We start from the raw sequence: 71873 nt of genomic DNA, 5'->3' as shown, positions 1-71873 counted from the left end.
TGGAAAAACTGAACAATTCACTTGAGAGAAAACGGTTCAACAGGGCATCTACAGCGCGAGAATGAGAGATGAGCCTCCTCATTCTTTACTTTCACTTTTGCTCTCTTGGATAGGAAAACTTGTACACACATACTTCCATTTGCCTATAAATATTTAATTTCGTTTGTTAAGCGCAAAGATTTGTTTCCAAACTATTTCTAAACTCAGTTCTAATTTCCAGCAAACGAATAAATGAACAGAAATAACGAAGTGTGGTCAAAAAACCTAGTTATACACATGCTGTATAACTCCAAATACACATGCTGTTGCCCATATGGTCTAAAACCTGACAGGTGGACAAATTTAAGCTTGTTTTTAATAAAACAAATATAAATATGCATATGCATAATAAAAAAATACTGTTAATAATGATAACATTATACAAAAGCCAATTACCATGAATAAACTGAAAAAGCCTCCCAAGATGAAGATTAAAAAATTGAAGATTATATTAATCTAAGCTAAAAAAAAATAATAATCTTTGTACTATTTGAATCCTTTAATTCTTTTTCATTAGTGAAGGTATTTGCGTGTTGCTGTACATCCTGTGTGTATTAAGCAATGTTTAAGCGAGGCGCACAACTGACACGCTCTGCGCTGGACTATGGACCTGCTTTGATCTGGTCTATTGAACAGTCTATTATAGTTCCTCAAAATAGCATTGCGCCTTAACACACCTCCTTTTTTAGACTAGAACATCTATGGGCGCACATATGAGCGCAAATGCAGTTGCTATTTAAACAGCATGGCGCAAAACGTCTAAACAACTCTTGCGCCAGGCTTAAACTAGCAAACAACTATTGCGCCGGGTGTATGATAGGGTTCTATGAAGAGATATTATGCATATTATGAAAACATCAACCTGCTGCCTTGACATATTGCCTACATTCTTTAAAAAGATATTAAACTGTTTATGAGAAGATATCCTAAAATAAATTTCTACACTTAAAAAAAAAAAAACACAATAGAAATAAAGATGAATATTTCAAATCACTGTAATATAAAATTCCAGTAGCTTTTTTAAAATGCATTAAGGTGTGCATTAATTGCCCTGGGGCTCATTTATAGTGTTAGTGAAGCTGCAGAACTCTACATCATATTTTTTATTTTTTATTTTTTAGATGTGGCAAATGTGTCCTCTGACAAATTATCTACATGCATACAAAACTACTAAAACCAACTGACATATACATACCAGGTCAGTTGTGGTGCTGTAATTCTTCCACAGAGATACACAAAAAATGGAGAAGACTTGAAGCATGTGGTTAACCTTGTTATCTATGATCATGCATTGCTCATCGTAGTTGCAAAGGAGCAGAAGATTTTGCTTTAGTAAAGCTATTAAGCTCGGCAGCATCTGCCGCATGAACACATGCATGTAGTACATACATGCATTGTTGCTGTTACATGATGTAGCAGACTGGATTGTTGCTAGATTAGATATGGTTATTTATTAAATTGACCATTTATTGTATTTTATTAACGTCTACCCACACCCCAATCCTAAACCCAACCATCACAGTAACGTAAAAACAGTTGGTGTACTGAGTATTGTTTGTTATCTATTAAATTACCCAATAAATTGTATTTTTTCATTGCCTACCCCCATCCTAAATCCAACCGTCACAGCACTGTAAAAATTTAAATTATTGATATACAGTGTCATAAAAAATGCTGCTATATTGATGTGCATATCGCACTTCCAGCTGGCCGCGTACCCGATCTAGATGTTACCAGCAGACTGACTAGGGTAGAAATATCAGCTATTTACAACACTATTTTACAAAAGATATGGATTGACGGTTCTCACAAAAAAGGGTTTGTTTTTGAAGTGGATTTTATATTCTTTAAAATGTGAAGTTAATATATATATTCAAATTGTATGTGTATAATCTGCTTTGAAAAGATCCATTTGTACGCGGGGGGGTGGGGGGGGGTTGTGTAGGGGGGGAATCAAAGGATACAACGAAACCAGACCACTCTTTTTAGACTTAGGCAATGACTGAATAAATGTTATGCTCTTGATAGTTTAGCAACTGGCAGTGTGCAATCATATCTATTCCCAGACATTAAAAACACTCCCCTTAACCATTAACTGCATTAACTGAAACATTATTTGGGAAAGTATGCACATTACTAGGCATTGTGTTCAGTTAATCAACTGAAGAGCAGGCCTAATTTTGGATGTTACACAGAGGGAAAACAGTGTGAGGCAGCCAAAACAGCCATCTTCACCAAGCAAGACACTTTTAGTAAATACAAAAGAACCACTAAATTTCCCTGAGTTAAATTCTTAAAGCCTTATAATAAGATTAACTCCTGCAAATGTTGCAGAGATGTTATCTTACTAGCTAGGAAACATTTAGCAAAAATGACTCTTTTTCTCACTCGCAAAGTCATACGATTGATTGGGTGTTTTTGTGTGTCTCCTGTGTAAAGGAACAGAATCAGAGTCGAAATGATCCACATCCTCTACGTTTTAATCTGCTGTAGCTTTAAACTGATGGACACTCTTAATATCATCAGTTTGTCTGGGCAAAATTCCCTATTTTACATACAACCCTTACATACTTGTTTAGCTGCATCTCAGAGTCCTCATCACAACTCAAATGACATCTTAGGACATAACACTGAGTTTAACACAGGTATAGCCTTATATCAGGCCGTTTGATGATGATTTGCCTTTATTGCCTTGTTTTTTTTTGTTTGTTTTTTACCTTGTATGTAATTTACACATGTGAAGACCCAGCAAAATAAAACTTACCCATAAAAAAATACAAACACACTCACCAATGAGAAGAGCGTAATAAATCGTTTGGGCCATTTCTGATAAAAAATTACAAACAAATGTAAATACTTTCATGTTCTTTGAGTAAAACATTGGTCTTGTTATATAAAAGCATCATATGATTTGTAATCTTTAAGACAATATAAAAATAAGTCTATTCCTATGTAAAGACTGTAAACGTGAGTAGTTCTTACCTTACAGGTGGTGTGTTTCTGTCCTCAGTAAGATGTTTCTGTCTGCAGCTTCAGACAATTTGATTATTCAATATCTGCTCTCATCCGTCATTCAGCACATCACATCATTTGTTTATGACTATAAATGTTTGACACAATAAATGTTTTACTTCCTCTATATTTGTTTATTTGTTCATCTCTTTATGCTAATACTGCTCTACACTGGCATCTGTTAGTCAATACAATTTTACACTAGATTCTTTCTTATAAACAAACCATATTTCAAGAGTTCACATATAGCTGATGATCTATCAAAAGCTTGTTTGGCAGGTTGTCTCGGGAGAGAGCCCTGAGCTCAAGGGATCCTCGAGCCCAGGGCTCCCTCCGATTCACAGGGCAAGAGGGGAGCTTGAGCTCAGGTGGATCTCAAATGCTCCCTGGCTGCAGTGGCCCCAGGATCCCCTCTTGTGTGTTTCTCACAGAAAATGGAAGAACTGCTGAAACTAAACGCTCACACTCCATTCCTGCAAGCCCAGCTCCACACCCACCTCTATGCCCAACTAGCCCTCCACCTGTGAGAGCCACAGCTCTAGGACCAACAACCCCCCGTCTTAAACTGCTGAACATAACAGCTTTCAGTAATTTATGTTGGGTGCCGGCTTTGATAACAGTATCTTTAAGTAGGAACCCTGTATGCCTGTAGCTTTTTCTAGGCCAATATTCATTAATTATGTGACAAAGTCTAAGGCTTCTTTAAGTCGTGTAGCAAATCATTCTAATCTGGTGCATAATAAATGTAAATTGGACTACTGAAGACAAAGTAAATAAAACTGTTGTTATCACTTTTAAACATTTGATTATTTAACAATAACTTCTAGTCAATGATATCAACACAAATTGCCTGATTGCTATGCTTTTAAGTGATGTTTTATAAAATAATTTCAAGAGGAGCACGATCATTCTTTGACGAGGCTAATTCATCATCACACACACACAATCATTCTATTATCCAATCTGCTCAAAAGCAAACCCCTATAAATAGTCAAACAAGTTATACCTCCGTTTCTCTCGACTTCAGCGTCCCTCCACCACCCTAACTCCACACTATTAAACCAGATACTTATTTAAATCTGAGGGGGGAGCATTCTGGAGCCGGGCTAGACACTGCACTCGGACCCTATCTCTCTTTATCCTGATAAGGGGAATAACACGAGTTAGGCTGTCTTCCCGAGCTCAGAGCCCTCTCCCCGGTCAGCACGCCAAATAAGCATTTTCTTTTTAGTCAAATATCTGTGAGTGTGAACTCGTGAAATGAAACTTGGCTTGATCACAGTTGTTGTGCAGCAGTCCTAAATGAAGCAGCTCCTGCAGTTAATGAAGGTCATATTGCTTACATCAAGCATATTTGCATCTCCTTGATTTTTTTAACTCAAAAGTTGAAAATGTCATGGATGATATTACTCCTGATAAAGTCAGGAGGAGAACTGGGAGACAAAAAGCAGCTTGGAGAAACTCATGTTAAAAAAAAGACAGTGAGAAAAAGCTGAACACAAGCCATGTGGAGGAAGACGAAACTAGTAGTTGATTTTAACATCTATAAATATAGTCTTTATTCTTTTAATGTGGAACTAGGCATTGATAGGAAGACTTTCTTTTCAAACTTTTTAAACAGCCATTTAAACAACACCCTCTTCACAACAGTGGTCTCACAAACCCTAGTAGGATTCCCAGTGAACATATTTGTTTACTGATAAGATTGATAGTATCAGAAAGGCAACCAGCTTATCCAATCAGCCAAGTTGTGCTGATTTCAGACAGACTCATTATTGGTCATAGGTGTGTTTTGAGAATAAACCAATCAGAGTCTTGTCTCCCATTCCCTTTAAGAGTCAGTTGTTTCGCGCCATAACGCATTTGCTATTTACATGAGAGACTTTGTGGAAAAACTGAACACTTCACTTGAGAGAAAACGGTTCAACAGGGCATCTACAGCGCGAGAATGAGAGATGAGCCTCCTCATTCTTTACTTTCACTTTTGCTCTCTTGGATAGGAAAACTTGTACGCACATACTTCCATTTGCCTATAAATATTTAATTTAGTTTGTTAAGCGCAAACATTCGTTTCAAAACTATTCCTAAACTCAGTTCTAATTTCCAGCAAACGAATAAATGAACAACAATAACGAAGTGTGGTCAAAAAACCGAGTTATACACATGCTGTCATGGTCGGGTGAGGGGAAAAGGAGCGAGGACTCAATTGCAACAATTAAGGGTTTTATTAATAATAAAGTAAAAACAAAAGGCAAAACAAAACTACCCCGAGGGGGAAAACATTAACAAAACACACAAACTTAGCTGGACTGACAAGACAAGGCAAGACTGGAGCAGGAACACGGGGAGTGTAGACAACGAACTGGCAAAGGACTGAAAACATGAGGGGGATTATAAAGCAAAAAGTAAATTGACACACAGGTGAACACAATTAACTAATAATGGGTTAACAAGGAGGGTGGGACTAGACAATAGACGGGAGAGCGCATGACACAGAGAGACAATACAAGCCATGCGCTCACATAACACAACACTGAAGCACACGACAAAAGCACGTGACCACAATGTAAACACCGAGCCACGTGCTTTGACAAAAGAAGCAAGACACGAGCACACGATGAATGAAAACACTCACCGTGCGCTCACACACGCAGCGTGCATGCTTCATCCCAGCGCCGACCAAAACCGAAACCAACAAGACTGAGACGCTGGGAATGAAACACCATGCTGCTGACAGACGAAAACACAAACACGAGTACAAGAGCGCACGCGTTTGAGTGACGCAGAGCGCGCGCGAGGCCGCATCAAGCAGTAGCGCTCACACTCTGCGTACACCCACGACAGCGCGCACACACAGAGACAGAAACAGGACCAGACACAGGTAGTGTCAGAGATCTGCCACCAAAACAATAATTTACAAGACCAGAGTGGCAGAACCCTGACACATGCTGTATAACTCCAAATACACATGCTGTGCCCCATATGGTCTAAAACCTGACAGGTGGACAAATTTAAGCTTGTTTTTAATAAAACAAATATAAATATGCATATGCATAATAAAAAAAATACTGTTAATAATGATAACATTATACAAAAGCAAATTGCCATGAATAAACTGAAAAAGCCTCCCAAGATGAAGATTAAAAAATTGAAGATTATATTAATCTAAGCTAAAAAAAATAATAATCTTTGTACTATTTGAATCCTTTAATTCTTTTTCATTAGTGAAGGTATTTGCGTGTTGCTGTACATCCTGTGTGTATTAAGCAATGTTTAAGCGAGGCGCACAACTGACACGCTCTGCGCTGGACTATGGACCTGCTTTGATCTGGTCTATTGAACAGTCTATTATAGTTCCTCAAAATAGCATTGCGCCTTAACACACCTCCTTTTTTAGACTAGAACATCTATGGGCGCACATATGAGCGCAAATGCAGTTGCTATTTAAACAGCATGGCGCAAAACGTCTAAACAACTCTTGCGCCAGGCTTAAACTAGCAAACAACTATTGCGCCGGGTGTATGATAGGGTTCTATGAAGAGATATTATGCATATTATGAAAACATCAACCTGCTGCGTGACATATTGCCTACATTCTTTAAAACGATATTAAACTGTTTATAAGTAGATATCCTAAAATAAATTTCTACACTTAAAAAAAAAAAACACAATAGAAATAAAGATAAATAAAGAATATTTCAAATCACTGTAATATAAAATTCCAGTAGCTTTTTTAAAATGCATTAAGGTGTGCATTAATTGCCCTGGGGCTCATTTATAGTGTTAGTGAAGCTGCAGAACTCTACATCATATTTTTTATTTTTTATTTTTTTGATGTGGCAAATGTGTCCTCTGACAAATTATCTACATGCATACAAAACTACTAAAACCAACTGACATATACATACCAGGTCAGTTGTGGTGCTGTAATTCTTCCACAGAGATACACAAAAAACGGAGAAGACTTGAAGCATGTGGTTACCCTTGTTATCTATGATCATGCATTGCTCATCGTAGTTGCAAAGGAGCAGAAGATTTTGCTTTAGTAAAGCTATTAAGCTCGGCAGCATCTGCCGCATGAACACATGCATGTAGTACATACATGCATTGTTGCTGTTACATGATGTAGCAGACTGGATTGTTGCTAGATCAGATATGGTTATTTATTAAATTTACCATTTATTGTATTTTATTAACGTCTACCCACACCCCAATCCTAAACCCAACCATCACAGTAACGTAAAAACAGTTGGTGTACTGAGTATTGTTTGTTATCTATTAAATTACCCAATAAATAGTATTTTTTCATTGCCTACCCCCATCCTAAATCCAACCGTCACAGCACTGTAAAAATTTAAATTATTGATATACAGTGTCATAAAAAATGCTGCTATATTGATGTGCATATCGCACTTCCAGCTGGCCGCGTACCCGATCTAGATGTTACCAGCAGACTGACTAGGGTAGAAATATCAGCTATTTACATCACTATTTTACAAAAGATATGGATTGACGGGTCTCACAAAAAAGGGTTTGTTTTTGAAGTGGATTTTATATTCTTTAAAATGTGAAGTTAATCTATATATTCAAATTGTATGTGTATAATCTGCTCGTAGACTTGCATACCATTAGAACAATTATCATATCACAAGAAATGGATAAGTTGTATAGTTACCAGGTGTGTGTCAGGGGTTAACCTAGGTGGAATTTGGAGTCAGGGGTTAAACTAGGAGGGATCTTGTGTAATATATGGAGAACAAAGGAAAACAATTGTTGTCAAAGTGTATTTAAACAGGCCAGCACATTAGGGAGGCAGAATTTTTCAGACAGCGATGCTACTGGGGGTCTCCTGAAAGTTCTCCTTTGTTGTCGACAATAAAGAACTCTTCTGAAATCAAAACCATTTGACTTTGCTGATCATTGAAGAAAAGAAAAAAACCACCTCATTTTCAGATCTATCTACACTTTGATCTAATTTTCAAACAAAAACTAAAAACTAAAAAAAAAAAAAAATCTGCTGTTTACCCCTGTTTTTTTGTTTGTTTGTTTGTTTAAGCTTTCTTAGACTGTACCTGAAACAGTGTTCAGTCGGCAGAGAGACGACACACGTCGTGTTGCCAAAAGTTGTGGGAAAAGAATAAGAAATGTTTGGAGATACGGGTCGCCAGTGTTGCTTTCATAATGTGAAGGTTTTGTTTTCATTTTCTCTCTATAAGAGAGCTGCTGGACTCACGCATGGATCCGTAGAGGCGACGCGCAGCTGAAAAGCGTTTGTTTGGAATATTTTTTGCTCGAGAGCTTTTCTCATCAATGGTGAGATCCGGGTTTGCTGCTCATCTCTTTTAAAAAAGACGCAGCTCCAGTATGTGCTGATTATCCTGTCTACAGATTCGGTAAGTTTGTGCAATCAGCGCCCTTTCTTTGTTCATTCAGATGGCAAAGTTATAGTTCATATGGTCAGCAGTACTCTTTCAGTGTTTAAAGACAGACCTTAGTCAAAATTATTTCTAAGTTACTTAGTTTACAGTATGTTAATATCACTACAATATTGAAAGATCCGCTGTAAATGCTGCTCTCTGTGTGTAAACACGTGAACACTGTAAGCAAACTATTGCCGACCGTCGTGTTCAATTTTCGCCGCATTTTGTGACAGGATTGTCTACACACACACAGAGTTACAGAGAAATGGAGAGACTTTTTTCTCTTATACGACGTGCGGTATCAAACATCCCACCGTCAGTCTTTCTCCCCTGCATGTGCGTTTGTTTGTATTTGGTCAGAAGCGTGTGCCCAAATGGCAACTCCCATTTTTATTCAAACCCAGCGCATTTTTCCTCCCCCGACACTCCCCCCCCAAACAAAGCTAGACACACCCACTTTCCTGACTTTTTCCAAACTAGAGGTGTGAAAACATCCTGCTGAAACGGGGGGTTTCATGGCCCTTTAAAAATCCCAAAAAAAGAGTAGGGGTTTAACCCTGACATTCTGGACAAATTTGGCTACTGGCCTGTGTCCATCATGGCCTCCTAACCCTCCTCATATCGTAATTGGCTTCATCGTCTCCTCTCCACCAATCAGCTGGTGTGTGGTGTGCGGTCTGGCGCAAAACGGCTGCCGCTGCGTCATCAAGGTGGATGCTGCACACTGGTGGTGGATGAGGAGATTCCCCCAAAAATGAAAAATGTATAAAGCGCTTTGATTATTTAGAAAAGTGCTACATGTGAAAAAATTATTATTATTATTATTATTATTATTATTATTACTACATTTAATGATTTTCAATTCAGATGAGAAAACAGTAAAAACATAAGATTGCTGGTTTAACATGTTTATTTCAGCTGGTGTTGGGGATGCATTCAAAGGACAAAATAATTAAAATGTTTTAAATAATTTACAATGATCAACTTTAGTTTTTTTTTTTTTTTTTTTTTTAAGTGCAACCGTGTAAATGTACACAATTTTCAATGATCCACATTCAACCAGTCTTTTTTATATAAAGACATGATAGAAATAATAAAGGAAACTCTATAGGTGAAAAGGAATTACCCACACCATCATACAAGGATCCATAAACTATACAAGAAAATAATTTTGAAAATTCATACTTCAGTTTAAAATAAATATATAATGATTAAAACAAAACATTACAGTCATATAAACCTCAGATTCCCAATAAAATCAGTGATATGATTAGACTAGTTTATTTGACATTTACACATGTAAAAAAAGCTTTTATCCAAAGGCACTATAAATTACTCATCACAAAACTTGGATAGCAGAATAAGACCTCGTATTCTGGAACAAAAATATATCATAGAGCAGGCCCGGATTAAGAATTCACAGGCCCATTGGGCACAATGTCTCGTAGGCCCCCTACCTGGTCGCACCCCTTTTGTTAAATAAAAAAAATAAGAATAACCTAATATTTTTAAAATAAAACTAATCTATAATGTATTGCATGCATTTTTAAAATAAATTATATACAGTACTTTTTTTGTAGTTTACAGAGATTTAACTATTTTTTAAAGCATTTAAAGCACACTTTTAAAAAAATACTAATACAACTAGGGGAAAGTAATGGATTTTAATATATTGTTTAAGTTCATAGAAGCAGTCCTAAAATTTTTATTTAAAGGTAATTTTAATGTATAACTTGTACCAACTTGTAATGCATATGATTTGGATAAAACCTCTCCAATCCAGGTCTATGAATCTGAGTCCTCCATAATACACATACAGTAATGATTCCTACTTGTCTTCCTTATCATGAAGTGTAGGCAAAATCAGATATGTAGTGGGGGAAAAAAATGAGTTCATCAGACGCTGGATTCTAACCGGGTTCATGATTGCGTCAAAACAAGATGCCATGCACTTTACTACTTACGCCACTCCCGCTGCTATGTGTCGCGCTCATTAGTTATGTTTTCTCTGTCAATAAAACGGTGATGGGCAGGAATCACTCAACTAGCTTATTCCAATGAGGTGCGCTATTTGCATTTAGCCTAAATAGACACTCCAAAATTAGCATTTTTTTCCAGCCTCGCAGGGCCTCCGAGAGCGCACGGGCCCCTGGGCCTGTGCCCATAATGCACATTGGTTAATCCGGCCCCTTCATAGTTAATAAAGCTTGTTCTAACAACAGATAAAAACACCACAAACCCCAAACACTTTGAATGAACTGTTCACCGCACAAAATTAATCAGTTTTTTTTTTTGAAGTGCTTAAATAATATGTCAAATAATATGTGCTTTGAAATTTTTTTTTTTTTTGTGTAATCTTTTTTTGTTAAGTCAGATCAAGAGTTAAACTACACCAGCTCTTTTTTCCAAATGTGTCATTAAAATATTTACAAATGTACAAAACTGATCAGAGGTCAGATGGTAATTAGACATGGGTTCATGGAAGGTTTACTCTAATGACAAACCATTAAAAATTAAAGTCATTTGCATGAGGTACAACATAAAGCTTGATTTGATGAATTTCTGACTCTGTCAACAAGATTTGAGCTCAAAACCATTACAGTTTCTCAAAGATGCCAAATCCCCACAATGCTGTGCTTCAAAATTACCAATTACTACTGTAGTGTTATGCTGGGTTCACAACTAGTGTGAGATTAAGTGTCCATGCAGGTAAATTACATACAAAGATTATCACCTCTTCTGCAATAGTTAAAACAAAAACAACAACCAAAAAACATCTCACAACTAATCCTGAGCAAGATAAGCAATGCTTCACACTTGCTGTGATAAGACATTAATGCCTACTAAAGTTGATGTCAAATATTAAGTAAAATGTTACTTCACAATCCAATTATAAATGAAAACAGAACACATTCCTCATCTTACTTCTTCACTCTCAGTAGTTTGTGCAGATGAAGTTGAGTTGGTCAGTTTCAGGACGGCTGATCCAGGTCTGATTTCCTCCAGACTGAACTGCTCCAGATCTCACTGTGGGCTCACAGTCCTCCTCTGATGTGCCGTTCCCTGGAGCCCAGTACTGATAGCACACGGTCTCTCCACTCACCCAGAACCAGATGCCCAAAGCACAGGAGTGACGTAAACCCAACCACACCGCCTCAGTAGACGCCAGTTTAACCACGTTCATCACCTTATATTGCATCTCCACTGACTTAACCGAGACCAGATCCACATGATTCTGTCTGCAGTATCTCAGAGCTTCAGACCACGACAGATTCTGCTGGACCACAATCAGTTTATCTGGACACAAAACAAAGCAGAAACTAGAGAGAGACTGATCAACAACAACATGCAGAACAAACACTGTGGAGGAATTTGTCATGTCAGACATGTAGAGTCAACTTTAAGAGATCTGGAGCTGATGATGGATTGAGTGTGTTTGCAGGATCTGCTCACCTTCATGACACACAAAAGGAAGCTGCCATCTAACACTACACAAGTAGTCGCTCCATTGTCCCTGGTTGGACATTTCAACCACTCCACAGTGTTTATCATCTGGAGCTTTAGCTTTTTCAGCATTCCAGTATCTGAATGAGGAGTTGCTCTTATCTGACCACTGCCATGGGTCACTGAACAGACCGATCCAGACTTCAGATCCAAATTTATGACTGTCATTAATGAACTTCTCCAGCTGTTGACTCTCATTCTGGTTCCTCACACTGACCAGATCAATGTGATTCTGTCTGCAGTAACTCTGAGCATCTCTCCAGTTCATCGTCTGATTGACAAACACCAGTCCTCCGCTCACTTTAAGAAAATACATTTATTTTATCAGTTTATTCTTATTCAGCTTTGGATGTGAACAGAAGCAGTGGTGAAATGTTAAGAACAATTGTTTATCAATATTACTTTGGTTTCTATTTTGAGTCTTTAAACAATGACCTGTTCGACTACAATTCAGCATCTCTTTTTCTGTTCAGTTAACAGCTTTGTCAAAAATATATGCTACAACAATACAGCAGATTTGATTCAATGTAAATTTTATAGTGTCACATTTATAATTATATTTAAAAGATCTTTTGTTAAATAAAAATGTATTATTAAGTTTGTACTCACTTTTGCAGATGAAAGTCCAGGTGTTACTACATGATCCAACAAACCACTTTCCATTAGTCATAACAGTACAATTATTACTGCCGGCTGGTTGTCCAGATGCCCAGTTCACAAAGAACACAGGATCACCTGAAGACCAATGCCAATTACTGTCATTTGTACCCTGAAGACCAATCCAGACACCATCATTCACATTCACATTCACACTCTTGTTCAGCTGGATCATGTCATTCATGTTGTCAACAGTGGCCAGATCTGTGTATTTCTCTCTGCAGTATCTCTGAGCTTCAGCCCATTCCTTCTCCTCATTGATAAAGTGATACTGACGCTGAACACATTCAGATATGGAGCAGAGAGCTGTGAAAGAGACACTTTGCTTTAATGTTGTTCAGAACAGAGTCAAACCTAATGAAACTATAAACCATAAATAAAACTACAAACACACTCACCAATGAGGAGAAGAGGGAAATATTGAGTCTGAGCCATTTCTGAAGAAGAAACACATTGATAAACATAAAAAATCTGATACATTCTAGAGAAGAAAAATGTCAACAGAAACACAAATGCAGAGTACACAATAATGAAGAATATCTAAAGTGTAATATGTAGATGTGTGTTGTTCTTACTGCAGAGCTGGTGTGTTTCTGTCCTCCGTCTGATGTTTCTGTTTGCAGTTTCAGACTGTATGATTATTCTATATCTGCTCTAATCCTTCAGTAAACACGTCACATTATTTGTTTATTACACTAAACAAAAGGCTTATTCATTTTCTTCCTCATTCTGGTGTATTTGCATATTTCATTAACTGCATTTTTTTTCTCACTGTTGATCATTGATTCTGTATGTTTTTGAAGTGAGTTTATTTGAATGTGGTCGAGAGTCGAGTCTGCTGTAATATATCTCACAATGTGTGATTCATCTATATCTGCTCTCATCCATCTTTCAGCACAGTACATCTTTTGTCTTATATTTCAGTTCTCAATATCTATTCATCTTTTTTTTTTTGGATCCATTTGCACACTGGCATCTGTCATTCAGTATCAGTAAACCTAAATATTGACCAGACAATGTTATAAAAGTAAAAATTTGTCATTTGCAGTAATCAAAGATTTTATAAAAATAATTATCATTTTGTAAAAAAAAAAAAAATAGTAATAATAAAATAATAATAATATATCAGTGAATGTGGTCAGAAGCCAAAAGTGATACATGTGCTGACCAGGAGGATAGTGAGAGAGATAGAAAAAAAGAGCTTGCTTGACCTTTAAAAAAGCTCATCTGGACAAAGTAAAAGTCTTCTGCTCTTCTGTTTTATGGTCAGATGACAGAGTGATTGAATTGTTTTGCCACAATAATGTAGTTTGGAGTCATTTGGAGTGGGAGAAGCCTTCAACCTTTAGACCATCAACCCCACTGTCAAACATGGTGGTGGGAGTCTAATGTTTTAGAAGGTGTTTTTCAGCTGGTGGACCAGGAAATCTATTCACAGTAAATGGCACCATGAAAAAGGAGCAAACATGAAGATTTTCAACAACAACATCAGTCAGTCTGCAGAGAAACTTGACCTTGAGCACCAGGGGACATTTCAGACTGACAATGAGCCAAAATACACAGCAAAAGTGGTGAAGAAATGGTTATCATTATCAGACAAAAACAATAACATTTTTGCAGTGGCCCAGCCAGAGTCCTGACTTAAATCCAATTGAGAATCTGGAAGAGCTAAAGATCAGCATGATGGCAAAGAGAGCCTCCAACCTGAAAGAGCAATTATAGGAAGTGTTTATTTGCTGTAATAGGCAATAAAGGCTTTTCTATTGATTATTGAGAAGGGTATGCATCATTTTGGACATGCCACTTTTTGGTCAAATGTAAAAAAAAGCTGAGAACTTGTTTTATTTCAAAATGATGTGCATCATCTTATTATCTTTTGGAAGAAGTTTGTGTCAGTACCGGTTAAAAAATAACTTACTGGTTAAATAAAATTAACTTTAAATCAGATTTTGGGTGTGAATAATTTCAGTCTTGGCTGTATTTTAAGTCAATTAAGTGTTTTCTGATCTGGCATGCACATCAGCCTGTTGCTGGAACTCCCAAAACCAAAACATGAACCTTTAATAATCCATGATTGGGGTTCTTTAATATCACTGACAAGCTCTGTAACAATGTTTCCTATAACATGTGAGGAAATACGGATTACATTAAATTTATTAATAGATAAATTATTTTGTTTAAAAAGGTAATTGACTCCAAATATTTAAATATTTATTTAACCTATTTATCCATTTCTATCCAGTCTATTGTTAAATACCCCAGAAGAGCTCTACACACACTTCTCTGTTGCTGTTCATTAAATCTTTTCCTGACAGCCGAATGTCTCTTCTGAATTCATACAGTTCTGTTCTAATCATCTCCAATACATTCGTCTGGAAATGTCTGTTAAGTCTGAGGGTAAATTCCAGAAAGTAAAGTTAACTTACCCTCTGCTAAACTCTGAACTAGGTTCATTACAACTAAACCTGCTTAATCAAGCTGTATCAGTACCAATAGCACACTTGAGAGTAAGTTCAGGAACTCAGAGTTTGTGAACTGTGAATACAATCAACATTCTCAGCAAAACATCTAAACCAAGAGTCACCATGAAAACAGATGCCAACAATCAGCATGCCACATCTTTACTTTCTTATTCTCCTGTTTAATGGCGAGTTACATTCCTAAGGATTATCCCCCCCTATTTATAGTTGTAACATTTATTATTGATCTTAATTATTTTTCCATAATTTTGTTTTGGGTGTTTTCACCTTTAATAGACAGGTTAGCATAGATTACAACCAGAAAATGTGGTAAGCAGAGAGAGGGGAAGGATCAGCATAGGACCTCGAGCCAGTAATCAAACTCAGGTCACCGTAAACACCTCAGTGCCACGAGTCAGCACTCTAATAACTAGGATATTTGCACCAACTTCGATCTTAATTTTTTATAATGAAAATTATATTTTATAAGGTAATATATATATATATATATATAATATATATATATATATGTATATATATATATATATATATATATATATATATATATATATATATATATATATATATATATAATATATATATATAATAAAAATACATAAACTATAGATTTTATTCAAAGCATCCGGCTAAAAAACAAATAAAAATAATGCAGATCCACCAGGTTAGATAAGAAAGTAATAAATACCAGTACATATAAACATTATCTTATAATGGCATTTTATAGTGAACACACTATACATTAAGTACACTATATATTTATAAATAATCTATGAAACACACATGTATAAAACTCAGTTGTAGGCTTGGGAGGTAATAAGCCGCCTTTCCACTGCACACGACATTTAGACACGACTGTCGGAATACGCCCCCTTGTGGCTGGCGCACAGTATTTTCAGTGTTGTCGTGCACCACGGGGGAGAAGCTGATTCTCAAGCGTGTCCGAAATAAAGGACTGCAAAAGCAAGAGCCTTTATTCTGTGTGCGTTTACATGGTTTAATGGATGAATGAATACTAGAAACTCATAGACCGCTAAAATATTGAAGGGAATGTGGAGACAACATTGAAAATATATATTTTTATTACTTTCTTACTTACATATATGAATAGAAACGTTTTTCTTCAATATAGACATTTTATAATTTAAAAAAATAACCAAATAAACTTCTATTTCTCATCTCGCACGCATGGACCTGCTTGGACAACACTGGAATACATCATATCCGGTCGGCAGGTCGCATGCGGTCTAGTCGCAGGAGTTTAAATATTTCAACGGATCCGCAGCTCAATTCGGATCCGAATTTTCCGCATACGGAGATGATCGGAACTCAGCGCAGCTCCCGGACTGCTCCCCATTGGAAATGAATGACTTCCGGTCTGACGCTTGTCGTGTGCAGTGGAAAGGCGCTATACAGTAGATTGGTATACCGCAGGGTCTAAAAATAGCAACGTGTCAGTTTTAATACTGTTATACTGTCATAAAAACAATACACTTAAATAGGAGACAATTATTAAATATTATTTATTTAACGCCTACAAATGCGTATGCGTGATTGTCATCACAAGACAGTGTTGAGGAGAGAGAGGGAGAGGTGAGGTGGCGAGTGGCGCACCAAGTGACCTGCAGTTTGTCAGTATTTCCGGTTACAAGCCAACAGTTTGGTGACGCTGTCTGAGCCTTACGTCACAATTTTTTTATTATGCACGTTAATACAGGATACTGCTGTAAAATAGGGAGGAGGTTTGACGGTATCAAAATTTATATACCGTCAAAGCCTACTTAGTCTTCTCTGTTTTTGGAGCTGAAAGCTGAGTTTTTTTTGATAAAAAATATCCTAAAACTTATCCAAGTATGTCCCATAACCCGCTGTCTGGATTATCTGCTCAAGGTGTGTTTAATAAATGTGTGAACTCTGCAGGACACTGGTTGTCCTGTATGAGCAGGTATGAAAAACAGCACATTTACTTTTACACTAATAAGCCAAAAACTCACAAATTCAGCTTTAATATCTTGTAGTGTTGGGGTTATTTTAGAAAGCTGCTCTTGCAATACAGGTGAAATGTTAATGCTAATAATGACGATTTACAAGTAATACACTGCGAAAGGGGCTATTGTTCATTATATGTAATGTATTATTTTAGTTTTATTTCATATTTCTGATGTTTACTCCTGTTATTTTTGTTTGTTTGTTTATAAAGCATGAATACATTTGTATATGTGCACATTCTCATTATTCATTTGCTTATGTACACTGCAGGCTTTGACATTCTGGATGGACAATATTTACATACATAGTGTATCTGACGTAAAACTGATGAACAGTGGGCTATTGTTTAACTAGAGTCAGATATTGTTATTGCTCTGATTAAATTTAATTCAATGTCATTCATTTGGTGCAAAAATGTTCAAAAAGTAAATTACAAAACTATCTTTTTATAAAAGGCCGTCTGAAATGTGTTAAAATGTAAATTAACTGTTTGTTATTGTTGGAATATTTTCAATACTAAATGTAGAAATGTTTGTGCATGTCGATCAATTCCCTGTAAATTAATCTGCATAAAGACAGATTATCCTCAGTATTTAATATATTACATTATATCATTTAACTCTGATGAGAAAACACTAAAGAAGTAAAATTACTAGTTTTACATGTTTATTTAAGCTGGTGTTGGTGAAACATTTCAACACAAAATGATTGTAAATATTTTAATAACAAACTTTATTTTTAAAGAATAACCATTACTGAATTTCACTGAGGTACATAATGATCAACGATTCACATTAATATAAAGACATGATAGAAATAATAAAGACAACTCTATAGGTAAAAAAATTATTACCCATCAAGGCCATAACCATCATACAGAGTTAAACAAAACACAAGAAAATAAGAAAGATCATGTATAAATGTATAAAACTGATGATTGTAAAAAAATCTATCGATTATACGGACACAGGTTCACAGAAGCTTCACTCAGAAGTGATGAAGCACTGAAATTTATATTAATTCTGCATAATGTATGAAATATCAAAGCTTCACTCAATAAAATCTCATGACTGTCAGATTAATTTATAAAACCAACATTTGTGTTTCTCTATATTTTACCCAATTTAAGTTGACATAACTCAGCTTTAACAGTGCAGTTTCAGAAAGATTTCAAATCCCCACACAGCTGCTCTTCAGATATGCTCATCACTATAATAATGCATTAATGCCTGCTGATGTTGAAGATTAAATGTAAAATTTTTACTTCAGTGATAAATGAACACATTCCTCATCTTACTTCTTCACTCTCAGTAGTTTCTACAGATGAAGTTGAGTTGGTCAGTTTCAGGACGGCTGATCCAGGTCTGATTTCCTCCAGACTGAACTGCTCCAGATCTCACTGTGGGCTCACAGTCCTCCTCTGATGTGCCGTTCCCTGGAGCCCAGTTCTGATAGCACACGGTCTGTCCACTCACCCAGAACCAGATGCCCAAAGCACAGGAGTGACGTAAACCCAACCACACCGCCTCAGTAGACGCCAGTTTAACCATGATCATCACCTTATACTGCATCTCTACTGACTGAACCGAGACCAGATCCACATGATGCTGTCTGCAGTATCTCAGAGCTTCAGACCACGACAGATTCTGCTGGATCACAATCAGTTTATCTGGACACAAAACAAAGCAGAAACTAGAGAGAGACTGATCAACAACAACATGCAGAACAAACACTGTGGAGGAATTTGTCATGTCAGACATGTAGAGTCAACTTTAAGAGATCTGGAGCTGATGATGGATTGAGTGTGTTTGGAGGATCTGCTCACCTTCATGACATATAAAAGGAAACTGGTTATTGGTATTATTAGACATGTATATACTCCATTGTCCCTGGCTAAACTGTTCAACTGCTGCACGGTGTTCGTTAGTTTGACTAATAGGTTGACCAGTTTTCCAGTATCTGAATGAGGAGTTGCTCTGATCTGACCACTGCCATGGGTCACTGAACAGACCGATCCAGACTGAAGATCCAGATGTCTGACTGTCATTAATGAACTTCTCCAGCTGTTGATTCTCATTCTGGTTCCTCACACTGACCAGATCAATGTGATTCTGTCTGCAGTAACTCTGAGCATCTCTCCAGTTCATCGTCTGATTGACAAACACCAGTCCTCTGCTCACTTTAAGAAAATCAATTTATTTTTTTCAGTTTATTCTTATTCAGCTTTGTATGTGAACAGAAACAGCTGTGAGATGCTAAAAACAACTGTTTATTAATATTACTATGGTTACTATTTTTATTCTTTGAACTAAATGACAATTAACTTTCTCTTTTTTCTGTTTAGTTAAAAGTATATTTGTCAAAAATACCTGCCATAACAACACAGCAGATTTGACTTTTTTTTTTTTTTTTTTTTTTTTGGAGAATTTTGTTTTGCAATGTAATTTTTTTATGTCACATTTATTCTGTTTAAATAATCTTTTGTTAAATTAAAGTTTATTATTAATGTTTGTACTCACTGTTGTAGCAGATGAAAGTCCAGGTGGCAGTACATGCCCCAACAAACCACTTTCCATTAGTCATAACAGCACAATTATCACCGCTGTATGGTTGTCCAGATGCCCAGTTCAGAAAGAACACAGGATCACCTGAAGACCAATGCCATTTATAAACATTTGTACCCTGAAGACCAATCCAGGCAGCTCTATAATTTGCGTCCACACTCTTGTTCAGCTGGATCATGTCGTTCATGTTGTCAACAGTGGCCAGATCTGTGTATTTCTCTCTGCAGTAACTCTGAGCTTCAGTCCAGTTCTTGTTCTCATTTATAAAGTGATACTGACGCTGAACACATTCAGATATGGAGCAGAGAGCTGTGAAAGAGACACTTTGCTTTAATGCTTTTCAGAACAGAGTCAAACCTAATGAAACTATAAACCATAAATAAAACCACAAACACACTCACCAATGAGGAGAAGAGGGAAATATAGAGTCTGAGCCATTTCTGAGGAAAAAACACAGTAAGAAACATGTAAACAATCTGATCAATTTTGGAGTAAAACATTACAACAGTTAATAAAAAAAGAAAAAAATGCAGAGTACACAATAATGAAGAATATCAAGTGTAATATGAAGATGTGAGTTGTTTTTGCCTCAGAGCTGGTGTGTTTCTGTTCTCAGTCTGGTGTTTCTGTCTGCAGTGTGATTATCCTATACCTGCTCTCATCTATCATTCAACACTTTGCATAATTTGTTTATTACTCTAAACAAAATACGTCTCAATTTTTCTTCCTCATTCTGGTGTATTTGCATATTTCTTTCCTCTCTGTTGATCATTGCTTCTGTATGTTTTTGAAGTGAGTTTATTTGAATGCGTCCGAGAGTCCAGTCTACTGTAATATGTCTTACAATGTGTGATTCTCCTATATCTGCTCTCATCCATCTTTCAGGACATCAAGTATTTTGTTTATGACTGTAAAAGCCCCCGTTTGTATTTCAGTTCTGTGAATTTGTCCAAAAAATGTTTCTAATATATTTGCACATATTGACTAGATGTCATGATTACCAGCGATCGTACTTCATAAGATCGCTGGATTTCACTTACATGACCTTGGACTACAAATCCGACATTTCTGGACTACATTTTCATACATGCACTCCGCTCACAGACACGCATGCTTTCTCATCTAGACTGATTACACTTGCACCACCTGAGGACTGTCAAAGACTGATTACACACACTATTTAAGCAGCACACACACTCATTCACATTGCAGAGTCTTGATCATCTATATAGTGACATTACAACGCGTTTCCTAGTCTTGTTTGCCTGTTTTGACCTTAGCCTTGTTAGCCTTTTTGTCTTAGTCTGCCCCCTGCCTTACGACCTCTCGCCTGTTATTTGACTACGATTCTGGACTGCCTCTATACATCTGTTTGCACCTGTGTTGACCTTTGCTTGCCTGACCACTGAAAAAACCTGCACATGGATCCTACTTCTGTTGTCAGTGTCACTCCCCGTATTACACCAGATAAGCATACACTTGTAATTTGCAGCTATTAATGATTTTTTCAAGAGTTCACACTTAGCTGATGATTGATTATAAGCAAGTTTGGCATGCTGTCCCGGGAGAGAGCCCTGAGCTCGAAGGTTCATGGGCCGTGGGCTCCCTCTCGTTTGGAGGAAGAAAGGGGAGCCTCGAGCTCAGGTAGATCTCGACAACTCCCCCTTGATATTAGCTAAAGACTAAAAATTGAATGCTTTTAAAAGATATGCTGCATTATTATATTACCTGTATTGAAAATTTAGATTTATCAATTTACTTGTTGTGCATGTTTTTGGAATGTGGGAGGAAACCGAAGGACCCGGGAAAAACCCACGCAAGCACGGGAAGAACATGCAAACTACACACAGAAACGACCACCGGCCTGTTAAGGAACTAGAACTGGTTACGTTCTTGCTGTGAGGCGACAGTGCTAGTCACTGGGCCACCGTGCTGCCCTATGGAGGGAAAGGTGAAAAGGTAGGGGTGGAAGGGGGGATTCTTCAAATCGAAGATCACTGTAGTGAAAAAACCCTGGCTCTTTATAGTGGGTTAGGAATGGCCTGATTGGTGGATCAAGCATGCTAATGCAGAACCAGCTGTGTTCAATCATAATCGCGTGCTCCTCTCGAAATTAGTTTATGAATAAACTTCACTTAAATTACCTTGTGAAATAGGGAAAGCAATAATAATATTAATAATAATAGCCCCCCTGTATATTTCCCCCGCAATTTGTTTAACAGAAAGAAGTTTATTTCAGCACATTTCTAATCATACTAGTTTTAATAACTCATTTCTAATAACTGATTTATTTTATCTTTGCCATGATGACAGTAAATAATATTAGACTAGATATTCTTCAAGACACTTCTATACAGCTTTAAAGTGACATTTAAAGGCTTCACTAGGTTAATTAGGGTAAAGTTAGAGTAATTAGGCAAGTTATTAATATTGATCTTAAAATGGCTAAAAAAAACTGATTTTATTCCAAACAAAGTAAAACAAATAAGACTTTCTACAGCAGAAAAAATACTATAAAAAAAAAAAAACACTGAAAAAAAAATCTGTCCTCTTTTATTTATTTTCCTTTGGCTTAGTCTCTATTTCAGAGGTTGCCACAATGGAATGAATTGCTAATTATTTCATCATATGTTTTACACAGCGGATGAGCAAAATGAAAACAAATACATGAATAAAAAATAAACAAATTAAATAAATCACAGGAGGGGTTATAATTTTGACTTCAACTGTATATTTCAAGGCAGACACAGATTGTAATGATTGAATTGTTTCGCCACAATGATGTAGCCTTCATTTGGCATAAAAAAGGAGAAGCCTTCAACACTAAGAACAACAACCCCACTGTCAAACATGGTGGTGGGAGTCTAATGTTTTACGGGGTGTTTTTCAGCCAGTGGATAAAGTCATCTAATCACAGTAAATGGCACCATGAAAAAGGAGCAAACATGAAGATTTTCAACAACAACATCAGACAGTCTGCAGAAAATCTTGGCCTTGAGCACTAGTGGACATTTTAGACTGACAACGTGCCAAAGTACATAGCAAAAGTGGTGAAGAAATGGTTATAAGACAAAATTATTAAAGTGCACTTAGTTTACCCCTTTTTATGATTTAATATTAGTATTCTGGTTCTTCTAAGTGTGCCAGTTTAGGTTTAGTTTAAAACACAGTTCAGATGTTTTAATTATAATGTGTTTAAAAGTGTCTAGTTGGGGACGCGTACACAGTTCCAGTACACAGTACACAGTACACAGCTCAACAGTTACGGCTTCCTGCCCAACGTAACAAGGGGGCGGAGCCAAGAGCTCCCATGCTCTGTGTTTGCAACAGACAGACAGAGGGAAAGAAGTTATGCTAGGATGAGCATTCGTACATGTACGAGTCGGAAACAGACCAAGCAGAGAGTCCAAAATCATTTGTGTCTTTGTATAGTCTCGGTGTTAAAGTGCCGAGCTTGAACACTGAGACTAATAACCACACACTGAATTAACTTAAGCCGCACCACTGACCCAAAGCTCCGCCTTGTGCACCCCGACAGAAACCCACGCCACGCAGAGCCTCTGACCCGAAGCTCTGTTGTGTGCACCCCGACAGAAACCCATGCCCAGAACTCTAAAATGCAAGGTCCGCGCTACGCAAAAGGTACAAGCAATAATTCCGATTACAGCGATAATGTGGAGAATATTGATCTTGTGTTGAGCCCAATGAGACTTTCATCTAAAAATAGAGCACGGGTGTTCCTTTAATGATACCGCTTTGACTCACACGCTAAAAATGGCGGACGTGCAACAAGAAACTGAGGATATGATCGTGACGCGAGGCTGTCAATCAATATTGGTGGGCAGGGGAACCGCACTCCTACGTAAAGTTGCGGTCAGTCTTAAAACCGCTCCAATTGGTCCACCGTTTTATTGTTGTTAAATTGAAAAAAGGAGTGTGTGTGTTTATATCAGCCCAATATGACGGTCTATACACTATATATATATACACACATGTCTGTCCAAACAGCTTGAAAAGTAGATTTGTGCCCTTTAAAGTTTTTGCAGTGGCCCAGAGTGGTAGAAGAGCATCTGCGATGGCAGAGACCCTCCAACTTAAAAGAGCAATTATATTAAGTATTTGTTTGCTGTAATAGGCAATAAAGGCTTCGCTATTGATTATTGAGAAGGGTATGCATAATCTTGGACATGACACTTTTTGTTCAAATGTAAATAAAAGCTGAGATTTTTTTTTTTCACAATGATGTGCATCGCCTTATTATCTTTTGGGAGAAGTTTGTGTCAGTACCGGTTAAAAAAAACTTACTGGTAGAAAAAAATAACTTTAAGTCAGATTTTCGGTGTGAATAACTTCAGCTTTAGTTGTATTATAAGACAAGTAAGTGTTTTCTGATCTGGCATGCACATCAGCCTGTTGCTGGGAACTCCCAAAACCAAAGTATGAACCTTTTATAATGGATAATCGGGGTTTTTTTAATATCACTGACAAGCTCTGTAACAATGTTTCCTATAACATGTGAATAAATACAGATTACATTAAATATATTAATAGATCAATTATTTTTGTATAAAAAGGTAATTGACATTATTTAATAAAAAGTATGTTATTTAACTTATTTATTCACTTCTATCCAGTTTGTTGCAAAATACCCTGGTAGCTCTACACACCCTTCTCTGTTGCTGTTCATTAAACCTTTTCCTGACAGCCGAGTGTCTCTTCTGCATTCATACAGGGCTGCTCTAATCATCTCCATTACATTTGTCTGGAAATGTCTGTTAAGTCTGAGGGTAAATTCCAAAAAGCAAAGTTAACTTACCCTCTGCTAAACTCTGAACTCGGTTAATTAAAACAAAACCTGCTTAATCAAGCTGTATCAGTACCAATAGCACTCTCGGGAGTAAGTTCAGTAACTCAGAGTTTGTGAACCGTGAATACAATCAACATTCTCAGCAAAACATCTAAACCAAGAGTCACCATGAAATCAGATGCCAACAATCAGCATTCCACACCTTTACTTTCTTATTCTCCTGTTCAATGGCGAGTTACATTCCTAATGCTTATCGCCCCCTATTGGTAGCTCTAACATTTAGGGCTCTATTTTGGCGGTCCATGCGCAGAGTGCAAAACGCAGGGCACAAACGCTTTCAGGGCGTGTCAGGACGCGTTTTTGCTAATTTAAGGACGGGAAATCTGCCTTGCGCCGCGGCGCATGGTCTAAAAGGGTTGAGTTTGTTTTCTTAATGAGTTATTTTTGAGAATAAACCAATTAGAGTCTAATCTCCCATTCCCTTTAAGAGTCAGCTGCGTCGCGCCAAGAGCGCATTCGCTATTTACAGGACGCAAAGTAAGTCTAAGTGGAAAAAATGAGCATTTCACAAGCAAACAGTTCACAGTTTTTTTTTTTTTTAACAGAAAACTGTTAAACAGAGCATCTACTGCATGAGAATGAGAGATAATGGATCTACTTTTACATTCGCTCTTGGATAGGGAAACCTTTACGCACAGACATCAATTAGTCTATAAATAAATACTTTTGTTTGTTAAGCGCAAATATTCGTTTCAAAACTGTTTCTAAATTCAGTTCTAATTTCCAGCAAACGAATAAATGAATAATAATAGCAAAATGTGCTCAAAAACCTGAGTTATATCCTAAAACACATGCTGTGCCCCATATGGTCTAAAACCTGACAGGTGGGCAAATCTAAGCTTGTTTTTAATAAAACAAATATAAATATGGATATAATAAATAATACTGCTAATAATAATAACATTACACAAAAGCAAATTGTCATGAATGAACTGAAAAAGCCTCCCGAGATGAAGAAGACATAAAAGCAGTGATTTTTCATATTTATGTAGGCTAGAAAATAATATGTTTTGTAATATTTTAATCCTTTATATTTATATTCTATATCTATTCATATTATATACTATATATATCCTTAATATTTACATTTTTTCATATGTAAAGATATATGCCTATTGCTCTCTTGTGCGTATTAAGCAGTGTGTAAGTGAGGCGCAACTCTGCGCTGGAGTTTAGACCGGGTTAGTTTTGGTCTAATGAAAAATCTATTTTAGTTTCTCAAAATAGCAGCGCGCCAGCGGTCCGCCTCAGAACGCCTCCCTTTTTAGAACAGAACGCCTATGGGCGCACAAATGAGCGCTAATGCATTTGCTATTTAAACAGCGTAGCGCAACGCCTCAAAACAACTCTTGCGCCAAGCTGAAACTAGCAAAAGACTACTGCGTCACGCCTTGTGCCACACTGGGCTGAGTGTATGATAGGGCCCTTAATATTAATAGTAGTTATTTTTTCAGATTTTTTTTTTTTTTCTGCGTTTTCACCTTAAATGAAAAGGTTAGTTTATATTACAGACAGGAAAATGTGGGAAGCAGAGAGAGGGAAAGGATCAGCATAGGATCTTGAGCCAGTAATAAACTCAGGTCACCATGAACACCTCAGTGCTGTATGTCAGCGATCTGATCACTAGGATATTTGCACCAACTTTAATCTTAATTTTTTATAACGAAAATTATATTTTTATAAGGTGATATATATTTTTATAATAAAAATACATAAACTATAGATTTTATTCAAAGCATCCTGCTATATAAAAAAAAACTAAAATAATGCAGATCCATCCGGTTACATAAGAAATATTGTAATAAACAACAGTGCAAATAAACATTCATCTTATAATGGCAGTTCATTTAGAACACTATGCATTAAGTATACTATATATTTATAAATAATCTATGAAACACGCATGTTTAAAATTCAGTTCCCTCTGTTTTTGGAGCTGAAAGCTGCAGGTTTTTCGCTAAAACATGTCCTTAAACCTATCTGAGTATGTCCCCAAACCCGCTGCCTGGATTACCTGCTCAAGGTGTGTTTAAGTGTGTGAACTCTGCAGGACACTGGTTGTTCTGTATGAGCAGGTATCAATCATTTTTCTAATGTTTTATTTTTGTTTTATTTCATATTTCTGATGTTTACTCCTGATATTTTTGTTTGTTTGTTTATAAAGCATGAATACATTTGTATATGTGCACATTCTCATTATTCATTTGCTTAAGTACACAGCAGGCTTTGACATTCTGGATGGACAATATTTACATAGATAGTGTATCTGACGTAAAACTGATGAACAGTGAGTTATTATTCTAACTAGAGTCAGATATTGTTATTGCTCTGATTAAATTTAATTCAATGTCATTCATTTGGTGCAAAAATGTTCAAAAAGTAAATGACAAAACTATCTTTTTATAAAAGGCCGTCTGAAATGTGTTAAAATGTAAATTTACTGTTTGTTATTGTTGGAATATTTTCAATAATAAATGTAGAAATGTTTGTGCATGTCGATAAGATAAGATTAAGATTAGATAACACTAAAGAAGTAAAATTACTGGTTTGACATGTTTATTTCAGCTGGTGTTGGTGAAACATTTCAACACAAAATGATTGTAAATAGTTTAATAACAACTTTATTTTTAAAGAACAACTATTACTGAATTTCACTGAGGTACATAATGTTCAGTGATTCATTTTAATATAAAGACATGATAGAAATAATAAAGACAACTCTATAGGTGAAAAATAATTACCCATCAAGGCCATAACCATCATACAGAGTTAAACAAAACACAAGAAAATAAGATAGATCATGTATAAATGTATAAAACTGATGATTGTAAAAAAACTATCGCTTATACGGACACAGGTTCACAGAAGCTTCACTCAGAAGTGATGAAGCACTGAAATTTATATTAATTCTGCATAATGTATGAAATATCAAAGCTTCACTCAGTAAAATCTCATGACTGTCAGATTAATTTATAGAACCAACATTTGGGTTTCTCTATATTTTACCCAATTTAAGTTGACATAACCCAGCTTTAACAGTGTAGTTTCAGAAAGATTTCAGATCCACACACAGCTGCTCTTCAGATATGCTCATCACTATAATAATGCATTAATGCCTGCTGATGTTGAAGATTAAATGTAAAATGATTACTTCAGTGATAAATGAACACATTCCTCATCTTACTTCTTCACTCTCAGTAGTTTCTGCAGATGAAGTTGAGTTTGTGAGTTTCAGGACGGCTGATCCAGGTCTGATCTCCTCCAGACTGAACTGATCCAGATCTCACTGTGGGCTCACAGTCCTCCTCTGATGTGCCGTTCCCTGGAGCCCAGTTCTGATAGCACACGGTCTCTCCACACACCCAGAACCAGATGCCCAAAGCGCAGGAGTGACGTAAACCCAACCACACCGCCTCAGTAGACGCCAGTTTAACCACGTTCATCACCTTATACTGCATCTCCTCTGACTGAACCGAGACCAGATCCACATGATTCTGTCTGCAGTATCTCAGAGCTTCAGACCACGACAGATTCTGCTGGATCACAATCAGTTTATCTGGACACAAAACAAAGCAGAAACTAGAGAGAGACTGATCAACAACAACATGCAGAACAAACACTGTGGAGGAATTTGTCATGTCAGACATGTAGAGTCAACTTTAAGAGATCTGGAGCTGATGATGGATTGAGTGTGTTTGGAGGATCTGCTCACCTTCATGACACACAAACGGAAGCCGGTTCTTTTCTATATTGTACATGTATATACTCCATTGTCCCTGACTGGTCTGTTCAACTGCTGCACGGTGATTGTTAGTTTGACTTCTAGGTTCACCAGTTCTCCAGTATCTGAATGAGGAGTTGCTCTGATCTGACCACTGCCATGAGTCTCTGAACAGACCAATCCAGACTGAAGATCCAAATGTTTGACTGTCATTAATGAACTTCTCCAGCTGTTGATTCTCATTCTGGTTCCTCACACTGACCAGATCAATGTGATTCTGTCTGCAGTAACTCTGAGCGTCTCTCCAGGTCATGTTCATATTGACAAACACCAGTCCTGTGCTCACTTTAAGAAAATCAATTTATTTTTATCAGTTTATTCTTATTCTGCTTTGTATGTGAACAGAAGCAGTGGTAAGGTGCTAAAAACAACTGTTTATCAATGTTACAATAGTTACTATTTTTAGTCTTTAAACTAAATCACAATTCACTATCTCTTTTTCTGTTTAATTAATAGTATATGTCAAAAATACCTGCCACAACAACACAGCAGATTTGACTTTTTTTTTTTTTTGAGATTTTTTTGTTACATTTATTCTGTTTAAATAATCTTTTATTAAATTAAAGTTTATTATAAATATTTATACTCACTGTTGTAGCAGATGAAAGTCCAAGTGGCAGTACATGCCCCAACAGACCACTGTCCATTTTTTATAACAGTACAATTGTCACCGCTGTATGGTTGTCCAGATGCCCAGTTCAGAAACAGCACAGGATCACCTGAAGACCAATGCCAATTACTAACATTTGTACCCTGCAGACCAATCCAGACAGCTTCATAATTCACTTCCACACTCTTGTTCAACTCAATCATGTCGTTCATGTTGTCAACAGTGGCCAGATCTGTGTATTTCTCTCTGCAGTATCTCTGAGCTTCAATCCAGTATTTCCCCTCATTTATAAAGTAATACTGACGCTGAACACATTCAGATATGGAGCAGAGAGCTGTGAAAGAGACACTTTGCTTTAATGCTTTTCAGAACAGAGTCAAACCTAATGAAACTATAAACCATAAAGAAAACTACAAACACACTCACCAATGAAGAGAAGAGGGAAATATAGAGATTGAGCCATTTCTGAGAAAGAAACACATTGATAAACATGCAAACTATCAGATTAAATTTGAAGTAAAACATTGCAACAGTTAAAAGAGAAAGATAAATGCAGAGTACACAATAATGAAGAATATTTAAAGTGGAATATATATAAATATATGTGTGTGTTCTTACTTCAGAGCTGGTGTTTTTCTGTCCTCAGTCTGATGTTTCTGTCTGCAGTTTCAGACTGTGTGATTATTTTAGATCTGCTCTCATCCGTCATTCAACACTTTGCATAATTTGTTTATTACCTTTCATTTTCTTCCTCATTCTGGTGTATTTGCATATTTTTTTCACTGTTGATCATTGGTTCTGTATTTTTTATAAAGTGTGTTTATTTGAATGTGGTCGAGAGTCGAGTCTACTGTAATATATCTCACAATGTGTGATTCTTCTATATCAGCTCTCATCCATCTTTCAGGATATCAAGTATTTTGTTTATGACTGTGAAAGCCCCCGTTTTGTACTTTGTCTGTCCAAATTTTTTTTTTTCTGATATATTTGCACATAATGACCAGACAAGCAAACACTTGTAATTTGCAGCTATTATTGATTTTTTAAATTACCTTGGGAAATTGGGAAAGTAATAATAATAATATTAATAATAATAATAGCCCTCCTATATATTTCCCCCGCAATTTCTGTTTAACAGAAAGAAGTTTATTTCAACACATTTCTAATCATTATAGTTTTAATAACTCATTTCTAATAACTGATTTATTTTCTCTTTGCCATGATGACAGTAAATAATATTTGACTATTCTTCAAGACACTTTTATACAGCTTAAAGTGACATTTAAAGGATTAACCAGGGTAATTAGGGTAAAGTTAGGGTAAATAGGCAAGTCATTATATAACAGTGGTTTGTCCTGTAGACTATCCAACACAAATATTGCTTATGGGGGCTAATAATATTGACCTTAAAATGGCTTAAAAAATAAAACTGCTTTTATTCCAGCCATAGTAAAACAAATAAGACTTTCTACAGGAAAAAAATACTATAAGAATCATCTAAAAAAATCTGTCCTCTTTCATTTATTTTCCTTTGGCTTAGTCTCTATTTCAGAGGTTGCCACAATGAAATGAACTGCTAACTATTTCATCATATGTTTTACACAGCGGATAAGCAAAAGAAAAACACATAAATTAATAAAAAGTTAAGCAAATAAAAATAAAAAAAAAATCACAGGAGTGCTAATAATTTTGACTTCAAATGTAAATTTCAAGGCAGACACAGATTGTAATGATTGAATTGTTTCGCCACAATGATGTAGCCTCCATTTGGCATAAAAAAGGAGAAGCCTAAGAACAACAACTCCACTGTTAAACATGGTGGTGGGAGCCTAATGTTTTAGGGGATGTTTTTCAGACGGTGGATTAGTAAACCTAATCAGAGTAAATAACACCATGAAAAGGGAGCAAACATGAACATTTTTAACAACAACATCAGTCAGTCTGCAGAGAAACTTAGCCTTGGACACCAGTGGACATTTCAGCATGACAGTAACTCCAAATACACAGCAAAATAAATGGTTATCAAAAAAAATATAAACTTTTTTTGCTGTGGCGCAGAGTCCTGACATAAATATACTTGAGAAGCTAAGCAGAAGCTAAATTATCAGCGTGATGGTAACACGATGACCCTCCAACCTTGTTGTGAACTGATGCTCTGAGGAATTAACACACGTCCATCTTTATGTAAAGATTGTACTTTATTAACAGCGCACTTGTTAACCGGATCATGCTATAACATACAACCTTGTGGTATGTTCCTTATGCATAACTAATGAGGAGTGCATTCTTAAAGGAGCCAACACATTAAAGTGCAACACTTTATAAACACAGAAAGACAGATCATCTGTCACAATGATCTACAAACCTTAAAGAGTTGGAGCTCATCTCTATAGATGAATGAGCAGAAATACCAGTGGAGACATGCAAAAACGCTGGCCAGCAATTATAGGAAGTGTTTGATTGCTGTAATAGCCAATAAAGGCTTCTCTATTGATTATTGAGAAGGGTATGCATAATTTTGGACATGTCACTTTTTGTTCAAATGTGAACAAAAACTGGTTCAAGCTCTGTAACAATGTTTTCTATAAAGTTTGAGCAAATATAAATTATATTAAATAAAAATATATTGATAGATGAACTGTTTGTGTATAAAAAGCTAACTCACTCCAAATATTTGAATATCTATTCATTGTTACGACCCCCTCGTTCGAGTCGCAACATAAAAGAGTTCGGACAACAAAAGAATGTATATGCAACTTATTTATTATACTTGAAACTAAATAGAACAACAAAAATCAACAAACAAACGTCTAGGGGAAAAGAAAGAAATTAACTACTTTAACTACACAAATAAATAATGCTAAACAAAACCATAAGGTTGCAGAAATCAAGAGATGGTCTTGACACGAGGACGGCCCGTAGCCACACCGTCCTCCAGAAGCTGGCACACAATCGCTTTAATATGGTTTGAGCCAATTAGTGAACAACCAGGCACCCAATCAGGATCTGCCACATCCATACTGAAATCCTGGGGTCGTCACATCATTTATTTAACTTATTTATCCACTTCCATCCAGTGTGTCACACAATACCCCGGTAGAGCACTACATACCCTTCTCTGTTGCTTTTCTCATAACAGCTGAGTATCTCTTCTGCATTCATACAGGGCTGTTCTGTAAGTTTTAGCTCTAATCAACTCCAATACATTTTTCTGGAAATGTCTGTAAAGTCTGAAAAGCTGCGGTAAATTCCAGAAAGCAAAGTTAACTTACCCTCTGCTAAACTCTGAACTGTAGGTTAATTAAAACTAAAGCTGCTTACTCAAGGTGTATCAGTACTAATACCACTTTTTGGACAAGTAGCTCGCAGCGCGTCACGTAAAGCTCGCCCCCAGAATGTCCTCCGAATCAAATATCACACAACCCGCCCACTTCAGTGGGAATCAAGCAGATAAAGCAACCATCGCATCATCATAAGAGCATTAAAATTAAGACAACTGAAACAAACAAACACACGGTACTGTACAGCATTACATTATGTCTATCCACACAGGCCTGTGTGTTCTCATTCATTATATTTGTTTACTCGCCGACCGACTGCTGGCATCGCACATCAAGTGGTCTTCCCTCTAGCAGAGGGATGACCCAGTGCACCATCCATAATATAACAACAGAGAAATTCTCTGATCATAACTCTGTATGAAATGTATTTTATAACATCCTTGTTTTTATAGACATCTTCAAACATTCAGCCCAAATGCTCTGGAGAGATCTAAAACATATTAATATTTCCTTAGGCTATATGACACTTAATAGGTGATTCCCCTTTATTTTAAAGAATAATTTAAGGATGTTGCATATTTTTCGGTGATCTGAAGTAAAGGAAACCATTAAGTGTTTTAGGACACAAGAGCAAGTAATAAAATATAGGGTCCCACTTTATATTAAGTGTCCTTAACTACTATGTCACATCAAAAAATAAATACAATGTACTGACTGTGTTGATAATGTATTTGAGAACACTTGTGGTGCTTTTGAGTTGGGATAGAGGTTGGGTTATGGACAGGTATGGTGGTATAGGTAGGTTTAAGGGTGGGTTAAGGTGTAAGGGATGGTCAACAGTGTATTTACAAATGTAATTACAAAAGTTATTTACAGATGTAATTACATGCAAGTATTTAATCAAGCATTAGTACACAGTAAATACATGTATTTACACAATAAGCACATTGTAACAAACTATTAGCTCCTGTGTAAGTACATATTAGTTAAGGCCACTTAATATAAAGTGGGACCAAATATAGCCTATAATTAATTTTGCTCATCAGCTATAATAAAGCTCTACATCAGGGGTCTCAAACTCGCGGCCCGCGGGCCATTTGCGGCCCTCAGTGCAATATTTTGTGGGAGAGAGAGCACTCCCCGCTCTGCTGATTCTATCCGTACACAGCGGTCACTGGCATTCCCTGCCCGCCGTATAAACAAAGGGACGGGGATGCCGATGACGTCACCACGCACCCCGCCCCTTTGTTAGACACTGTGACGGCCGGGAAGTGTAAGGAGGGAACTCGCGCCGGCCAGAACCAAGGTAAGCTGTTCCCTCCCCTGCCTGCCACTTAGCTACCTATCTGCAGCCTGCCACCTACCTAGCTACAGCCTGCATCTTATATATATTATAGGTAGATACAGACTGGCACAGACTGATGTGACTGGAGTGGGGTGGGGGTGTTTTATTTATACATGTATACGCCTTTTTTTTAAGTGAGGCGGGAATGGAAGTTTTGAGTGAGTTCCCCCAAGCCATACTGAGGGTCTCAACTGCTTTTGCTCTAAAGCCAAATGTTTTTCAGATTTGTGAGAAGAAGCGCTGTCAAGTCTCTGGCAGCAAGGAGTAGGCAAAAGATGCCATGTTCAGAAGAACTGTTCATAATCTTCACTCAATGTTCTATTAATTATCAGGACACTTCATGTTCAGAAGAAATAATTAAAACTGGTAATAATGACATTTGAGGACTTTTTTTTGTGAAATCCCTTATGCGGCCCAGCCTCACCCAGACTTTGCCTCCTGCGGCCCCCAGGTAAATTGAGTTTGAGACCCCTGATCTACATTATATATTTTTTACCACGTCATATAAAAACAAACACTTGTTAGAACCCAAAAAATGCTGTGTTTGCACAATTTAATTTTTATCATCGTATCCAAATACTTATTTTCAATATTTCAAAACTACTCCGTTGTTTGTTGTTTTAAAAAAAAAATCCTTTAGGTATGCCCCATATGGTCCAAAACCTGACAGGTGGACAAATCTAAGCTTGTTTTTAATGAAACAAATATAAATATGCAGATAATAAACAATAGTGCTAATAATAACATTACACAAAAGCAAGTTGTCATGAAAAAACTAAAAAAGCCCCTGAGATGAAGAAGGCATGAAGGCAGTGGCTTTTATATTTATATAGAAAATAATATGTTCTGTAATTTTCTATAATATATTGTAACCCTTTAATTCTTTTACAAATGTAAAGATATTCGAGCATTGCTGTACATCCTGCGTGTATCAGACAATGTATAAGCGAGGCGCACAACCAATGCACCTGCTTTCAGCTGGTCTTTCAGCTTTCAGCTGGTCTAATATCATCGTATCCAAATACTTTATAAAAATATATTTCAAATCTCCTTTGTTGTTTATTGATTTTCGTAAATATATTAAATCTTTTTTCTCAGATAGGCCTTTGTAAAACAAATTTTGAAATGGCTTGAAACTGTTTAATTTATTTGTGTTGTATATAACTAAATTGTTACAGCTGTTGTTAGTTTTATATTGGTTTATTTATTTAATGTGGGTTTATTGTATCCAATATTTGTAATTCTTTAAACGATTTCAACATAGCTTAGGCTATTTTGTCTAGATATGACTATTATGTTGAGCCTACAAAAGTGGACACATAATTTGTAGTTTTATGTCTGTATGTTGAATTCATATTGTGTTTTTATCTCCAAAATAAATAAATAAAGAAAAAAACCTAGCCTCACGCATCAACAGAGCTGTCAAGCGTGCACTTTCATACGGTCTCTCATAGACACATGCATCAAAACACACCATTTAAACTTGACAATAACTCTTGACAACTGAAACTTACTGGCTGCTGTGTCTTTAATCTGGTGTAAAGATTAATATGCGTTATTAAAACATTAAGGAGCATATTACTCTTATTATTGAAACATTAAGAACGCAGCAAAGGTATATCACTTATAAATTAATGCTCCTTTATCATTTTATGCAACAGCCTTACATTTAAAAGGGAAACATAAAGGCGATCATCAGGACTGGACTGGGGCAAAAAAATCGGCCCTGGTGTTTTGGGTCAGAGCAGCCCACTACATGCAATCTAAATGCCATCTATCTATGCACGTCCAATATTTTTATCAACTCCTATTTTATAAAACACAAAAGCCACATATATTAAATAAATAAATAAATACAGATAATAATCTCAATTCAGCTTCTGTACACTGTCCATAAAAATTTTTGTTAGGTTCTAAAAATGCACCACTCATTCATTCATTCATTCATTCATTTATTTTTCTTTGGCTTAGTCCCTTATTTATCAGGGGTTGGCACAACGGAATGAACCACCAACTGCAGCAGATAAACTTCCAGCCACAACTCAGTATCAGAAATCACCCATACACACTCATTCACACACACATACACTACAGTTAGTTTAGCTTATTCAATAAACTATTCACTATCTAAACAATGAAAACAAAATATAAGGAAATGTATTTCATTTTGATAATATGATTAACAGACAACACATGGGCCGGTCTGACTGTCCGGAAAAAAAAGCATCTTACTTTTAGAGTGTCACAGATCACAGAATCGTCAATTAATTAGGCAGAAAAAAAAAACGATAAGCTGCTAAGCCTTTTATGGGCCGATCAGATCATAAGACGATGATCAGCCCGACCCAAAAGTACATCAGCGCAGCGGGAAAATACCTGGTCTACCAAATGGCCAGTCCACCCCTGGTGATCATAAGCAAAAATACCTTTAGGCTATAAGGTGTTTTATGGAATAGTCTATATTAAACTAATCAGCCATATGCTTTTCTTTCCCTTATTTATTTAGGCATATGTACTCCTGTGTTATCGGAAAACTAGTGTAATGGCGACACGCCATCTTTACCAGACTCGAGCGAACTCCGCCTCTCCTTTCCCTCCACCCCGAAGCCCCAGCTGGCCCTCTTTGGCCCTTAGGTAATCGGCAGGCCAAAAAAGGCCGGACGTTGGCCCCGATGAAGCCCTGCTTTGGCTCGATCAGGCCTCGGAAGTGACAGTGGAAATGCAACTGGCCCTGCCTGATCGCTTTAGGTGCGATAGTGGAAATACGGCTAATGTCAGCAAAGCCCCAAAACCAAGATGCGAGTTTAATGGCGAGTTACATTCTTCAAGCTTACCGCCCCCTATTGGAAGTTGTAACTTAATATTTATATTGATCTTAATATTTTTTTATAATTATATTTTCTGTGTTTTCACCTTTAATGGACAGGTTAGTGGAGATTAGGATTAATGCAGACAGGAAAGTGTGGGGAGCAAGAAGAGGAAGGATTGGCAAAGGACCTCGAGCCAGTAATCAAACTCCGGTCACCGTGAACACCTCAGTGCCATGTGTCAGCACTTTAACCACTAGGATATTTGTGCCGAATTCAATCTTCATTTTTTATAACAATAACTATATTTTTATAAGGTGATTTATGGGTGAGGCAGTGGCGCGGTAGGTAGTGCTGTCGCCCCACAGCAAGAAGGTCGCTGGTTCAACCTCGGTTCAGTTGGCGTTTCTGTGTGGAGTGTGCATGTTCTCCCTGCGTTCGCGTGGGTTTCCTCCGGGTGCTCCGGTTTCCCCCACAGTCGAAAGACATGCGGTACAGGTGAATTGGGTACAATCTTACAATGTTATAGAATCTCAGGTGAATCTTATAATGGCTTTAAGTACACTATATATTAATAAATAATCTATGAGACGCATGTATAACACTCAGTTCTCTCTGAGTTTTTTTTTTTTCTTCGCTAAAACATATCCTTAAACTTTTCTGGGTATGTCCCATAACCTGCTTTCTGGATTACCCCAGGATTACCTGTTCAAGGTGTGTTTAATAAATGTGTGAACTCTGCAGGACACTGGTTGTCCTGTATGAGCAGGTATTAAACACAGCACATTTACTTTTACACTAATAAGCCAAAAACTCACAAATTCAGCTTTATGGAATATCTCAACTAAACTCGCATTATTTCTAGAGCACTTTCACAAACCACAATGATTACCAAAGTGCTGTGCATAAAACGCATGTAAAATTACATAAAACCAAAATACATAAACTCACATCACATGATTAAAAGCTAAAGAAAATAAGTTTTCAGTGACCTCTGAAAAGACTCAAAAGTTTGAGCTGTTCTTAAAGAAGACATCTCTTGTAGTGTTGGGGTTATTTTAGAAAGCTGCTCTTTCTGACAAAGCAATACAATGTTAATGCTAATAATGGGGATTTACAAGTAATACACTACGAAAGGGGCTAAGATTTGTGAGGTTATTGTTTATTATTTGTAATTTATTTTTTTTACTTCATATTTCTGATGTTTACTCCTGTTATTTTTGTTTGTTTGTTTATAAAACACGAATACATTTGTATATGTGCACATCCTCATTATTCATTTGCTTATGTACACAGCTAAACAATATTTACATACAGTGTATCTGACGTAAAACTGATGAACAGTGAGTTATTGTTTAACTAAAGTCAGATATTGTTATTTTTCTGATTAAATTTTATTCAGCATCATTTATTCGACAAATACAAAAATGTTCAAAAAGTTAATTACAAAACTAGCTTTTTATAAAAGGCTGTCTGAAATGTGTTAAAATGTAAATTTACTTTTGATGTTATTGTTGGAATATTGTCAATAATAAATGTAGAAATGTTTAATTGTGCATCTCAATCAACTCGCTTTTAATGCATCTGCATACAGACAGATTATCCTCAGTATTTAATACATTACATTACTATATATAATTTAACTCTGATGAAAAACACTAAAGAAGTAAAATTACTAGTTTTACATGTTTATTTCAGCTGGTGTTGGTGAAACATTTCAACACAAAATGATTGTAAATATTTAAATAACAACTTTATTTTTAAAGAATAACCATTACTGAATTTCACTGAGGTACATAATGTTCAGTGATTCACATTCAACCAGTCATTTTAATATAAAGACTTGATAGAAATATAAAGACAAATCTATAGGTGAAAAACAATTACCCATCATGCCCATAACCAGCATACAGAGACATAAGAAATTAGGAAAATGTATGTGTAAATTTATAAAACTGATGATTGTAAAAAACTATTAATAATAATATGCTCATCACTATCATAATGCATTAATACCTGCTGATGTTGAAAATTGTATGTGAAATTATTACTTCAGTGATAAATGAACACATTCCTCATCTTACTTCTTCACTCTCAGTAGTTTCTGCAGATGAAGTTGAGTCGGTCAGTTTCAGGACGGCTGATCCAGGTCTGATTTCCTCCAGACTGAACTGCTCCAGATCTCACTGTGGGTTCACAGTCCTCCTCTGATGTGCCGTTCCCTGGAGCCCAGTTCTGATAGCACACGGTCTGTCCACTCACCCAGAACCAGATGCCCAAAGCACAGGAGTGACGTAAACCCAACCACACCGCCTCAGTAGACGCCAGTTTAACCACGTTCATCACCTTATACTGCATCTCCACTGACTGAACCGAGACCAGATCCACATGATTCTGTCTGCAGTATCTCAGAGCTTCAGACCACGACAGATTCTGCTGGATCACAATCAGTTTATCTGGACACAAAACAAAGCAGAAACTAGAGAGAGACTGATCAACAACAACATGCAGAACAAACACTGTGGAGGAATTTGTCATGTCAGACATGTAGAGTCGACTTTAAGAGATCTGGAGCTGATGATGGATTGAGTGTGTTTGGAGGATCTGCTCACCTTCATGACACACAAATGGAAGCTTCCATGTAACACTACACAAGTAGTCACTCCATTGTCCCAGAATGAACTGTTCAGTTGCTGCACAGTGTTCATGATCTGGAAGACTAGGTTTACTAGGTTTCCAGTATCTGAATGAGGAGTTGCTCTGATCTGACCACTGCCATGGGTCTCTGAACAGGCCGATCCAGACTGCAGATCCAGATGAGTTTCTGTCATTAATGAACTTCTCCAGCTGTTGACTCTCATTCTGGTTCCTCACAGTGACCAGATCAGTGTGATTCTGTCTGCAGTAACTCTGAGCATCTCTCCAGGTCATCCTCTGATTGACAAATACCAGTCCTCTGCTCACTTTAAGAAAATTAATTTATTTTATCAGTTTATTCTTATTCTGCCTTCAATATGAACAGCAATATTACTGTGGTTACTATTTTATGTTTTTGATCTTGTGCTGCAATACTATAATTTAGCATCTCTTTTACAGTTTAGTCACCAGGTTTGTTAAAAAAAAAAAAAAAACATTACAGGAGATTTTACTTTGAAAAAAAAAAACACTGGATTTTTGTTTTGTAATGTGTGTTAACTAATATCACATTAAAATTTTATCTAAAGCATATTTTGTTAAATTAAAGTTTGTTGTAGACGTTTGTACTCACTGTTGTAGCAGACGAAAGTCCAAGTGGCAGTACATGCCCCAACAAACCACTTTCCATTAGTCATAACAGCACAATTATCATCGCTGTATGGTTGTTCAGATGCCCAGTTCAGAAACAGCACAGGATCACCTGAAGACCAATGCCATTTACTAACATTTGTACCGTGCAGACCAATCCAGACACCATCATTCACATTCACACTCTTGTTCAACTCAATCATGTCATTCATGTTGTCAACAGTGGCCAGATCTGTGTATTTCTCTCTGCAGTAACTCTGAGCATCAGCCCATTCCTTCTTCATATTTATAAAGTGATACTGACGCTGAACACATTCAGATATGGAGCAGAGAGCTGTGAAAGAGACACTTTGCTTTAATGATTTTCAGAACAGAGTCAAACCTAATGAAACTATAAACCATAAATAAAACTACAAACACACTCACCAATGAGGAGAAGAGGGAAATATAGAGTTTGAGCCATTTCTGAAGAAGAAAACACAGAGATTGATGAAAACAATCAGATTAATTTTAGAGAAAAACATTTCAACAGAAACACAAATGCAGAGTACGCAATAATGAAGAATATCAAATGTAATCTGTAGATGTGTGTGCTCTTACCTCAGAGCTGGTGTGTTTCTGTCCTCAGTCTGATGTTTCCGTCTGCAGTTTTAGACTGTGTGATTATTCTATATGTGCTCTTATCCTTTATTAAACAAGTCACATCATTTGTTTACTACTCTAAACAAAAAACGCTTTCATTTTTTCTTCCTCATTCTGGTGTATTTGCATAATTTTTTCACTGTTGATCATTGATTCTGTATTTTTTTGAAGCGACTTTATTTGAATGTGGTTGAGAGTCGAGTCTACTGTAATATTTCTCACAATGTGTGATTCTTCTATATCTGCGCTCATCCATCTTTAAGCACAGTACATCTTTTGTTTATGACTCTAAAACCTCCTGTTTCATATTGCAGTTCTCTATATCTGTCCATCTTTTTTTTTTTTTGTATACATTTGCACACTGGCATCATTCAGTATCAGTAAACCTGAATATTGACTAGACAATGTTCTAAAAGTAAAAACTTTAACAATAATCGTATTAAAAAAATTAAATAAATTAATAATAATAGTATATCAGTGAATGTGGTCAGAAGCCAAAAGTGATACCTGTGCTGACCAGGAGGATAGTGAGAGAGATAGAAAAAAAAGAGCTTGCTTGACCTTTAAAAAAGCTCATCTGGACAATGAAAAGGTCTTCTGGTTTTGTTTTATGGTCAGATAACACAGTAACTGAATTGTTTGGCCCCAATGATGTAGCCTTCATTTGGTGTAGGAGAAGCCTTCAACCTTAAAGGGCCATGAAACCCCCTCGTTTCAGCAGGGTGTTTTCACACCTCTACTTTCGAAAAAGTCAGAAAAGTGGGCGTGTCCAGCTCTGTTTAGGGGGGAGTGTCGGAGGAACTAAAGTGGGATGGTGTGGGAGTGTCTATTTGTGCACGCGCGAGTTTCAGAGTCAAAATACACACCCACACAGACAGGAGAAAGCGATGGTGTTTAACCTACATGGACATCTGTAGTCGAATTATTTGCTGAATTAATAAATGTTGGACTTTAACTGCAGTTTCATTCAGGGAATTCATTCATGCCCCTCGCGACAAACGCGATATTTGATTCGAGGATCTGCTCTAAGCGTGTATTTTTCATGCAATGTTTGATACCGCACGGCGAATGAGAGAAAAAAAACTCCGCATTTCCCGGAAACTTAGATGCACACGGCAGGTAGCATCAGAAAGCCGCGTGTGTTAATGAGAGAAAAAAAAACTCCGCATTTCCCGGAAACTTAGATGCACACGGCAGGTAGCGTCAGAAAGCCGCGTGTGTTATTCCGGTCACTAAATGTGGTGCTAACATTTCTGCACTCAGTGCTATAGTTAACTTAATTCGATATGAACAAACTGAATAAACAAAGAGCACTGGTCGCTCACTTACCAAATCTGTAGAGACAGGACAATCGCCAGCAACTAGAGCCGCGTCTTTATGGAGAGAATACTACAAGCAAATCCAGATTTCAGCGTTTGCAGATGAGAACAGCTCTCAGGTAAACAATAATCCTCCTTAGACACGTAAGTTATTGTTGTCGAGCGTCGCGTACACCGTTAATCCACACGTGATCCAGATAAGCTCCCACAGAGAGAAAATGAAAACGAAACTTAACGGCAGCAAACTATAAAAGCAACACTTCACGCTTGTTTTGCCAACACAACGTGGCGTCTTTGTGGTGTAAACACGGTGACACAAATGAATATTAATGAAGTTGCACAATAGAGCGCGCTGATTGGTTTGAACCAAGTCTTACTCATGCATTAATGTATCACACTGTAAGACGTAATAAGGCTCACTCAGGCACAGACGCCCAGTCTGCACGCTGGAATACAACGCTATTATGTCATGACCGTGACGCAGCTTCAAAAATTCGTTTCAAACAGGAAGTACGAATTTGCTTGAAATAACGCAAAAACAACCAATTTACACTTTTTAGTGAAATATAGGTGTCCTAATAGTGTTTTTAGCAGTGTGGGACACATATACGACTGTCAAAAGCTCAAAAAATGTGTTTTGGTGTTTCGTGACCCTTTAAGACCACCAACCCCGCTGTCAAACATGGTGGTGGGAGCCTAATGTTTTAGGGGGTGTTTTTCAGCCAGTGGAAATCTAATCACAGCAAATAGCACTATGAAAAAGAAGCAAAAATGAAAATTTTCAACAACAACATCAGTCATTCTGCAGAGAAACTTGGCCTTGAGCACCAGTGGACATTTCAGATTGACAGCAACCCAAAACACAGCAAAGGTTGTGAAGAAATGGTTATCAAACAAAAATATCAACGTTTTTACAGTGGCCCAGCCAGAGTCCTGACTTAAATCCAATCTGTGGAAGAGCTAAAGATCAGCATGATGGCAAAGAGACCATCCAACCCAATAGAGTTAGAGCTCATCTCTATAGATGAATGAGCAAAAATATCAGTGGAGAGATGTAAAAAGCTGGTCAGCAATTATAGGAAGTGTTTGATTGCTGTAATAGCCAAAAAAGGCCTCTCGATTCATTACTGAGAAGGGTATGCATAATCTTAGACATGCCACTTTCAGTTTAAATGTAAAAAAAAGCTGAGAACTTGTTTAATTTCACAATGATGTGCATCATCTTATTATCTTTTGGGAGAAGTTTGTGTCAGTACCGGTTAAAAAGTAACTTACTGGTCGAATAAAATTAACTTTAGGTCAGATTTTGGGTGTGAATAATTTCAGTCTTGGCTGTATTTTAAGACAAGTAAGTGTTTGCTGATCTGGCATGCATATCAGCCTGTTGCTGGAACTCCCAAAACCAAAACATGAACCTTTAATAATCCATGATTGGGGTTCTTTAATATCACTGACAAGCTCTGTAACAATGTTTTCTGTAAAATGTGAGGAAACACAGATTATATTAAATATAATATATTGATAGATTAATTATTTATGTATAAAAAGCTAGTTACTCCAAATATTTAAATATCTATTCATTTAACTTATTTATCCACTTCCATTCAGTGTGTCACACAATACACTGGTAGAGCTCTACACACCCTTCTCTGATGCTGTCCATTATACTTTTCTCATAACAGCTGAGTATCTCTTCTGCATTCATACAGGGTGTTCTAATCAACTCCAATTCATTTGAAATTTCTGTGATGTCTGAAGGTAAATTCCAGAAAGCAAAGTTAACTTACCCTCTGCTAAACTCTGAACTAGGTTAATTAAAACTAAACCTGCTTAATTAAGGTGTATCAGTGCCAATACCACTCTTGGGAGTAAGTTAACTCAGAGTTTGTGAACTGTGAACACTAAAACATTTTAAGCAAAACATCTAAAAACCAAGAGTCTCCATCAAAACAGCTTCAGCTTTTTATTCTCCTGTTTAATGGCGAGTTACATTCTTAAAAGCTTATCGCCCCTGTTGGTGGTTCTAACATTTAATATTGATCTTAATTATTTTTCCACAATATTTTTGGGTGTTTTCACCTTTACTGGACAGGTTAGTGGAGATTACAGACAGGAAAGTGTAGGAATGGATTGTAAAACTGGATTTTACTCAAACAAACAATAAAGCAATAAAACCGCAACAACTCTGTGAACTGGAAGAAGGGACGAGAGAACACACTCAGAACATTCTTCTCATCCACATCCCTCTTCCTTACTGGTGTTGTTTTTTAATTATAATCATTCAGGTGTGACTGGTAAACTGGTGAACTGTCTTAAAACTTTATTTCACCCCAAAACATTGGGTAACCCTTTGAAGTTAATTAAAGAGCATATTGTAGGTTAAAAAACTGTTTAAAAAAAGGGTAGAATCGTTTGTGAAAATACTCTATAATACCATAAAATACCATATTAAAATGTTTTACAAAGTGCAAGGGTACAAATTTGAAAGAAAATGTGTCTGTTTTCCAACTTCCGCTTTTTTTTCTAACCACCCCGGTGACCAGGGGCGGACTGGGACTAAAAATCAGCCCTGGCATAGTAGCCACACCAGCCCACATTACCACACCGACACAGCCCCACCCAAGGACACGCACATTCACTACTTATATTTGTGTACAGATGGTAAAATTATATGAGCAGTACCTATTTAAGAGATATTTAAACATTTAATGTATGTGACTGAAACAAAAACAACCCATTTATATATGCAATAATGTCATAAATTTTCTTTTCGGCTTAGTCCCTTTATTAATCTGGGAATCGCCAACTTATCCAGCATATGTTTTATACAGTGGATGCCCTCAAAGCTGCAACCCATTACTGGGTTACCCAATTCCCAATTGGCCAGCCCAATTCACCTATAGCATGTGTTTGGACTTGTGAAGGAAACCAGAAGCAAACCCACGCGAACATGCAAACTCCACACAGAAACACCAACTGACCCAGATGAGGCTCAAACCAGCAACTTCCTTGCTGTGAGGCGACAGCACTACCTACTGCGCCACTGCACTGCCCCCTTTCGAGACTAGTTCTTTTATTTTATGTAATTGGCAATGTCTGACTTGACTGCCTATCCCTTTTTATGGTCCATCTCTGACAATTAGCTTGTGTTGCACTCACTGTTTGTTTGACATTCTTGCCAAATTTTGATTAGGTCTGCGTAACCTCAGATTGGGTCGGCCCATCTCGAAACCAGCCGGTTGTTGCTGATTGGGCCAATGCTTAACATTTACTGTTATTCTTACTATTATCACCATCATCATCATAATATTCACATCTCGCACGAGATAAAAGCTGCCTACATTTAAAAAACAATACATATGAAAAAATAAAAAAAAATTTAAAAAAATAGCTGACCGGCCCACATTTAAAAAATGGTCCGGCCCTTCTGGCATTTGCCAGAATTGCCAGATGGCCAGTCTGCCCCTGCCGGTGACGTCAGAAGAGTGAGTTATCTGACAGACGCGCGCTGTTTACAGTGGGGCAAAGAAGCTAATAGCAGAACTGGTTGTTAGTTTTGGCGTAATTTATCATCATCGTGGTATATTATTGCGTTTATGGAAACTGCACAAACTCCAGCCTGTCAACAGATCAAGTCCACAAGTTTCCTCTTGCTATTTTGGTTCGTGAAATGGGATGAATCCGATAAGAGTGATAGCTGACGCGAATGGCGAGAAACACTCCTGGATCAGTCGGAGATTCAGCTCGATGAGCTGTACACGGTAAGACAACTCGTTTTTCGTTTATGTTTGTCAACTTTCAAGTCAGTTAGCATTATTCTTTGAGTAATTTGAAGCAACGTGATGTGTTTACTTTGGAGTAGCCGATAGCACGGCTGCTAGCTTGTATTGTTAAGCATATTAAATATACTTTTTTAAAGCGTGTAAAAATGTACACATATGATAAGACGGCTAGTAGCATCAGTTTGCTAATATAATAAATGTCTTGTATAGTTACAGCGTTGTGACTTTGTTTGCTTTGTGGTGTGTTTATTAGACTTTGGACAGATGACAGATGATGACCCGGAGCTGAAGGCTCTCTCCACTCGCTCAACTGTGCTTCACTTTGGCTCACAGAGTAACCTCAACTAAGATAAAGTGGATTTTATATTCGCACATTCAATTAGTGACAGCTTGTATGACACACTCTCAGTATTGTTTACCATAGTACTTTTATTATAATGACTGAAATCACACGTAAATATGACTTAAACCACATTAGCACTATTAAACTGACAGTGAACAATGTTGTACTTTGATAGTCTTTGGCTGCTAACATGATGTTAGGGATTAGCAAATAATACTCTTCTGAAATTATATTATTAGGGAGAAAGTCAGAATGTGTGAATATAAAACCAATTTTACCTCAGACATTCACCTCGGTTATCGTGTAAAATATTATGACCCCTATCGTGAATTATTTGTGCATGGTATTATTTGATAACAAAAACTAGAAGGGCAAAGAATTACTACACTATTTCTATATAATGCAGGCTGGTAAACTCACAGTATCTTTGACTTCCTTTTTTTTAAATATTGGAAACGTGTAACCATTGACTTCCATATCTGTTTTTCCCACTATAGAAGTCAATGGTTACAGATTTTTAGCTTTCTTCAAAATATCTTGGTTTGTGATCAACAGAAGAAAGTCAATAAGATTTGAAACCACTTGAGGGAGAGTAAAAATATTCTGTCCTGTCAATGAGGAAAGGCACTTTTTATTCACATATGAGGAATATTCATCTTGTAGAAGAAAAACAAATAACATTCAAAAAATTGAAGTTTGTTCTTACATGCTCAACTTCTAATGGGTACAGTCTACTGTAAATGTGAGATGGTTTGCAGTTCACTATCCTGGGGTCTGCAAATGTGGTTGGGTTTTCTGTTGTGTTATAATAAAAATCATATGGTGAATTTTAAAATATACATTATTAATAAACATGATTTAAACTTTTGCATTATTTCCCCAGAATATATGCATCAGCCCTCACTGCGTGTCTGACGGTGGACTACTGGAGTTCATCACAGGCTCGACGAGAATGCAGAACCTTGCACTACATTTGCTCTCCTTTCTAGATCCTTCCAGCGGGTTTACAAGGATGAAGCTGTCGGCATCTTTTTACACAGCATTCACAATTTAACACACATTAAAGACATGATGGTGTGGCACCCACATAAATGTTGGCCAACTTACTGAAAAATTATTTTAGGTTTTACTTTGAAATTTGTCAGATGATATATTTTCCTTTCAGTATACACACACTCACACAGATACTTAGTTTTAGCATATATAAAGAGTAAAAATGCTGCCTTCTTAGCATATATAAAGAGTAAAAATGCTGGGTATCAACACTGCTTATGATTTTGTGCTATATAAATAAATTTGAACTTGAATTAGGGTTGAAGTTTATTTAATCATAAATGCAGATCAGATCTGTTGATCAAATCTTTGTAAATATTTTATTAACCTTATTCTAAAATGCGGAAGTGCGCCTGTTTTCGCGTTTGTCTTAGAACTTCCGATTCAGTCGCCTATAGGAGAAATGACTGGGAATAATAAACGGCAGAAAATGGCCAAACTACTTACTCAACAAACAAATATTTGCATGACTACACAGACCAAGTAGCATAATATAATAAGAAAATATTAAATTGCAACATCAAGCAACGTAACGAGCAGTTGATAACGTCAACAAATGAATGAAAGTGAATGTTACCAAAAGTCGCGAGACAAAAAGATTCAAATGGCAGCGCCCACTCGACAGCTGAGAATAAGGTGAATACTGTAACAACTTTACTTGTCTTTTTATGGATTGTTGCCTAAATGGGATCTGATACAGATAATCTTATACCCTATGAAAAAAATGACAAAAAGACACATATTTAAAAACTTATTTTAATTGTTTTAATATTTGATGTTGTTTTTATTTTAATACAGGAGCTCTGAAAACCTTTTGTAAAAAAAAAAAAAAAGATTGTCCAGTACCTTATTTACATGTTTCTGCATTATTCCAGACGTTCTGTGTTATTTGTGTTTTGTATTCACTTATCTACTATTAAAAATAGGGTTAACGTGGCATAACTGTGTTAAATGCTCATTAGTTTCTGTTACTGGTTAGTATTAATACTTATAGATGATCAATACTAGCTTTGCTGTTGCCAGATAAGATTTTGTTATCTTACATATCTTTCTGTAAGCCAACACTGGTCTCACCATAAACCTGCTCTGTTCTCCCTCACAAAAGAGTTAAAGTACACTTCTCTGACTGCTGTTCTGTCTGCTGGTCTGTCCACAGGCTTATAACTGTATGGCTGTGGTCTGTCGTTTGTGTGAGTCTCTCAGAGTATCTTATCTCGGCATCCAAACGCGCACCGCGATCAGTTGTCTTCATAGTGTTTATATGCGCGAACTCCCTGATCCGACGTCACTTCCGGTCTGGCAATTTTTCAAATGCAGAAGTTAATTTCCGTGACTTAAAAACGACTCCAAACGGCTTAATAATAAACTTTAACATTTATTTTAAAGAAAATCTAGTTCTTACTTTGCTCTTACACACATTGTCTCACTGGGGTGTCTAACCTACAATATGCTCTTTAAAATGATCCGAACTTCCCATCACTACTCCTCAATCGTGTTAGTCGCGAACTGACTGTCACACAACCAGCGATCGCTTTCCAGAGATCGCTGGTTCTCACACGAACTTCAAGACTACACTTCCGCATTTCCCAGGACTACATCTTCATACATGGACTGCTCCCAGACACCCATGCTCATTCATCTATCCTGATTGCAATCACCAGCTGAACCTTGTCACAGACTGATATCACACCATTCATAAGCCACTCTTTCACCCTTCCAGTTTGCCGAGTCTTGTTTGTTTTCCCAGTGTGACATTACAACGCGTTTCTCCTTGTCTTGTTTTCTCCGTGTTTAGACCCTAGCCTTGTTTACCCTTGTTCTCTAGTTTAGCTGCCTGCCTTTTGACCTGTTGCCTGTTTATACCGACTACAATTCTGGACTGCCTTAACATTCCCGTTTGCACCTGTAGGACCACTGCTTGCCTGACGCTGAATAAACCTGCATATTGGATCTTACCTTCTGTTGTGAGTGTCACCCCCCCCAGTTGTTACACTGACATAAATCAAGTTGAACATGAGTGTTTAACATACACCAAAAACAGAGAAACATACATAAATTCAAAAACAAAACAGAAGCACGAGTATGCACATAACTGCATGAATAAAATAAACAAATGACAAGCTGAGTCTGTGGCCTTCCATAGGAGCTCACCAACCTATCAGTGAAAGGGATAATTTTCACTACAAAGCTTGCACACTCATGCTTATATGAAGCATGCATTTTGGGTAAAGTTTGTAAGATACACAACCTCTTATACATGTTTAAATAACAGTGAAATGCAATTTAAAACGAAATTGCATGTGTTATTGTGATTAACAACACTTATATGATGTTTTAACCGGAGCTTTAGTACAGCTCACCTCTCCTCAATCGCATTTGCTGCGAACTGAGCGAGAGCTGGCGCACTGTTGCCAACTATTTTCAATGAAAAGCTGCTAAGCTCTGCCCGAAAAGTGGCTAAAAGTTGCTAGATTACGTCGTACGTCAATTTGCATATTACTGACGTCATCACGTTCTACCGTTTCTGTTTGTTTAAAATGGTTAAAAGGGATATTTATTTGCACTACGCTTTATATAAGCATGTCAATTTAACTAAATTTATTGCTGTCTGAATACAGTATATCATTAAAGATGTGTAGTGATATCCAGTAATCTCCCAGATGTAATAAACTCAGACAATTTCCAAAACTGTCAATAAAATATCTGTAATTGTGAACAAGAAAATAATAAATGGTCAAATTATATTGTTAAAATAAAAGAGTAGCCGATCGGTTTAACTGTAAGAGGGAAATACCGTCACACTGCCAGTGTAGCAGTCGATTCTGTTCCCTTCTGGAATTCCAGTTTCCCTCTACGAAGAGTGTATGCGGACACACCTAAACACAACTGGGTGTACGGAAAGCAAAGTGGATCTAAAAGTATGTATTTTTTCCGAAATTGGAAATGAAAAGGACTAGCATAACCGTAGGTCTACGCGCAATATTAAACTAGGGTGCCTAAACTCAAACATTAGAAAAAAAGTTAAGAATACAAACAAGAACCACGGAAAATACGTAATGGGAGTGTTAGATTAATTTTATTACGCTACTTTGGCATTTCAAGACATGAAAGCATTGCCAACACTTTTGTCCATTTTCGCTTTCCGTACATCCAGTTGTGTTTGGGTTGTGTCCGCATACTCTGTTAGCGGACACGCTTCGTAGAGGGGAAACTGGAATTCCAGAAGGGAACAGGATCGACTGCTACACCAGTGCTAAATTATTTGCTGTCGGTACGCAGAGGGGTGATCTGCAGTCAGGCTGCAGGTGGGAGAGACTGCTGTACGAGGACTGACTGAGCCGCCAATCAGTGCTCTGAGGTGGAGGAGGGGCCGACAGCATCACCCGCATCTCGTTTAGATGAGTAGGGACGGTACAGTATAACCAAATGACAATCTGAAAAATCTCCAGTAACACACAAAATAGTCGCTAGATTTGTCGCTAGTCGCTATTTTGAAAATTTGATGCTAGGGGTGTCTAAAAAGTCATTAAATCTAGCAACAAAGTCGGTAAGTTGGCAACACTGAGTGGGGGGAACCGGAAAATGGCACTTAAAGGGGCCATGTACTACTTACAGAATCACAAAAATACATTAAAAACAAACACAACTATGAAATCATTAATTCTGAAATATAAGATATTAAAAGAACAACTCTGAAAATTTAAAAATTAAATAAAAAATAATTGATGAATTACAAGGAGAATTTTGAGTAAAATGAATACACACACACACACACACACACACACACACACACACACACACACACACACACACACACACACACATATATATATATATATATATATATATATATATATATATATATATATATATATATATATATATATATAAAACACCTGTTACATTTACATGTTATTTTTATTTGCTTTTAATACATGAATACATTTGTATATGTGCACATTCTCATTATTCATTTGCTTATGTACACAGCAGACTTTGACATTCTGGATGGACAATATTTACATACAGTGTATCTGACATAAAACTGTGATGAACAGTGAGTTATTGTTCTAACAAGAGTCAGATATTGTTATTGTTCTGATTAAATTTCATTTAGTGTCATTTTTTTTTAAAATACAAAAATGTTCAAAGAGTAAATTACTAAACTAGCTTTTTATAAAAAGCCGTCTGAAATGTGTTAAAATGTAAATTAACTTTTTGGTATTTTTGGAATGTTTTCAATAATAAATGTAGAAATGTTTGTGCATATCAATCAACTCACTTTTAAAGCGTCTGCATTAAGACAGATTATCCTCAGTATTTAATATATTACATTATATCATTTCACTCTGATCAGAAAACACTAAAGAGATAAAGTAGCTGGTATGACATGTTTATTTCAGCTGGTGTTGGTGATACATTTCAACACAAAATGATTGTAAATATTTTAACAACAAATTTCACTGAGGTAAATAATGTTTAGTGATTCACATTCAACCAGTCATTTCTAATATAAAGACATGATAGAAATAATAAAGACAAATCTAAAGGTGAAAAATAATTACCCATCATGCCCATAACCATCATACAGAGATCAACATAGGAAATTGAGAAAACGCATGTGTAAATTTATAAAAACTGTATTGTAAAAAAACTACTAATAATACGGACACGAGTTCACAGAAGTTAAATTATTCTGCATTACGTATGAAATATCAAAGCTCAAAATCACATGACTGTCAGTTTAATTTATAGAATCAACATTTGGGTTTCTCTATTTTTTACCCAATTTGAGTTGAAATAACCCAGCTTTAACAGTGTAGTTTCAGAAACTCATCACTATCATAATGCATTATTGCCTTCTGATGTTGAAGATTAAATGTAAAATTATTACTTCAGTGATAAATGAACAGGCGAGGCAGTGGCGCAGAAGGTAGTGCTGACACCTCACAGCAAGAAGGTCGCTGGTTCGAACCTTGGCTCAGTTGGCGCTTCTGTGTGGAGTTTGCATGTTCTCCCTGCCTTCACGTGGGTTTCCTCCGGGTGCTCCGGTTTCCCCCACAGTCCAAAGACATGCGGTACAGTCGAATTGGGTAGGCTAGATTGTCCATAGTGTATGAGTGTGTGTGTGTGAATGTGTGTATGGATGTTTCACGGAGATGGGTTGCAGCTGGAAGGGCATCCGCTGCGTAAAAACTTGCTGGATAAGCTGGGGGTTCATTCCGCTTTGGCGACCCCGGATTAATAAAGGGACTAAGCCGACAAGAAAATGAATGAATGAATGAATGATAAATGAACACATTCCTCATCTTACTTCTTCACTCTCAGTAGTTTCTGCAGATGAAGTTGAGTCGGTCAGTTTCAGGACGGCTGATCCAGGTCTGATCTCCTCCAGACTGAACTGCTCCAGATCTCACTGTGGGCTCACAGTCCTCGTCTGATGTGCCGTTCCCTGGAGCCCAGTTCTGATAGCACACGGTCTCTCCACTCAACCAGAACCAGATGCCCAAAATGTGGGAGAAACGTAAACCCAACCACACCGCCTCAGTAGACGCCAGTTTAACCACGTTCATCACCTCATACTGCATCTCCACTGACTGAACCGAGACCAGATCCACATGATGCTGTCTGCAGTATCTCAGAGCTTCAGACCACGACAGATTCTGCTGGATCACAATCAGTTTATCTGGACACAAAACAAAGCAGAAACTAAAGAGAGACTGATCAACAACAACATGCAGAACAAACACTGTGGAGGAATTTGTCATGTCAGACATGTAGAGTCAACTTTAAGAGATCTGGAGCTGATGATGGATTGAGTGTGTTTGGAGGATCTGCTCACCTTCATGACACACAAACGAAATCTGATTGCAATCACTAGAGTAGTCAGCCCATTGTCCCTGTGTGTTTGGTTGAATCGCTGCATTTATTCCAACATTTTTAAAATTATCTGCCCAGTATCTGAATGAGGAGGTGCTGTTGTCTGACCACTGCCATGTGTCTCTGAACAGACCGATCCAGACTGGAGATCCAGATAAGCTTCTATTATTAATGAACTTCTCCAGCTGTTGATTCTCATTCTGGTTCCTCACAGTGACCAGATCAGTGTGATTCTGTCTGCAGTAACTCTGAGCGTCTCTCCAGGTCTTCAACTGATTGACAAACACCAGTCGTGTGCTCACTTTAAGAAAACAAAATAAAAACGTTATATATTTATTTTATTCTTATTCTGCTGTATGCTTTGTATATAAACAGAAGCAGCAAGTAAGTTAAAGAAAAGCCTGTGTTTTAAAAAGATGAATTGTTATGAGTTCATGTTGATTATGAGTATTACCATGGTTACTAATTCAAGTTTTTAAACTATGGCTTGCAAAACAAAAACATATTGAACTTTAACTTCAGCATCTTTTTTATGTTTACATCTCAGTTCAAAGTAGGTTTGTCAGACATACCTGCTACAAAATAACAAATTAGATATGACTGGAAATATTTGTTTCCTCTTGTCATATTGATTTTGTTAAGCATATTTTGTTAAATTTATGTTTTGTACAGTAGAGGTTTGTACTCACTGTTGTAGCAGATGAAGACACGAGTGTTACTACATGCCTCATTAATCCATTGTCCATTATTCATAACAGTACACTCATTACTGCCAGCTGGATCTCCAGATGTCCAGTTCAGAAAGAACACAGGATCACCTGAAGACCAATGCCATTTATAAACATCTGTCTTCTGAAGACCAATCCAGACTAACTGATTAACTCCATAATTCACACTCTTCATCAGCTGGATCATGTCATTCATGTTGTCAACAGTGGCCAGATCTGTGTATTTCTCTCTGCAGTATCTCTGAGCTTCAGTCCAGGTCTTCTTCTCATTTATGAAGTGATACTGACGCTGAACACATTCAGATATGGAGCAGAGAGCTGTGAAAGAGACACTTTGCTTTAATGCTTTTCAGAACAGAATCAAACCTAATGAAACTATAAACCATAAATAAAACTACAAACACACTCACCAATGAGGAGAAGAGGGAAATATAGAGTCTGAGCCATTTCTGAGGAAGAAGCACATTGTCAAACATGTAAAGTATCAGAATAATTTTGGAATAACACATTTCAACAGATAAAGAAGAAACAAATGCAGAGTACACAATAGTACACAATGAAGAATTTCAAGTGTAATATAAGATGTGTGTTCTTACCTCAGAGCTGGTGTGTTTCTGTCCTCAGTCTGATGATTCTGTCTGCAGCTTCAGACTGTGTGATTATCCTATACTTGCTCTCTTCTGTCATTCAACACTTTGCATAATTTTTTTACGACTCTAAACAAAACATGTCTTCATTTTTCTTCCTCATTCTGGTGTATCTGCATATTTCATTAACTGTTGATCATTGGTTCTGTATGTTTTTGAAGGGAGTTTATTTGAGTGAAGTTTATTCATAAACTAATTTCGAGAGGATCACGTGCTTATGATTTATCACGGCTGGTCTCGAATTTGCTAATCAGTATCTTCCAATCATTCGAGACCTAAGCTACTATAAATAACCAGAGTTTTCAATTCACTTTATCTTCGTTTGGAAGAAGCAGCTTCACCGTAGCTAGCTCCGTTGAAGAACCAACTCTAAACCAGCATGGACAACCAAAGCAGCTACAAGCTAAAATCTACAGGATCTTTGTTTGGAAGAATGCTCTGCTCCACTCATCAGCTACAAAAGCTACAAGCGCTACAAAAGCTACAAGCTACAAAAAATACAAATGGTATGAACGCTACAAAAGCTACAAGCTACTAAAGCTACAAGCTTCAATCTACAATATACAATCTTCAAACTTCTAGCTACAAGCTACAATCTACAAGCTACAGCAACAACAACTACTATTACTACCATTTCAAACAACTCCAATAATTTAATCAACAACTTAAACAACAACACCAAAAACTTCCACTTCAAAGTGCCTCCACAACGCATCTGCTGTGTCTTCAACCTTATTTCCCAGCAATATATCAGCCAAAACTCCAAAGCTATTGCAATAAAACTGAACCCTCACCTTCTCCTAGCAGTACACATGTGATCCATCGTTTAACAGATTGTTTGCTGGAATGTGTTCAGCAGAGCAGCAGCTCCAGCCATAAACAATGTTCAATTTGATCAACAAAATGGCCGCCAGGCTTTTTGCACCTTTTGCATGGCCTGACTGAAACTCCTTAAGCCAATAGCTGTAAAGAGAAGCGTCACCATCCAATGAGCTAAAAGACTGGAGATGGTCCCGCCCTCTCTCTTGACTCTGTTGCAAAGACCTTATGAATGAATAGGCCAGACACGCTTGTAAATTTAGTTCAGTTAAGATTTAAAAAAAATAATAAAATAAATAATAATAATAAAATATATATATATATATATATATATATATATATATATATATATATATATATATATATATATATATATATATACACACTCTATCCTTATTTTCAATATACCTTCACCTACCCGCCCGTTTGAAACCCTCCTAGCCTACCTTAACCTAAGAAAATCTCAAGAGGCTAACCCACTAGCCCCGCTTTTTACTGATGACGCTATTGCCCAGTATCTCGATTCTGGTTTCAAAAACACCTTAAAGAAATCCTTCGCCTATCAGGCTTTCCCCCAGAGCCCTATTCCAGCCACTCATTTAGGATTGGCGCAGCCACTACAGCAGCCTCTAACAGGCTCTCCCACCATCAGATCCAGACCCTTGGTCGCTGGTCTTCTGAAGCTTTCAAATCTTACATCCGCCTCAGTAAATACCACCTCAAGAAAGCCCAACAGGCTTTAACCAACCCCCAAGCCCCTCCTCACACGGCTCCGACCCCCAAAGGTGTCTAACAGAGCCTCGACTCTCCCAAGAGTCCAAATCAAACCCTGTAGAAGCCCATTTGTCCACCCCATGGCACCCTTACATGTTTGCCAAAAGACTCCCACAAGGGCCGTTGCAGTTAGCATCTGCCGCAAGAGTCATCCATAGTTATTTACAGATGCTAACATTTGTATCCACATGTTCTTTGCGCATGTACTGTGTTTGTACGTATGTATAATATTTGTGCTTGTTCCCTTCTTCCAACTTTTCCAAACCTTTCATCCTTATAACCCTACCTTTCAGCCTCTTGTTCCTTTTCTTCTCTACACTCCACTCCCAACTAAACTCTTCTACACTCTACCTCTAACGATCCTTCTTCTCCTGTCTAGACTCCACAGACACCCGCAGGGGCCCCCTCGAGCTCCAACTCTTGCAGGATTCGGCCAAAGTCCTTTCTTCTTCATGCTGCTACCTATCTTCTCCCGCCTAGACTCTACCTCCAAGCTCCGACCCCCGCAGGGGTCCGCTCAAGCTCAAATTCCAGCAGGAATAATCCAGAATCTTAAAGTTCTACACTCTACTTTCAACTACCTCTCTTCTCCTTTTTAACATCACCCTCTAAGCTCTGACCCCTGCAGGGGTCGCTCCGAGCCCCAACTCTCGCAAGAGTTACCCAGAATCCTCTCTTCTACACACTGCTACCTATCTTCTCCCATCTACACTCTACCCCCTAGCTCTGACCCCCGCAGGGGTCCCCTCGAGCTCCAATTCCAGCAGAAGTTATCCAGAATCTTCACTTCTACACTCTACTTCCAACTACCTCTCTTCTCCTTTTTAGACACCACCCTCTAAGCTCTGACCCCGGCAGGGGTCCCTTTAAGCCCCAACTTATGCAGGAGTTACCTAGAATCCTCTCTTATTCACCCCGCTATTTATCTTCTCCCGTTAAGCTCTACCCCCAAGCTCTGACCCCCGCAGGGGCCCCTTCGAGCTCCAACTCCCGCAGGAGTTACCCAGAGTCCTCTCTTTTACACTCTGCTTCAAACCACCTTCCTTCTCCCTTTTAGTCACAACCCTTAAAACTCTGACCCCCGCAGGGGTCCCTTCAAGCTCCAACTCCTGCAGGAGTTACCCAGAATCCTCTCCTCTAAAGTCTACTTCCAACTACCCCTCCTCTCCGGTTTAGACATTTCCCAAAGCTCAGAACCCCGCAGGGTTCCTTTCGAGCTCCAACTCCCGCAGGAGTTTCCAGAATCCTCTCTTATACTCTATTTACTCTCCCCTTCAGAGGAAGAAGCCTTTTTTACCCATCTCTCCACATTAAGTCCAGCCCCCCTCTTATAGCTTCGGTCTCTTCACCCTTCATAATCCTACCTATTTAATGCCCATGCATTAAACTTTCTTTCCCTCCATTATATCCAGCAGCCGGATATAGCTCTATTTTTCTTGCTTTTTTTTTTTTTTCTTAATACGTGGCTGCTGTCCCGAGCGATTATTACTGCATTTTGGGGAGTTCTGAGATCCACTAAGCTCAGGCTCCCCCTCGCTCTGCCAAACGGGAGGAAGCCCCGGACTCGAGGAGTCCTTGAGCTCGGGGCTCTCTCCCGGGAAAGCATGCCAAACAAGCTTTTATAAATCATCAGCTAAGTGTGAACTCTTGAAGTAAAGTTTATTCATAAACTAATTTCGAGAGGACCACATGCTTATGATTTATCACGGCTGGTCTAGAATTTGCTAATCAGTATCTTCCAATCATTCGAGACCTAAGCTACTATAACTAACCACAGTTTTCAATTCACTTTATCTACGTTTGGAAGAAACCCCCTTCTCCCCTTTTCCTCCTCTTTTACCTCTGACTGGGCGACACGGCGGCCCAGTGGTTAGCACTACGAGCCCCACAGCAAGAACACCGCCAGCCCTGGCCAACCAGGACCGGTGGGTGTTTCTGTGAGGAGTTTGTATGTTCTCCCCGTGTCCGCGTGGGTTTTCTCCGGGTGCTCCGGTTTCCTCCCATCATCCAAAGACATTCAATATACATAAAAACCAAGCATTTATCTAACCCTTGTGTTCCTTTAGCTACAGCAGCGGGGGAGCTCTGAGATCCACCGAGCTCAGACTCCCCTCTCGCTCTGCCAAACGGGAGGAAGCCCCGGACTCGAGGAGTCCTTGAGCTCGGGCTCTCTCCCGGACAGCATGCCAAACAAGCTTTTACAAATCATCAGTTAAGTGTGAACTCTTGAAATGTGGTCAAAAGTGGAGTCTACTGTAATATATCTCACAATTCTTTTATATTTTTATTCTTTTATATCTGCTCTCATCCATCTTTCAGCACATCAAATATTTTGTTCTTGACTGTAAAAGCCCCCGTTTCATATTTCAGCTCTCTACATTTGTTTGTTTGTCAATTATTTTCTGTTATATTTGCACACTGGCACCTGTCAGTTAGTATCAGTAAACCTTAATATTGACCAGACAAGCAAACGCCTGAAATTTGCAGCTCCCCATTGATGAAAGTTGCATCCCCACTGTCAAACATGGTTGAGTCCTAACTTAAATCCAATCGACAATCTGAGGAGGAGCTAAAAATCAGGGTGATGGTAGAGACCCTCCACCGTAAAGAGTTGGAGCTCATCACTAAAGATGAATGAGCAGAAATACCAGTGGAGATGCAAAAACACTGGTCAGCAATTATAGGAAGTGTTTGATTGCTGTAATAGCCACTAAAGGCTTCTCTATTGATTATTGAGAAGGGTATGCATAATTTTAGACATGCCACTTTTTGTTCAAATGTAAGGTTAATAAATAAGTTTTTTTTTTCCACAATGATGCACTTCCTGGTTAAATAAAAATAACTTTAAGGCATACTGTGCCATGGGTATGAATAATTGTGGGCTTGGCGACTAAATTATAAAACAATGAAGGAATTTCTGACCTTTCATGCACATCAGCAAGATCATTTTTTGGGAACTCCCAAAACCAAAATATGAACCTTTTATAATCCATAATTGGGGTCCTTAATATCATGTAAAATGCAAATAAACTTTATGCGCAAAACTGGATTATCGCATAAAAGTTGTGCGAATGAAGCATCGTTTTCATCCAACGAGTTAAAGCGAACAAAATCGTCACTTCCTGATTAACTGGCGGCAAATATCAACAGTAAAAACTGCATTTGCTGCAGTAGGAGAAGCTGCATCAATCTTTTCTAAATGAATGCGCCTCAGAAGACAATCCTGACATGCAGTGAGCGCGCAGTGGCGTTAGAAGGTGTCAGACGCGGAGCACAGGCGCTCTTGATTCTGGAGGTCATTAACAATATAATAACATTAATACTGAAATGGTAAGGCATTTTATAATGACCAAAACAACATTTCAGATGTTTTATAATGTGCTCAGCCTGATGTTTTATCCATTCACACACATTTTAAGCATCACATGATCTCTTTTAACAAAATCACATGACCTTTTTTAATGTGCATGCTGGAGTTTGTGCAGTAAAAGTGTTTCCATCGCAGTTTATGCACATCTTTTCTTATCGAATAAAAAGTTTATCCTACCCAGTTAGGTGCATAAGTTTTTTATGCCTATTTTCAAAATGTATGCGCATCATGGCGTTTCCATCAACTGTTTTTTTTATCCGCATTTGCAAAATGCGCATAAAATAGGTGGATAGAAATATAGGTACTGACAAGTTCGTAACAATGTTTCCTATAAAATGTGAGGAAATACAGACTGTATTAAATACAATATATTGATAGATCAACTACTTTTGTGTAAAAAGGTAAGTGACTCCAAATAATTAAATATCTATTCATTTATTTAACATTTGGTGGAGCACTACATACTCTTCTCTGTTGCTGTCTATTAAACCTTTTCCTGACAGCTGAGTATCTCTTCTGCATTCTTACAGGGCTGCTGTAATCAACACCAATAGATTTGTCTGGAAATTTCTGTTAAGTCTGAAGGTAAATTCCAGAAAGCAAAAAGTAAACTTACCCTCTGCTAAACTCTGAACTAGGTTCATTAAAACTAAACCTGCTTATGTAACAGTGGTAATAGAGATTCATTGTGATGAATGACATGAAATTATGAGTATGCATGATTGATGCTTTCGTGCCCCCTTGTGGTTAAAAACATGCAGGCGTTTTGCTTTATGTTGTCCTTGCGCAGCTACCTTAGTTCAGCAGATGATGGCTGATGCTGCTACTGGTAAGTGTGCTCTAAACACAGGAGTGGAAATATAGTTTTTAAAGGTTCAGGACACCCTGGAGAACTTCTTTTTTTATGTTAACAGATGTGTGTGTGTTGAGCATCAGTTAAGACAATGTTAGCACCTGTCAGCTTTAATTGTAAGGGGAAACTGGATAATTTTGAGCTTTTGTCAGCTAATTTCAGCTTCCGGGTTTAAAATGATTTTCGGGGCGGGATCAATATCGGCGACGTAGCGCAGAACTGCAAGTGCAATGATGATGCGTCGGTTTCTCATTATTATTCATAGCGAAGTTTTCTTATCCTATGAGAAGAGCCGGCTGATTAATTATTCATGAGAGCACGTGATTTCCTAAGGCAAGGCAGACCTGCCAGTTTCAAGCTAGCTGTGAGACACGGACCCACGGCACACAGTAGCCGTTCGTGAAGGCTCGTATGTGTTTGTTTCCATGATCCACGGGGTTTGTTGCATGGTTTTTCCCCGTGATCTTGTCAGGGCCGATCTTACAAGAAAGCTGTGTGTGTGCTGCTAGCATTTTTGTCGGGAGAGCAGTGCGAGAATTGAAGAATGGCGGACGCTGTCTTTTATCAGGAGTTCGTTCACAACATCGCCGTGCTGCTGTGTTTGCCTAAATCCTCTATATTACCAGCAGGGCTAATGGTCAAAATATACAAGTCAGGAGACCTGCTGCACTGAGTCTGCATTCAGATGTATAATTTAGACCCAGGGATCGAGGGAGAAGTCCTCATTTATAGTGTTTACAGGAACACGATTATCTTTATAATGATATAAATTGTGGTTATGTGTATATGAAATTACGGATAACAAATGTAGCAGGGCATTAAATCACTGTTCATTTCTTTGCATTTTAACTTTGTGAACTATAAACTCATGCGTCTCCTAACGGTTTGTGTCTCAGTTTGTGAGCTAACTGACATCAATAGTTGTTCGCTCCCCTTCTCCCCTGCTGGCCACGCCCACTCCTGCCCTATGCTCGCGGAGCTCCACGCCCATTAATCATGCATCTTTTGAAACAATTCTGAAGTAGACTTTAACCGAAAGTGGGGGGTGTCATGGTCCTTTAAAGTGTTTAACATGATTATTTTTGGATATAAAAGAGTGATTAAGTTGTCAACAAATGTATAATGGATTTAAACAGCAAATAGATTTAAACATAATAGATTTAAACAGCGAATATGTATTAAGAAATGCAACATTATTGAGCTTTGTGTTTCTCATAGTAAAAACCGCATGTTGATATCATGGCATTGTATTAATGACGCAATACCACACTTAAAGTGACAGTGTTGTTTATTTTACATCTTTTGTTTGTTTCAGTTTTGCAGTATATTGGCGTTACAAGTGATGTTATGTAATTTGATTTGTTTCCCAGGTATGTGAAAATGTATTCTTTATAAGTTTATTTGTTTTGTAAAAATGTTAATAGTAGTTCAGCAGACGATGGCTGATGCTGGTACTGTTTTGCCTGCAGTATATTGCCGTTACATGTGATGTTATGTAATTTGATTTGTTTCTCAGAATAAAAGAAATGCTGAGAATCACTTTTGGAGGGTTTCATTACTTTAAGTTGGTGACGATAGCAGCACAACACAACGCAGAGGTCAACAATCGTTACACTTACACAAGGTGTATCAGTGCCAATACCACTCTTGGGAGTAAGTTCAGTTAACTCAGAGTTTGTGAACCGTGAATACAATCAACATTCTCAGCAAAACATCTAAACCAAGAGTCAACATGAAAACAGATGCCAACCATCAGCATGCCACACCTTAACTTTCTTATTCTCCTGTTCAATGGTAAGTTACATTCTTAAAGCTTTTCGCCCCCTAATGGTAGTTGTAACATTAAATATTTGTATAAATTTTTTTTTTATAATAATTTTTTCTGTGTTTTCACCTTTAATGGACAGGTTAGTGGAGATTACAGACAGGAAAGTGTGGGAAGCAGAGAGAGGAGAAGGATTGTAAGACTGTATTTTACTCAAACAAACATCTCTTGCAATAAAAGCATACAAACTCTGGAATCTGGAGGAGCGGATGCAAGAACACACTCAGAACATTCTTCTCGCCCACATCCCTCATCCTTACTGGTGTTGAGGTTTTATTATAATCATTCAGATGTGACTGGTAATCAGGGGTCCGTTCTTCGTACCTCGCTTAAATGATCTAAGATGATTTGGCAGATCCTGGATCTTTTAATCTTGATAACTGATCTCTCGCTAATTTGGCTCTTCAAACAAGTTCGCGAATCAGATTAGAATGTCTGGATAAACTGATCTGAAATCACTGTGTGTGTTGTGAAGGACAGATCTATCGATCCTCGAAATCATGATCAGCAATGCAACGATTGGCTGACGGCACAGCAGCGTGATGACATCATCTGATTAATATTCAATTATCCATGTGAGCAAAATTACATCAAATTAGCAGTAAACGGTTTGTTAAATATGACACGCAATAACCTTCCACATTTGTTGTGAGCTGCAGGCTTTACACTTTCATGTGTCAAGAGTATTTATTATGTATTTCAATGCAAATCAATGTATTTAGTTCTACATTTAGAAAAGATTTTCTTTATTATAGTAGCTGTTTTTTAATCGGTGTAAAGAATAACTGGTTGTTTACAAAAGCATTTTGATATTGGTAAAGGCGTCTGCAACTTTTGTGAAGCATCAAATCACCGGCATATTAACTATCAAAACATGTTTATGACTGCATAAATGTATTATTGCTTTTTTTTTTAAAGTCGCATATTGTGCATTTCTAATATTATACACAAATTGTTCTAGAGCGATCTAAAAAGTTCATATCAATGAATTCTCTTTGCACCACCAGGTGGCAGTCTTTGTGCTTTAATTTCGAAGGTGCAGATTGCATAAATTTTATTAATATATATATAATCATGTATTTGATTAATAACTACTACTACTTTATATATATAGCACAATTTTTTTACTATTTTCCCAAGTGTATATAACTACTGTAAAAAAAATATCAGAATTCGGAACATACTTTCTCTATTATCTTTGCTTAAACTGGGCCGATCTAATCCTGTTTATATGAATTGAACCTGCTCCCGATCAGGTTTGAGCTAGCAGAACTGTTGCTATGACAACAACTCTCAGATCAGCTTTGAAGAACAAAACAATCCTGGATCATGTCAAATCGTCAATATCCAAATCCAGCTAACTGAGTAAGAGTGTCAGATATTTGGGTGCTAAATATTCATGACTGTTTCACAGATGATAATGGATATTTAAAGAGTTTTAGCAAAACACTTGGGGATGTTTCTGTAGCCAAACTTCCCACACAGCCTCGGTGTGTCTCTTCGATTGCCAGGTATGCTGACTTTATGACATTATTTTTAACCTTGTATTTGTGCATGTGTTTATATGTTTTGCTGATCAGTTGTGTTTTGTATTCAATTTTGATTCATTCTAAGTGTTGTTTTACCTGCTTGACAAAATAAATGTTAATCTTTTTGATTATTTCTGGAGTTTTCTGAATTCATTGTATCTAGTACAGTGGTTCTCAAACTTTTTTCACCAAGTACCACCTTAGAAAAAAATCGTCTCTCCAAGTACCACCTTACGACGCTATTTTTTAACCAGTATTAAAAAATAGCGTCGTAAGCCTAATTAAGCAGCTACAGGTGTGCACAGTTTTAAAACGATGCAGATTACTTCCTATTAGTAAGAATATGTATTATTGTCAGGCACTTTAAACATTTGAAATAGTCTGAACATTAACTGTGCTTGCAGGTAAAAAAAAAGTTTTAGTTAAAATGTGCTTTTAAAAGTTCTTTAAAAATGACCTGTTCTTAAAAAGTAAAAAGAAAACTGCTGTGCTTAAATCTAAAGTATTCATAGTAGCCTATTCATCAAAAGCTGGAAATGCTGCTTGGACCTTATAAATATAGGCTATATGTCATATTCATACACTTTTAGACAAATCTTGAAATAAATGTTAAATGTACATATGACAGGGTTCATACAGGCACAGCCTAATGAAAATCAATTACAGCACCTATTTTTTTTCAAGACTGACATGCTATGTATTGAAGACCTGAAATGTATTCTCAGCAACCCATAAAACATTGCATAGGAATAGATACAAATAAAAACCATTAATAATAATATTTATTAATCATATATTAATAATATAATAAACCTGCACTAAGTGCTTGTGAAATCTTTTTTGTACTCAAGTAAAAATACTATTACACTGCTAAAATAACAAACATTTTAGTAAATAATACTAATATTAGGTATACGAATTACTCTTTTAAAAAGTACTAGTTGGTTACTTTTGAAAAAAAATCTGATTTTCATTATGAAATCACTTTTTTTTAAGTGTAAACCTGATTTAATGGTTTGATTGCTTACATCCCAAAGCTACATGTATAATTTGCACTAACAAAGGAAGTATAGTCAATTTTTCCTTTCATGACAATTAATCTTTTTCAATAGCACTGGTAAAACTACCAAATAATCTTTAAGGCCATAGAGACACTTTTTGCCTATTTTTAAAAATATATATTTTTAAGCTTTGAAAGGTTAAATTAAAGTATATGGTAAAAAGATTTAAATTTAGCCTTTTATTTACATATTTTACACTATTTTCTTTACAATATGGCAAATTTGTTTCTTAAATAGCTGTACATCACATGTAGATTTTATTTTACACTTGATCTTAATCTAAAATAGAAACGTAAAAAATACAAGTACACTGTCAGTAAAAAAATAAAACAAATGAATTCATTTTACTTGAGGTATTTGAAATATTACGACACTACATTTATCAAAGCAGTGCTTTAAGAGCCTTATTGTAAATTGTGATAAATAAACAATAAGTAGGCTAACAATGGATTGCTTTGGCCTGTAATGCTTTAGGACAGATCAGAATACAGCTAAATGTATAAATCACACAAATACCTCATCCAGAAACATTTACAGCATAATTCTTTTTTCGTAAAGAAATAAGTTCCACCTTTGCTAAAAGTAAGTTTCACTTCACAACACAGCCAAATAAGAAGACCATTAGCATTGTCATCGATCATGTATCAATCTATTTCTAAATATTTGATAACTTTGAATACTTTTGACTGAATTTAGTTGAGGAGCAAAGATAAATAATGTCTACTTTAATAGTGGAAAGATCGCGATTGTATTCTATCTGAGCACACAGGCGATCATGAGAGCACTGCAGTTCATTTGAAAAAAGCCTATTTAAGAGCTCGCATGTCTGTTTTAGCGATTTGCACACATGAATGCGCTCTCGTGTGAAAATAAAGCACTCGCCACATTTCCAGAAATGAGTAATTGCGCAATACCTCCATTCCCGCGCCGCCATTCAGAATGTATTTGGAGGAGTGACAGGTCAGAGGCGAGTCGACTGGCTGTCGGAGAGCGAAACGTGTATGAAGATCATCAAATAGGCAGGAAATATGTCCGCGGTTTAATTACTCTGCTAGACATCTCTGTAGTGAAAACATCCGAGAAGCATTATTCCAACAAAACATTTGTTTTTAAGTTGTTTTTTCTGTCTCTGCAACACAGAAAGCCTTTGTACCGCCCTTACGTTTCACGCAACTAGACAAGGTCGACTGTGATTGGCCACTTTTCATGTCAGTCAAATCACGCTTCAGAATCAATTCGGAAACTGATTTTCAGCAGCTTATGACACAATGCACTAAAATAAACACTCCAAGCACATCGCTGTGATCGTACGCTTCACAAAACAGCCAATGCCGATCACATCAATGTTATATTACGCATTAAAGGATTAAAAGTGTTAATTGCTTCTTTCATTATTCAGCGATTCCTCCGCGTACCACTAGGAGGAAGCCCGCGCATCACTAGTGGTACGCGTACCACAGTTTGAGAACCACTGATCTAGTAGATTACGTGGAGTCTGCGCCACCTTTAGGGTCTGGCATATGTTATTTGATTGATAGGCGCATATGATAATACAAAGCCCTTCTGGATGTGATAACATGTAGATCTTTTAAACAATTAATCACTGAACGTACCAAGATGCATTGGGCTTGGCTAAGGGATCTATTACTTTAAGGAATAGATGAGCGTTATGCAACCAGCCTATTTGAATATTAGTTAATCCTGCACCCTCTGACTAATTTCAGAATGTCCACATACTGTCCGGGAGAAGACATGCAAAGCCGGGGTGTGAAACTCTGAGCAGCGTTTGCTCCCTAATGAACGTACAATTTAGAATATCGGACCCCAGAAAATATCAAATCCTAAATTACATCACAACCAATCATAGATATATACATTAGATGTATTTTAGCTCCATTAAAATAAATGCGGGACCAAGGTACAGTGGAGGACTGTGGCCATCCAAAGCCAGGGATATACACATATACACATATATCTGTGATCGGGAGTTTTCCTGGATGTTAGTATGCAATTTATTTTTTTTTAATTACGAAAATTTTAATTTTACATCACTTTTCTACATTGATGGATCAGTGACCGCACTGGAATTACTGACAAAAAACTTGTGTTTGTGTGTATGGAAATGTACTATCCACCCTCCCTGTTACATTTGATCTAATCATGTCCTGAAACACAGCTCCTCTCCTGCTTTCACTTCTCATACTGACGGAGGGAGCGACTCGTTTGTGAATGAATCTCCGTTATGAACGACTCGTCCACTAGCTGACAATAACACAAGTTTCTGGCACTGCAGCATCTCGTTGTCATATTTCTTTTGCATTGTTTGCTGATTTTGCTCAACAAAACTAGCATAAGCCGAGTGTTTAGTGCGAGTTGGAGCTACTTTGACTTATAGTGAATGCAGTAAGAGTCTGTATTATCATCAATATAATACACTACTGTTCAATATAATACGCTACTGTTTAGCACAAAGTTTCAGAACATACAAAAACATTTAAAAAAAACTAATATTACCTATGAAATGTTCTGCCTTTGTGCTTTGTTTTCTTTGTTTGCTCGTTACTACACCCTCAGACAGCGCTAAAGTCCCGCATCTTCACGTAGTAACACTGTCTTGACTAGTGCGGTTGAATGACATTTGTCTTGGGAGCACTGTACCAATGTGGCGGCGCTATTGACACATGCTCAGGGTCCCTATGCGATATCTAGTGAATAAATCTATGACAACTAATAACATGATCAGCTAAAAACATAAATGTTGAATTTAAAAAAGTGAAATTGGAGTCAGATTAAAATACGCATGAAGTCAGCTATGAAATTGGTCAACAAATTTTAATGAAGTAAAATAACTTCTTCCAGAAGCACCCGAAAATTCATACACGCAGAGTTCCTCTGACCACAACACTGGACTCAGTCATAGGACACCTCAGTGCCGTGTGTCAGCAATCTAATCACTAGGATATTTGCACCAACTTCGATCTTAATTTTTTTATAACAAAAATTATATTTTTATAAGGTGATTTATATTTCTATTATAAAAAATATACATAATCTATAGGTTTTATTCAAAGCATCCGGCTACGAAAAAAAAATAATAATAATGGAGATCCAGCAGGTAAGAGAAGTAATAAATACCAGTACAAAAAAACATTATAATGGCGTTTTATAGTGAACACACTATACATTAAGTACACTATATATTTATAAATAATATATAAAACACACATGTATAAATTTGAGTTCCCTCCATTTTTGAGGGTCTTTGCTAAAACATGTCCTTAAACTTACCTGTGTAACCGCAGGGGGTGATACAGACAACTGAAGTAGGATCCACGTGCAGGTTTATTGGAATATTCAGGCAAGCAGTGGTCAATACGGGTGCAAAAAGAAGTACAATGGCAGTCCAGAATCGTAGTCAATATAACAAGCGAGAAGTCAAAAGGCAGGCAGCAGACAGGGATAACTAAATAAACAAGGCGAGGAAAACACACACAGGAAAACAGGGCTAAGAAAACACGTTGTAATGTCACTGTGGCAAATAACAAGACTCTGCAATGTGAATGAGTGAGTGTGCTGCTTAAATAGTGTGTGTAATCAATCGTTGACAATCCTCAGGTGGTGCGAGTGTAATCAGTCTAAATGAGGAAGCATGTGTGAGTGTGAACGGAGTGCATGTATGAAAATGTAGTCCAGAAATGGCGGATTTGTAGTCCATGGTTACTGTGAATGAGATCCATCGATCTTATAAAGTACGATCGCTGGTAATCGTGACAATCTGAGTATGTCCCATAACCTGCTGTCTGGATTACCTGCTCAAGGTGTGTTTAATAAATGTGTAAACTCTGCAGGACACTGGTTGTCCTGTATGAGCAGGTATTAAAAACAGCACATTTACTTTTACATTAATAAGCCAATACAAATTCAGCTTTATGGAATATCTTGTAGCATCGGGGTTATTTTAGAAAGCTGCTCTTTCTGACAGCAATACAGGTAAAATGTTAATACTAATAATGTTGATTTACAACTAATACACTGCAAAAAGGGACTATTGTTCATTTGCTAAGATTTGTCTGGTTATTGTTTATTATTTGTAATTTATTATTTTTATTTCATATTACTGATGTGTACTCCTGTTATTTGTGTTTGTTTGTTTATAAAATATGAATACATTTGTATATGTGCACATTGTCATTATTCATTTGCTTATGTACACAGCTAAACAATATTTACATACATAGTGTATCTGACATAAAACTGATGAACAGTGAGTTATTGTTTAACTAGAGTCAGATATTGCTATTGTTCTTTTAATTTTATTCAGTGTCATTCATTTGACACAAAAGCAAAAATGTTCAGAAGAGTAAAATACAAAACTAGCTTTTTATCCCTCTCAAGGCAGGCGTTGCAGATTTGCAACAGTTAAACATGAACTACCTTATTACTCCATATACATATTTTATGACTTTTTTTACTCAGAAGTACCACTGCAGGACTTGGAGGTCTCCCCACTTGCTCACTAGATGACACACAAAAAAAAAGTTTCTTGGAGAACCACATGACAAAGTGACCTACTCAATGATTTGAGATATTGGATTTGGATCAAATATTGTTTTTGTTGTTGTTTTGCCACAGAAAAGCAATTTATTGCATTGTTTAAAAAGTTGTATATAAAAAGTTATTGTTCTTATCATATTTAGTTGTCAGTGTCTAATTACCACACTGAGCCAATGTTGCAAATCTGCAACATCCCAGAACGCCGTGCATGTGAAGGTCTCTCTAAAAATTTTTTTTTAAAAAGTCAGGATTACACCATATGATAATTTTCCCCAAATATCAGATTTTTCCTTGTTTCTAAAAATTCATTTGAGCCTGAGAGGGTTATAAAAGGCCGTCTAAAATGTGTTAAAATGTAAATTTACTGTTTGTTATTGTTGGAATATTTTCAATAATAAATATAGAAATGTTTAGTTGTGCATCTCAATCAACTCGCTTTTATTGCATCTGCATAAAGACAGATTATCCTCAGTATTTAATATATTACATTATATCATTTAACTGATGAGAAAACACTAAAGAAGTAAAATTATTGGTTTTGCATGTTTATTTCAGCTGGTGTTGTAGAAACATTTCAACACAAAATGATTGTAAATATTTTAATAACAAACTTTATTTTTTAAAGAATAAACAATATTTAATATCACTGAGGTAAATAATGCTCAACGATTCACATTCAACCAGTCATTTTAATATAAAGACACTCTATAGGTCAAAAATAATTACCCATCATGCCCATAACCATCATACAGTGATCAACAAAACACAAGAAATTAAGAAAACTCAAGTGTAAATTTATAAAACTGATGATTGTAAAAAAAAAAAAAAAAAAATTAATTGTACAGACACGAGTTCACAGAAGCTTCACTCACAAGTGACAAAACACTAAAATGTAAAATCATTCTGCATAACGTATGAAATATCAAAGCTTGGTTCAATGAAATCACATGTCAATTAAATTAATTTATAGAACCAACATTTGAGTTTCTCTATATTTTACCCAATTTGAGTTGACATAACCCAGCTTTAACAGTGCAGTTTCAGAAAGATTTCAAATCCCCACACAGCTGCTCTTCAGATATGCTCATCACTATAATAATGCATTAATGCCTGCTGATGTTGAAGATTTCATGTAAAATTATTACTTCAGTGATAAATGAACACATTCCTCATCTTACTTCTTCACTCTCAGTAGTTTCTGCAGATGAAGTTGAGTCGGTCAGTTTCAGGACGGCTGATCCAGGTCTGATCTCCTCCAGACTGAACTGCTCCAGATCTCACTGTGGGCTCACAGTCCTCCTCTGATGTGCCGTTCCCTGGAGCCCAGTTCTGATAGCACACGGTCTGTCCACTCACCCAGAACCAGATGCCCAAAGCGCAGGAGTGACGTAAACCCACTGCACAGCGTTTATCAACTGGAGGTTTAGGTTCACCAGGTTTCCAGTATCTGAATGAGGAGTTGCTCTGATCTGACCACTGCCATGAGTCTCTGAACAGACCGATCCAGACTGCAGATCCAGATGAGTTTCTGTCATTAATGAACTTCTCCAGCTGTTGATTCTCATTTTGGTTCCTCACACTGACCAGATCAATGTGATTCTGTCTGCAGTATCTCTGAGCATCTCTCCAGTTCATCGTCTGATTGACAAACACCAGTCCTGTGCTCACTTTATGAAATAAATTTATTTTATCAGTTTATTCTTATTAAAATATTAAGAACAACTGTTTATCAATATTACTGTGGTTAATATTTTATGTCTTTAAATGTTATGCTATGGGACTATTATTACATTTAGTTAATAGTAGGTTTGTCTGAATTATCTGCCACAAAATTACAGCAGATTTGACTTGAAAAATACATTTGAATTTTGCATTACAATTATATAAAATATGTAATATAATAATTATATTATATTAATATTTAAAAACGGTCTTTTGTTAAATGAAAGCTTGATGTAAATATTTGTACTCACTGTTGTAGCAGATGAAAATCCAAGTGGCACTACATGCCCAAACAAACCACTTTCCGTTACTCATAACAGCACAATTATCACTGCCGGCAGGTTGTCCAGATGCCCAGTTCAGAAAGAGAGCAGGATCACCTGAAGACCAATGCCAATTATAAACATTTGTACCCTGAAGACCAATCCAGACACCATCATTCACATTCACACTCTTGTTCAGCTGGATCATGTCGTTCATGTTGTCAACAGTGGCCAGATCTGTGTATTTCTCTCTGCAGTAACTCTGAGCTTCAGTCCAGGTCTTCTTCTCATTTATAAAGTGATACTGACGCTGAACACATTCAGATATGGAGCAGAAAGCTGTGAAAGAGACACTTTGCTTTAATGCTTTTCAGAACAGAGTCAAACCTAATGAAACTATAAACCATCAATAAAACTACAAACACACTCACCAATGAGGAGAAGAGGGAAATATAGAGTCTGGGCCATTTCTGAGGAAGAAACACATTGATAAACGTAAAAAAAAATACATAAGAACGAAATCAGAAGACCTAAAAGAGAAACAAATGTGATAATAATGAAGATTATGAATGGTAACATGAAGATGTGTGTGTTCTTACCTCAGAGCTGGTGTGTTTCTGTCCTCAGTCTGATGTTTCTCTCTGCAGTTTCAGACTGTGTGATTATTCTATATCTGCTGTTATTCTTCATTCAGCACGTCACATCATTTGCTTGTTACTTTAAACAAAAGGCATTTTTCTTCCTCATTCAGGTGTATTTACATTTTCTCCTCTGTGTGGTTAAATTCTTCAGTAATTCTATAAAAGTGAGGTTATTTGAATGTGGTCGAGAGTCGAGTCTATATTCCTTACAATGAAGTCTTTATGTAATGGATTCACAGGAAAAATCCTCCTCAACTATGCGATTATTCTATATCAGCTCTCATCCTTCATTCAGCTCATCACTTCATTTGTTTACCACTCTAAAAGCTGCTGCTTCATATTTCAGTCCTCTATATTTGTTCATTTGTCCATTTATTTCCTGTTATTTGCACACTGGCATCTGTCAGTCAGTGTTAATAAACCTGATTAT

At 37.0% G+C, this 71873-nt stretch overlaps 6 protein-coding genes across 8 annotated transcripts; all 6 read right to left on the bottom strand.

Annotated features, from left to right (window-relative positions):
- Positions 1–9365: 9365 nt before the first annotated feature.
- Positions 9366–13281, bottom strand: si:dkey-28d5.14. The gene is made up of 5 exons (XM_073907994.1): positions 13208–13281; positions 13031–13069; positions 12585–12938; positions 11925–12275; positions 9366–11768 (listed from the first exon to the last, which is right to left on the bottom strand). Exons 2-5 carry the CDS (start codon positions 13065–13067, stop codon positions 11407–11409), a joined length of 1104 nt encoding a protein of 367 aa, XP_073764095.1. The 5' UTR covers positions 13068–13069; positions 13208–13281; the 3' UTR covers positions 9366–11406.
- Positions 13282–17471: 4190 nt separating this feature from the next.
- On the bottom strand, positions 17472–20325 carry si:dkey-28d5.13. Of its 3 annotated transcripts, none has more exons than XM_073906020.1 (5): positions 20201–20299; positions 20064–20102; positions 19618–19971; positions 18924–19277; positions 17472–18767 (listed from the first exon to the last, which is right to left on the bottom strand). In XM_073906020.1, exons 2-5 carry the CDS (start codon positions 20098–20100, stop codon positions 18406–18408), a joined length of 1107 nt encoding a protein of 368 aa, XP_073762121.1. In that variant the 5' UTR covers positions 20101–20102; positions 20201–20299; the 3' UTR covers positions 17472–18405. The 3 variants fall into 3 exon arrangements, with proteins under 3 accessions (XP_073762121.1, NP_001315006.1, NP_001103314.2); NM_001328077.1 differs by having other exon boundaries at positions 17748–18767; positions 20251–20325; NM_001109844.2 differs by lacking the exon at positions 18924–19277 and having other exon boundaries at positions 17748–18767; positions 20201–20269.
- Positions 20326–27132: 6807 nt separating this feature from the next.
- si:dkey-28d5.12 lies at positions 27133–29975 on the bottom strand. The gene is made up of 5 exons (XM_068222470.2): positions 29539–29975; positions 29347–29385; positions 28901–29254; positions 28242–28595; positions 27133–28085 (listed from the first exon to the last, which is right to left on the bottom strand). The coding sequence occupies exons 2-5, from the start codon at positions 29381–29383 to the stop codon at positions 27724–27726; spliced, it is 1107 nt and encodes a 368-aa protein (XP_068078571.1). The 5' UTR covers positions 29384–29385; positions 29539–29975; the 3' UTR covers positions 27133–27723.
- An 8111-nt stretch (positions 29976–38086) lies between these two features.
- LOC100334522 (C-type mannose receptor 2-like) lies at positions 38087–40860 on the bottom strand. The gene is made up of 5 exons (XM_009302875.5): positions 40239–40860; positions 40065–40103; positions 39622–39972; positions 38966–39316; positions 38087–38809 (listed from the first exon to the last, which is right to left on the bottom strand). Exons 2-5 carry the CDS (start codon positions 40099–40101, stop codon positions 38448–38450), a joined length of 1101 nt encoding a protein of 366 aa, XP_009301150.1. The 5' UTR covers positions 40102–40103; positions 40239–40860; the 3' UTR covers positions 38087–38447.
- Positions 40861–51149: 10289 nt separating this feature from the next.
- si:dkey-28d5.10 lies at positions 51150–54136 on the bottom strand. Its single transcript, XM_002662635.8, has 5 exons — positions 53982–54136; positions 53796–53834; positions 53347–53703; positions 52620–52958; positions 51150–52463 (listed from the first exon to the last, which is right to left on the bottom strand). Exons 2-5 carry the CDS (start codon positions 53830–53832, stop codon positions 52102–52104), a joined length of 1095 nt encoding a protein of 364 aa, XP_002662681.2. The 5' UTR covers positions 53833–53834; positions 53982–54136; the 3' UTR covers positions 51150–52101.
- Positions 54137–68380: 14244 nt separating this feature from the next.
- si:dkey-28d5.9 lies at positions 68381–71447 on the bottom strand. Its single transcript, XM_073908904.1, has 5 exons — positions 71402–71447; positions 71234–71272; positions 70791–71141; positions 70317–70490; positions 68381–70214 (listed from the first exon to the last, which is right to left on the bottom strand). The coding sequence occupies exons 2-5, from the start codon at positions 71268–71270 to the stop codon at positions 70006–70008; spliced, it is 771 nt and encodes a 256-aa protein (XP_073765005.1). The 5' UTR covers positions 71271–71272; positions 71402–71447; the 3' UTR covers positions 68381–70005.
- Between the last annotated feature and the right edge of the window lie 426 nt (positions 71448–71873).

The sequence above is a fragment of the Danio rerio genome, chromosome 7, assembly GCF_049306965.1.
Source record: "Danio rerio strain Tuebingen ecotype United States chromosome 7, GRCz12tu, whole genome shotgun sequence".
NCBI lineage: Eukaryota > Metazoa > Chordata > Actinopteri > Cypriniformes > Danionidae > Danio > Danio rerio.
This window is presented reverse-complemented; position numbering and strand designations above follow the sequence as displayed.

Excerpts from the sequence above, each read along its gene's own strand:
- si:dkey-28d5.14 (XM_073907994.1), bottom strand. The coding sequence starts at position 13,067 with ATGGCTCAGACTCAATATTTCCCTCTTCTCCTCATTG. Across the intron at positions 12,276-12,584 it reads CTGGACTTTCATCTGCAAAA|TGAGCGGAGGACTGGTGTTT; the intron begins GTGAGTACAAAC and ends ATTTTCTTAAAG. Across the intron at positions 11,769-11,924 it reads TCCTTTTGTGTGTCATGAAG|ATAAACTGATTGTGGTCCAG; the intron begins GTGAGCAGATCC and ends TTTTGTGTCCAG.
- si:dkey-28d5.13 (NM_001328077.1), bottom strand. The coding sequence starts at position 20,100 with ATGGCTCAGACTCTATATTTCCCTCTTCTCCTCATTG. Across the intron at positions 19,278-19,617 it reads GACTTTCATCTGCTACAACA|TGAGCAGAGGACTGGTGTTT; the intron begins GTGAGTACAAAC and ends ATTTTCTTAAAG. Across the intron at positions 18,768-18,923 it reads TCCTTTTATATGTCATGAAG|ATAAACTGATTGTGATCCAG; the intron begins GTGAGCAGATCC and ends TTTTGTGTCCAG.
- si:dkey-28d5.12 (XM_068222470.2), bottom strand. The coding sequence starts at position 29,383 with ATGGCTCAATCTCTATATTTCCCTCTTCTCTTCATTG. Across the intron at positions 29,255-29,346 it reads TTTCCCTCTTCTCTTCATTG|CTCTCTGCTCCATATCTGAA; the intron begins GTGAGTGTGTTT and ends TCTCTTTCACAG. Across the intron at positions 28,596-28,900 it reads GACTTTCATCTGCTACAACA|TGAGCACAGGACTGGTGTTT; the intron begins GTGAGTATAAAT and ends ATTTTCTTAAAG.
- LOC100334522 (XM_009302875.5), bottom strand. The coding sequence starts at position 40,101 with ATGGCTCAAACTCTATATTTCCCTCTTCTCCTCATTG. Across the intron at positions 39,973-40,064 it reads TTTCCCTCTTCTCCTCATTG|CTCTCTGCTCCATATCTGAA; the intron begins GTGAGTGTGTTT and ends TCTCTTTCACAG. Across the intron at positions 38,810-38,965 it reads TCCATTTGTGTGTCATGAAG|ATAAACTGATTGTGATCCAG; the intron begins GTGAGCAGATCC and ends TTTTGTGTCCAG.
- si:dkey-28d5.10 (XM_002662635.8), bottom strand. The coding sequence starts at position 53,832 with ATGGCTCAGACTCTATATTTCCCTCTTCTCCTCATTG. Across the intron at positions 53,704-53,795 it reads TTTCCCTCTTCTCCTCATTG|CTCTCTGCTCCATATCTGAA; the intron begins GTGAGTGTGTTT and ends TCTCTTTCACAG. Across the intron at positions 52,464-52,619 it reads TTCGTTTGTGTGTCATGAAG|ATAAACTGATTGTGATCCAG; the intron begins GTGAGCAGATCC and ends TTTTGTGTCCAG.
- si:dkey-28d5.9 (XM_073908904.1), bottom strand. The coding sequence starts at position 71,270 with ATGGCCCAGACTCTATATTTCCCTCTTCTCCTCATTG. Across the intron at positions 70,491-70,790 it reads GATTTTCATCTGCTACAACA|ATAAAGTGAGCACAGGACTG; the intron begins GTGAGTACAAAT and ends TAAATTTATTTC. Across the intron at positions 70,215-70,316 it reads TGGATCTGCAGTCTGGATCG|TGGGTTTACGTCACTCCTGC; the intron begins GTCTGTTCAGAG and ends AACGCTGTGCAG.